We start from the raw sequence: 72,089 nt of genomic DNA, 5'->3' as shown, positions 1-72,089 counted from the left end.
TATTTTTGCTGAAAACTAATAAAATATAGGATCAATTTCCTAGATTCAAACCGACATAAGCCAAAACGCCTAACGCTTAAATTCACACAGATCAGTTCTCGCTTTAGTCCCGTGTTTATAAGCGTACCGCATACATCGATAGGGAAGGGAGGGAGGGGTAAGCTAAGGGTGAGGTGTCTACATACCCCACCCCGGACTATGTAGGTCATCATCCTTGGGTATTGCTACCTGTCTCATCTCTCTGACCAAGTTAGCAACATAAGGAAGCAAGTTGCACAATTTTCACTTCTGAAAACAAGAAAAAAGCGGAGCAGTCATTGACCATGTTAACACATATTGAGGTTACACTTATTTCAGCCAAGCATGAGTCTTTTTATATGGTTCACTATTAATCTGATTTCTTTTTTTTTCAGAAAGTGTGGCGAGCAAACTGGAAATTAATGACTTTGAAATAACAGGAATAATCTTTAATTTTGTAACATATTTTGTAGAAAATGACATTGTCTAAGGCTATACAATTATACAAAAAGATACTAATTTTGTGAAATTTTGGGCTATAGGAACACCCCCATTATTAGCCAGAAGCAATATGTATGCACTCTTAAAAGGTTGGGCAAAAAATGCCCAGAATATATGTATATTTTTAACCTACATACATTACCCAACACAGTAAACAGTATGTTGACTAACATTTTAAGTGAGTACTAACGCTGATAACATATCTTTCTGAAGGATTGACTATTCGGGTATAAGAATATATAGCGGAACAGACAACCACGCAAAACACTGCAAATCACTTTGTTGTAGAATTTAGTTGAGGTGACACCTGCTCCCTTATGCTTGATAATGCCAGCTAGGTAACTTTAGAAGAGAGGGGATGTTTGGAGGAATAGATCACTTTCCAATTCACCCCCATCAATGTGTTGAAGATCAACAGGTTATCTATACTTAGAATCGCGCCAAGTCATGATTTGATAAGTGAGGGAACATGAATGAAGGTTACACGATCAATAAATCATTTTCACCATGTTCATACTCACCCCTTCGACTTCTACTGTATAAAAGAAAAAAAAACACCGAAACAAAACAAAACAATCATTATTAAACGTAGGAACCTATTAGAATTTGCTTAGATACAAATGCCCTTAGACAACGAGCAAAATCTAATGTGCTGAGCTTGAAGCCTTATTGATTCGATGCACTGTATGGTGGAATATATTTACGAATATTAGGGGTTGTAATCATTATAGCAGTGTTCATGGTATTGGGGTATCTCAATGGCCCGTATACTAAAATAAATGTAAGTAAAAAGAAAATGATAGAGACATTAAAACTTGATCGATTCCTTTAAAAAAATTGATGCATAAACTGTACATTTATAAAATATAGAATGAAGGGAATGAATAATTAAGGAAGACAAAACATACAAAGAGGGAAAATGTCTACAGAAGACAATCGCAGAGGAAATACAAAAGAGCTAATAATATGCCTTTTTTATGTATATGTGCATTTTTATGCGAATAGAGAAGACTTTGATTGATTTGAATATGAAGCGATATTCTGGATAATTCATGAACACAAAGTCAATCACAGTAAACATAGTAAAGGTATCAGTCTTTGCATAAGACTCTTCACTCGAAAATATTGCAACCTAAAACACATTCAGAGATTTAACCCATAGGGCTAGGGTGTGGTCATGTTTTTATAATGATTATTACATCATTACGCCTTGAAGGGAACTGAGATCGTCTGCACGCGGACATCTTGGATTTAAGCCCATAAATTCTTTTATAGGCATTTATTTCCCAAAAGCGGTAATATTCACATATATATATATATATATATATATATATATATATATATATATATATATATATATATATATATATATATATATATATATATATATATATTATATATATATGATTGACATCCCTTTTTCCTCCTAGAAAAGAAACAAATAAAATGTTACTTTCTTACTATTATACATCCATCTAACCAAACTACAAGATCATGCAGACTTGTTTTTAACAGCCTTCTTAAAGCTTAAGCTAAACCTTCCATACATTGCTAAGCAGCGTTTGTTTTCAAATAGCCAAAGGGATATAAAGCATCCTATATTCTCCAACAGACTACCCTCCCCCAAAAGAATTTTTGTCTAATGAAATGAAGACTAATCAGAATATCTAAAAAAAGCAAAATAGAATACATTTACTCTTTCCAATGACTTATTATTACAAAACGCGTGGAAATTGCATAGATTTAGATGTTACTTAATATTACTTCAGACCCCTTTTCCCTAAACATAATCCTGCTCGTTTAAAATCACGGAATCTTATACTCACAATACGTGACCCCATGTCTTATGTGGAGTTAATCTTTTCTTCTAACTTGATAAAATGGCCTAACTTCAAGATGTACACCAACGTTTCCTTTTTACGAATGAAGAATAAGTTATAAATTCTTGTGGGATTCATAAAACATATGACCTTCTCGATCGATCTTGTTTCACGTAACTAGTCATGTTGTAGGGTGAATTAGACTCATCCTATAAACATATACTCGTTATGTTCATATAACCTAATTAGTAAAACAGACAATGCTATCAAAAGCGCGGTAAGGTCGAATCTTATTAGCGAATAATAGCATGTTATAAAGACGAGGCTGAATCCCTGTCGTAATGCAGTGACTAATATGGAGGATTTGGTATAGGGAATAAATGGATGCATGGGTAGATAAAACAAGTAGACAAACTACCAAAATGTATGTTTTTTTTTAATCATTAGTTACCTTCAACGTAATTTCCATCGATATTTTTCTCACAGATTTGGTCAACAGTACCTTACTTTCTTCATTAGATTATCTTATACTTTTTGTAAAGAAAATTATAATTGACAATCGTTCTGCACTATTCATATATTATGGATAAAGATCTACTATAGGAAGGTATATTCATCATAGGAATTTGTATTTTATTATGAAGAGATGGCCCTATTTCATTTAGTCTTTGGGTTGCACTTAATGACACCCTCAAAAAAATCCGAAAAATACATAAATTTGATCTGATAGAATTAAAACTCAATCTATTAATTAAAATCACTAATGTAATTAGGCTTTATCCATCCCTCTCTACGTCATCACCTGAGATTTAATTTGGTGTCGAAAGAAATGAAATGAGGATATCTTAGTTAATTGATTTAGAGCAAATAATTGGCCTTATGCCGTTTTGCCTATAACACCCAACGTGCTACACCCATGTTTGTATTGTATGTGACAATTTTCTTGCTGTATAGTTGTTAACCCTTATTTATTCCTGGCCGCAAATAGCTAAAATCGTGACAGCTACTAGGTCTAAAATGAGTTGTGCAGTCCCACATATTTGTTTAGGATGTAGGTTCGTGACGGGCGGTTCCTATGTGCTATTACAATGTATCCTTCCTTTGTAACACGTCTACGCTCCAATAACTTCCCGCCTAAATCAAGAGTTATCTCCGAGTCATTTCTGGTCTGACAAAACAAACTTGCCAGCTGGACTTGACACAAAACAAAAACTCAATCTAACATAGTTCAAGTTCAAGGGCGAGGATTCCTCTTTTCATTGACCAATTCCAATAAATATTTATTTAACGATTCATTTATTAAAATCTATCTAATCTAATCTATTAAAATGTATTATATTTATTAACTATTATTCTATTTTTAATTTTGATTTGTTTGTTTATTTTTAAACAAACAATTTTGACATTTTATTTCTGTTTACTTATTTTTTTATTTCGTGTATGTTAATTATTGTAGTTCCTAACTTTGACATTAAAATTAGGATTAACTCGGACATTTCTTTTCATCAGCATCGCAGATCATGTTCCTTTAATAACGGTACAACGATAAATGAGATGCAAACACTACGTCCTCGGTTTATATGTAATTATACACTTTACAATCCTGACATTATTTGACAGAACAAAACGACGATGACATGGAAATCAAAATCAAGTGATTGTTGTACCTCATTTTTGTCTTTCAAGTGTAAAATTATTTCCCTTATTAATTTTCAAACATTATCATGATTATGTTGTTTTGCATTTATGTTAATATGATTTATTAACTTTTCATGATACAATGATTTAAATTGCTTTGTTAATGTTTTTAAACTTTACTTTTTGTTGACTTTTTAAATTAAGGAAATTTTGTTTTCATCATTTTAAATTTTCTTTCATAATGTTTTATTTCCTCATTTTTTTTATATACTTGTACTTTTTCTTCTCGTAGCCTCGCTGAAAAACACCTCTATGATTTGCGGGCAACTAATATTGTTAACCGTGTATAAATAAAGTCAAACAAATAAACAGACAATACAACATAAGCTATAACGATTATATAATGAATTTAATCAAATTGACCACACAACATAGGCCTTTCCCCCCTCTCTCTCTCTTTCTTTCTTTGAAGTAATCATAATATGTACGTGGAAAAGTTGGAGCACCGTTAATTTCAATCGAACTTCGAAACATTTTGTTGGGTCATTACATCGATTCAAGTCGAGGAATTTTGCGTTTCACTGCAAAAAAAAAACCACAAGAAAACATTATATACATTATGACTCTCAATCGGAGACTAGGACGGAGTGCATCCAAAATGGAAAAAGAAGGAAGAATTAAGTCTAATTTGTATAATCAGTGGCTTGCCAAACCCTAACTCCCTCCAGAAATCAAGCAAACTCTGATGGACAATTTCCAGTAACACGAATTACTTTCCTGCTTACTATATGAGGGGGTTGGGGCGCTTTTTAAATTGAATAACGAGGGAAAGGGGGTACACTTATATATTTAGGAAGGGATACGTTCCCATTCATTGGCTTTCGTGTTACGTATACAGTAACCATTTTCTGTATATTTTTTTTAAGGAACTCCATGTAAAACAAGTTAGATAATGTATTTCTGTTCATTCCTTTCAAACGTCCCATTTGTGAATGCAAACATTCCGTTAATTAACCCCTTTAAGAAGCTTCGTCACTTTTCAGACTTGTCATCAAGAATAGAATACCAACGATACATGCCATGTACGTTCGATATTGATACACGAAAACATTAAACTGATAAATGTGTGCATTATTTCTTCTGAGAAGTCCTACGATTTGAAAATGCTTGTTGATAAGTCCCCCTTTAAGGACAATTTCAATGGAATAAAACTATTTCGAGTAGATTTTTAGCCAAATTAAGCATATGGGGATAAAGAGATCTTGTCGATCGGGCCAAATATTGGAAACTCACTCGATCCACCGTATTCAAATAAATTGGTAGGAATGTGATTCGTATATAGAAGTTCATGACAAGCGAAAGAGAAGGGGTTGATAGTTATATCAAACGCAAGAAGAAAAAAAAACAAGGCCAATGAGAACGTTCTATTTTGACCAACCTTGCGCTGTAAAAACGTATCAGTTAATTGAAGTTCGGGATGTGTAGCCAAATATTGTATTTACCAAATTGAGAGAGATTTAAAGATGGTAACGTAATGTAAAATTTACTTGAATCAAGCAAAAGAAATTATCCCTTATATATTCTTTGTTATAACATTTATTTTTATTGTAAACAGCTAACACCTAGTTACCAATAATGCACATAGCATTTCCATTTATTTGAAATCAGGATAAAAGAGCATTGTAGAATAAATGCCTTGCTCACGGGCATCGCTGCCGCGGCCGGGGATCGAACCCCGGACTTTTTAATGTACAGCCAGGCACCACTCGGCCACGGCACCTCCACATGTTAATTTTTAAACAATACTTTATTCGTTTGCTGGGAAGTAACAATTTGAGTACTGCACTCTAAAAAAAGAAATGTTAACTAAACATCTGAAAGGTTGGAGGAGTGACAACATTTTCTATTTGTTGCATTTACCACTTTAAATGGTTTTACCCAACACTTAAAATGTTGGATTCTGCTTTATACAAGGTTCGATGTAACATTTGAAAAAGGTTGTCTCTCCTCCAGCTTTTCAAATATTGATTTTACATTCGAATTTTTAGAGTGAAGAATAAAAGATACATTATACCAAACGTATGTACTCACTTATCGCAATCAATTTCTCATGAAAAAAAACGAAAGTTGACACGTTCGTCTTCAAAATGCGCAGGCGCGGACGTAAAATATGTGAATACCATGAAGCAAGACTATGATGAATATAGCTCAATAGAGGATGCAAACCAGTATTCGAAAAATACTATAATGAAAAATATATATTTATATATTATTCACTTTTCATTAATTCTTACCATGGACCTAGGTTACTTTATTAGATCATGGACCTGCTAACATGATTAGATCAGGCGCAACTATATACTGTTTTTGTACACTATTATTTTTTACTATTTAGTATTCATTAGGATGCTTTTTCGAAGAAAAAAAATCGTCACCTGACTATTAACTTTAGGCAAAGACTATGCAATATAAAGATATGAAAACATATAGAGAGAAAGCTGAAAAATCAATTGGCAAAAGGGGATTGAGAAAGATTTTTAACAAAGAGTTGAAAAAGAGTAAAACGTTAAAACTTTTGATAGAGTCGTTCACCTACCACATCCACGTCAAACCATTTCATCTTCACATCCATTAACACCTATCAAAACTTCATACACAAATCCATGGAATTGCATCCGCGTAATTCGTTTATGGAAATCTAATTTTCATATTAAGGCGATTCCTTATCAGGGCTGAACGCGTTAGCGACGAGTGTGTTTTGATGAGGAGCTGGTTATGGGAGCCGATTGCCAAATCTACACCTCGTCTTGACATAACTCGGCAGGTGACGGCCTGCGTTACTGTCACTGTTATGACTGGTGAAGGATTAATTTTTTTTTGATACTCCAGTCACACCAATGAAACGAACTTCAAACCGATCAAATACTTCAAATACTTCCATATTACAGTATTATCGGTACGTTTGGAGCCGGTTTCATTAATGTGACTGAATCATAAGTTCAATGGTTTTCAGAATCATGTAGGATGTTGCGCCTTTCAAGTATAAACGACGTCGGCTATATGGCTGACGAGAAAATAAAGGTTTGGCACTTAAACTCTAACATGTCTAATGAAATAGGGTGAATACATGTCAAAGCAACAAGAAAATAATGATAAATAGTGGTTTTCGTTTTGGAGTTATCATAGAAGTGTATTTTTAAAATCTAGATCTTATCTTAAACCTAACATTAAAACAAGCATCCATTCAAGTATGTATTATGAATAAAATTCGTCCATCGGCAGATTTAAGCGAACACGTTTAGTCTCTGATTTCCTATCCATATAAAATGCACATTATATCTTGTCATATTTATTAATTCTATTAAGAGATCATATGAATACTTATCTACATTCTCGCTATTATAAGTTAAGGGAGAAAGTGTTCAAAATGCTTTTTTTTGGGGGGGCATGATTCTTTAAGATATAATGTCTTCCATTTTGTGGTGAAGACAACCTCGTGAGTGTGTTGGGTCGGAAGCAAATTAGAAGGCGATGTGAGTAATTTTTTCCATGGTATTTTCCAAACTATTTCCATCTCTTTTATTGGGTATTGAGTCGCTCCTTAAAGATCACTCTTCAAAACCAGTGTGCCCACATATTGATTATTGCGTCTGGTTTTTCAACGCCTACACGATGATGCCTCTACGATGTAACGTGAATCATGTTGTCAAAATCGTTCCCAGATTAAGAGAAACTGATCCATCGACCAGAGTGGTATGCTCTTTTCAAGCCAGAACTCTCCCGACGAGGTTCGGCGGATGTTGGACGACAATTCCGTGGCTCTTGATGGTAGAAACCACAGAGTATAGATGACAAAACTTTGATCGCGTCCATACAAGATAAATCTATTCTCTAGAGTTGAGATTTTAACCGCTAACCATTGATGAAATCTAACAAATACTATACAAAAAATCAAAACGAAATAAACAAAATCGCATAACATGCTATACAATTTTTTCTCAAATAATTGCCCAATATTTTGTGAACTACATTGTGCATTTAAATTGACGACTGAATGTGTTTGTTTATTTCACTCGCTCATCTTTTAACAGAAACAAATTTGACTAACTATATATATATATACTCTGTAGACTAATTCTAAAGAGACTGGCGTGTTTAGCAGTTCAGGCTCTGTTTCAACAGTATTCAAAGTAATAAGGACATGTAAAGACAATATTGATTATATTATTACACATATATTTATGTGTAATAATTATTTATCAACTAGGATTGAATAAGAATGAAATATCTGTATGGACAGAGTGCTAGGACCTGTATATGAAAGACGTGCTGCCGACAGGCACGCGTTTATGTTTGCCAGTGATTAGTGTCTGCGTTGATGGCACGTCTTAGCAGGCGTGTGGCACGTAACAAGGGGACCATCGGATATTTGAAGCGAGAGCGACTTCGCGGTTTATCCATGATGGTGTAAATCCGACGATTATCAAAAGGATTTGAGGAATTGTTGCAACTGTTGAATTAGCCGCGGAAGAACATTATATCGTAATCAGATTGACATGATGTATTCCTTACATTATCTTAATAGCCAACGAAGAGCTTAGCATGAAGGGGGAGGGGCTCGGAAGGACGAGGGGTGGGGTGTTGACTTTGTACTTTGATTAGATTATTTATTAAGAGTGACCATAGGTCCCCGTAAGGTTAGCGATTGATCGTACGCTTGATTTTTACGATTGATTGTACATTGTAGTCAATGGAATCAATCGTAAAAAATGCTCTGCGATCATTGCTAAGCTTTGTGTTACGGGCCCCTAGTGACAAGAGAAATGATATATTTGATATTGGCAGATTTATCGTCATAATTATACAGTTAAACATTTACAAACATAGGGAGCATTAGAGACTTAATCCGAGTTTTCTATTCTATGCATTATCTTTCACGGAAAATCAATAAGATAAAATAATCCTATTCACATGCCCTCTGTCTGAACTAGACATTCCTTAGATTGACGAAAAAAAGAATAAAATACAAAGCCGTGAAATTTATTTCACTTCAGTTTAGTGATAAACATCCGTTACGCATGAATAATACTCTGATGTTAACTAGAATTTAACTATAACACGAATGTAACTTATCAATCCACACATTTTATGTATAAAAAAGGAGCTTACGTATTGTTTCTTTCTTTCATTTTTGATATTCTTTAGTGAAGAATATATTCATACCGAATCTCACATGAATACTGGAAAATACACTTTAAAAAATTAGGTTTCTTTTTCGGATTCACTGCGTGTAAATATAGCAAAATGTATTTGAAGAGCAGATGTCATTCTTGTACTGTGTAGCATCTCATCATACCCCATGATGTTTACAGAGGAATTTTCAAAAGTAAAGATTTCCTTTTGATTATATGCGACTCGACGAACTTTACTGTAAACAATCCTTAAGAATGGAATGATGATCTTCAATAGCAAGTATCGGTACCCCTATCATTAATACATGTCCACCAATGACACAATACATATCATCCAGTCGGTGCCCGTATCCATACATACTTCCGCTTTACTGATACATTAATATTACCAACGTTATTTTTATTTTTTTGTGATGTGTATTTTCATATGAGAGCATAGTTGATCGGAGCATCGAAGAGAGATACATTTCGCCGCCGAGGCTGCCCCGTTCAATATTAGCTTGGATGCTTTCACCTGCCGATCAGCACTCTCAATCGATACTCTTTGCATCTATTTCAACGAAGGAAAAGGGAAAACTGTTATGATTCAGTCGCAATTTCGACAAGCTTCAATTGATTGTGTATAGTTCATTAACCCCCTTTTCATCCGACTATTTGAGGAAGAGAGATGGAGAGAGAGAATGAAAGAGAAAGGGAGAGGGGGAGAGAGAAGGGGTGAGTGAGAAAAAGAGTGACCTGGTAATAACTGATTGAATGGGAGAAGAAAACAGAAAGAAGAAGAATGACCTTATATAAACTGTAACGATAATAAGATAAGTATATGGTTAGGACAAAAATAAAGAAAACACATGAAATGGTAGAAAATTAGAATTAATAAGAATGATTAAAACAGAATAATGAGAAAACGAAAAAGGGTAAATAGAAGAAGAAGGAAGAGGAGGACGAGCAAAACGAGTGGTGTTATTATCTATCCATTCATCAAAACTACCCAATATTTTTTTGGGAATGAAACATGTATTACATTATTAGTCATTATTTTCATTTATAAATGAAAATGAAAATCCATAATTTATTGTTCGAAATAGACATGAAATGAAATACTCCGAAAATTTGCTTTGCCCAATTGATCGTGGGCCCGGCAGCCACTGTGCAGCGCCAGATCAACGTGGCTCTATCCCTTTAATCGTTGAACGCCAAACAGGGTAGCAGCAACTCCCATCTTTCAACGTCATTTGGTCTGACGCGGCCGGGGTTTGAACCCCCGACCTCCCGGTTGTGAGACGATCTACCAACTGAGCCAACACACCGGTAGAGCAATCCGAAGCAGGAAGTTGTGTGCAGGATCTGCGAAATAATGTGTTTCTTGCTGGTTGTCTACTTGTCGAACGCCCTCTGCTGTCGGGATTTTTAAAAGTATGACGACGATGATGGATATGAGAGTGTTACGCCATGATAAAACGGTAGTATTCGGACAGGATTAAGTTGGATTTCGCTCCTGGCTTGGACCTTCCTGACTAGTATTAGGGTCAATAACAGCCATTTCTTTTTTATTTTCTTAGAATATGTTTACTTAAGACCTTTTTTTACCAAGAAGGTTTCAATTTGTGATTGGGGGCATTGTCCTTTATTACCAAATAGAGAAAGACAAAACAATCATAACGAAAATATTAGATGTATAGAAAGAAGCAGATCCAGGTTGCGTTTGATTGCAACTTTGACTTTCTCTATAGGAACCCAGCACGTGAAAGCTGAACAAGTGAGAAATAACGAGAAGAATGGGAAAGTGAATAAGAGGACTGAGGAAGGAGAAGGAGAAGAAAGAAGAAGAAGAAGAAGAAGAAGAAGAAAGGAAGAAGAAGAAAAAAAAAAAGAAGGAGAAGAGGGAGAAGAAGGAGAAGAAGGAGAAGAAGAAGAAGAAGAAAAAGAAAGAAGAAGAAGAAGAAGAAGGAAGAAGAAGAAGAAGAAGGAGAAGAAGAAGAAGAGGAGGAGGAGGAAGAGAAATTAAAAAGCAGCGAGCATTATCAACTAGAGCAAATTACAATTAAAAAGGGGGAAAGGCAACAGGCAGACATTAAAAATATAAAACTATTGAGAGAGGAGCAGGTTGACATGAGCAGTTACATTCAACATTAAAAGAATTTTATGGTGCAATCTGAAATGTTTGACACACAGTACGTGAGTGAGTGCGCGTCGTATGACTTGAATGGCATCCTGTTCGAATTAACATGATTGGTAGATAGGACCGATCCAGACGAGATTACGTAATCAAGTGATTAATACTCCTACATCATTATCCAATGTAGGCCAAATAAAATGTTGCCTGTTGTCGATTAATTACTTAAAAATATTTCACCTGTTATGATAAACCGCCGACGATGAGCGATAATTCTGAAATCATGCCAGAAATAGTTTTTGCCTCTTCCCACTTCAACGTGGTCTGTGCCTTCATTTTGGGCCCGCAGTTGTTTAGTGTAATCATTTATTGCGTCATTTGTAATTGGAATATAATGATTCACGGTAGTACACAGTGTTAGCGGCGATGTTTTGTGGATAGTATCTTATTAGCCAGACAAGGCCTCATATAAAGCAATACGAGTACTTGGAAGATAATCTTTACAATGTCAAAATAAGCGGGTTGTGTTCATGGCACCTGTTTTGTGGCTTGTCTGCTCGAGCTTTGAGAATGACAATCTGCAAGAGGCGTTTGTTAACTGTCAGCTAGAAATCGACCTGAGTGGTTTAGAGTTGATCTAGGGGTTGGATGAAGGCAGTGATAGGGTGGGGGACGGGAAGGGGAATACGGATAGGAGGGATAAAGTCTATGCCTTAATATAGAGATACAAGTTTGCATGAAAACATGTAGGCACGGTAAAGGGTAACTAGGACGTAGGGTGATGTAAGAGAAAATTTGTGAATTTCTCTTGCAATGCTCAAACAGCGTGAAAAGAGTAAGAAACCCATTTCATGTTTATTAGGTTATCTAATATAATTCACAGAATTGACTAAATTATCATAGGTCGTGCCGAGAGCCACTCTGGTAATAGCTGTCATTGGTTGGAAAGCGAGATAAATAAAACAAATGCGACGGAAACCAAATTGGGGACAAGATTGTTAATATGGTCATGATGATGGTGTGAAGATAGGTAAAATGTAGAGTTGACGAAACTGATTAAGAACAAGATGAATTTCAAGATTAAAATACCTAGGGGTAAAAAAAAGAAGAAGGATGATGCAGTGTCAAAGAAGACAATCAGAGATTTGTCTAGTAACAGTTGCTAGGTGGTAGCCAACAGGATGCCGAAAGGGTGAAGAATATATGTACAGGCAGAGTGAAGTATAGGGTGGCGAAAAGAAACAGAAGTGGAACGAAAAGGTGACACACATTATGAGAAAGTAAAAGACGAGTGTGGTAACAAATGCATGCCGAAATTGTGGCAAAAATGGTGACGAATAGACAGACAGACAGACATAGAGAAACAAGGTGACGAAAGGATGACGAAAAGGACAAGCGGCACGACAGACATGGTGACCAAATAGAGAGGACGGTATGATGATTAACAAGTAGATGGACGAAAGGGGTGACGAAGAGGTGACGGATAGATTGACGAACGGAGGACGGGGACGAAAACATAATTAGGGTGACGAAAGAGTGACGAAAGGTGACGAAGAGTTGGGAAAATTGATTGACGAAAAGAGACGGACGGAGTGACGAAAATCTAACGAACATTTTTCACAAAGTATAAGGCGAGCACGGCAACAAAGCCATGCCGAAATCATGGCGAAATGGTGACGAATAGACGGACAGACGAATTGGAATCAATGTAATGAAATAAAGACGAAAAGATGACGAAATAATAAGGACGGCACGGCGATTAAGAAGTACCTGTAAATGGAAATAAAAGGGTGATGAAGAAGTGACGAATTGTTTTAGAAGGTGGTGACAGACAGATTGATGAACGGAGGACGGGAACGAAAGCATAATCAGGCTGACGAGTGGTGACGAAGAGAATGACGAATGGTTGACGAACGACTTGACAAAAGGATGATGACAATTTTGGCAAACGGAGGCTCCAGAAAGGAACACAAATCTCGATGAACTGATGGTCAATTGATGGAGAGAGAAATACAAATATTACAAACAGATCGATGACTATTCAGAATACCATTCCATTCAGGGTAAAATCTTTGAACGCAGTCACCAAGGGGTGACGAGAGGTCAGAAATATAATGATGAAATGGGATACTGAAAGGGTGCAAATTACGGAGACTAAATTTGATAAGATATGGACAAGGTATTGTAAATGGTTACGATTTGGATCGTGAAAACCAGAGGATGACGAGTATTCTAGAGAACTGCATCGTTCAGGACAGGAAAGAGCGGGAAAATTACAGCGACGCGTCGCTACGGTGGAACGGATACATTGACAAACATTTAAGAGAATGTAGTTTAAAAAAATAAAAATTTACAAAAGCAATAAAAGGGTAAAAAGTTATACCATAATGCATAAAGCACTGACGAAAGCCTTACCGATGAGATTTATACGTAACATGAATATTAAAATATGTGTATTCATTTGCCTGAATTATCTGAAAATTATCCTTTGAACATGGTCCCTTGATAACAGGTGAAATAACCGACTAATCACCAACGGAACTACAAGAACAAACTCACTGAAATGTCTTTCCTCGACTATATACCGCCATGCTTTTTGAAATAAATAAATTAAATATTTTCCTTTAATTAGTTCCAGCGTAGGCATACATTAAATTAAAATTAACATGAATTATTTTATGTGCATAGTCCACTCACATAGAATCGTTTGGGATGATTCAAAGCGCGCATGCCACATGCATTGCTTTCCCTCGGATTAAAAGTTCACAAAATCTGTGCTTTACCCCTGTGTTACCTATGTAATCCACCGCGGGTACAAGATGAGAGGTGATTAGATTTAAATGATGATAAAGATGAAGAAAATAGGTATTCTCGTGAAGTGACAGGACCTAGACCTCTTGGGGAAACCTCACCGAAATCCAAGGAATCTTCATATTTTATGTCCTATCCGATTGGAGCCGTCAGCTCCGCTTCCTCCAATTAAGATCAAAAGAAAGGTGAGAGAGAGAGTGTGTGTGTGTGAGAGAGTGTGCATGAGAGAGAGAGGAAGAGAGAGAGAAAATAAATGAGTGAGAGGGGGAGAGTTATAGCAACAGATTAATAAAAACAATAGGACAAACCACAGGAAAAACAAATCAGAGGTCGAGGTTAGCAAAGGTAAGGAAGTCAAGATTGAAAAAAATAAAACACTAGATAGAGGTTGCCGTTCTTAGCAGTACAGAAGCTAGGCAATTAAATTACTTTCATTTATCTCTCACTGTCCCCCTCCCAGTCTATTATAATTTAATTCCAAGGAACATTCTTTATTTATATTGCTCAACCATTTTCGCATAAATACACATTGTCCTCTTTGCCCTGGAAAAAAAAAATATTTAAACCTTCCCATCATGGTCTTTGCTATGTTTCTTTTCTCGAACTTGAGCCTCATTTTCATTCCTTCCTCTCTTCCCATCCCATTCATACTTTAGTTTGTTCTCTGATATGGACGTTCATCTGCTATATCCCCGATTCTTATTGATTGAATTAAAGGGAAGAGCTACTCTCCTCCCCCGAATTTTGGAAGCTTTCTCTCCCTAACCCTAACCCTCTCCCAAGAAACCCTTATAGAACTATGGAGTTATCAATATCCCATTCCCCTTTTCACCGTTATTCTTTGTTCGATTTCCTCTTGACCAAATCAGCTGTCACGTCACATAATGCCAACAGACATTACAATCATCATATTACGTCAGCGAAAATAATTTCAAAAATGAAAATAATGCACCCGTAATGGAAAGGGATTTCCATTTGCAACCGTCCAGAACAGGAGAATGACTGCATCAGGAGAGCCTTTCACAGAGCGTTTTGTCAGTAATTTCAACTGACAGGTCAGCTTTCAGCCCATCAGATGCAACGATTTCAGTAGCTTTTAACACTTATCACCCCAAATCGTTTCATGAAACACTCCCTAGATTCAGGTGTCTATTCCGTAATCTACCCTGAAAATATATGACGTTATTCCATACTAATCCCGCCTTTAAATATATTCCGTCAAAGACACAAAACCATGTCAAAGTTATCAAGTTTCATTAATTTCATGCGGATTGGATCAACAGTCCAAATAGAAACTTGCCTCATCATCATTGTCACGTCAAATAAAAATGAGATTCTTATCGATCTCAGTGCTAGTTCCTTGGTGATCTCTGTGACTCCGATTGAAGTAGTTCCTTTGCCATGAGAAGTCATTGTAAGAAACAAGTAATGTTTTAATGGGAAGGGGTGTCCCTCAAGGTTTTGTTTCACCTCCTTCTGCCAAACATCATTTGTTTGAATTCTGTGAAGGTCATAGATCATTTTGAATCCTGAATTTACCATGCGATGCATCCGAAAGATTTTGGACATTATGGGCATAACCGGAAAAAATGCCTTAGAAAAGGAATAGTTTGCCATTGTGCACACAGGCTCACCAAAATGTAGCCATGATGTTTGCCATCCAATACAGGCAACTTTACTCATTTCAAAGAAGATTATGATGAAAAAATTACAATTTCGCTTCAATAACAATTCTACACTTTCCTTCCTGGTCCATGCACTTTTTTTTTTTTTGGGGGGGGGCATTTGATATTTAATGTGACAATAGACCCTATATTTTAATCCACTCCTTCAGTTTAAGTTTATCATAATCGACACACCTATTTTCCTATCCCCTCTCCTCATCCTCGTTCTCCATTTTATGGAACATTTATTCACTAATCAAAGTAACCGTTCCTTCTCTCTGCATCTCATCTCGGTAGCTCTCGGAACCCAATTTACAGCCGCATGATTCCCATCCCCGGTTTTCATTTGCTTAAATTTCCGTTGTTTGGTCGCAGAAATCAGACCTAGACTGTCCCAAGAACACAGCTATTGCTATACATTCACAGCGGCGAATCCGACAGCAAACCGATGAAATCAATAACATACCATCGTTCGGTTTCGAGTCGGTTTCATTGGTATGACCGTAGCTTGTAAGGGTTATGTTTTCACATAGCTTGTGCAATTGCGAGTTACAGTTTTCAGTTACAAACTATTCAAATTCTGCTATTTCTTTTGTCGATAGTAATTTGTCATAGTTTTGTTGCATTTGTTATCAGAAATTGATTTTGTGAAAAAGGGGTTATCTCTGCTGTAAAACAGTGTCAGACATTGAGTTTACTTTTGATTATAAGCGTGTATGTGGAACGGTAATTCGTATTGTTGATTAACAATGGGAAGGGGATTTCACATTGTATTCAACACTGTGCACACACTGAGGAACACTGTATTGTTTACAACAGAGTAGATACACGATCAGGTTGGGTAGGAAAAATGTGCACCAATATTTCATGGTGGCTTAATTGTAAATGTCAAGGTCACGCGTATTTTTTTAATTATTCTTAATAATACATATTCGCAGGACTCTTTGTGTAGATTTTTAAGTTATGAAAACCTAACTGAAAGATATATACAATCATGATAAAATAATGAATGCTATCATTTGTAAAGAGCCTTCTATATTTCTAAACATAAACAACATATTATATCCTCTTAAATCCTAGATATCGAATTAACTACTTTTAAATCCTCTACAAATTTTGGTTAATTCGGCAAAAAAAAATAATTTCAGAGACGTTTAAGTCGGCGAGTAAGGTGTAATAAATTCGGAATGTTACAGATATTACACACACGTTTATCATTAATCTTTCTTTTGAGAAGAGAATATTTACCCCTACAGTACATTCCCCTTGCAATCATTTTCCAAAGGGACATTGTCATGGATAGGATGGTGGGGTGGTTATTCAAATATTCTATTACTGATATTTCGGAAATATTCATCTTCCCATTGAATGGTTGTTTAATACGAATGACAATGCCTTCGGGTTTCATACCGACATGGCTTTTCCCTAACCAGGAAGCGATCGTTTTATCTTCAAAAGGGAGCACTGATTGACAAATCGAAGTTTTGAGCAAATAATTCTGGCTCCTTCCCTCTCAAAAGGAAGGAAGGGAAGAAGTATTTTTTCATGGAAAATGCCAAATCGCATGTCACTTCATTGATAAGAAATACCTGAATGAACGAAAACTGGTTGAAGAAAATGACCAGCATCATTGCATTTTTTTGTTTGTGGCTTAAAACAGAAACTCAGCGACGTTCGGGTAAAAGATGATTGATTTGTTTTTATTGATGTTCCAAAAGTATTCTAAAGAAAATAGCACGTCATAGAGATGAGAACTGATAGTCAATTTGGACAAACAAACAAAAACTTGACCAGACAAACAAAATTAGTAGCTTTTTAAGTGATCGTTTCCAGTTTATCATTTCGGTGTTCGGTAAAATTATTCACAAGTAGTTTTCTTTTTAAAAATAACTATGAAATTAAAATGAGACTCGATTAATGTTTCCATTCAAATGATTTCTGATTTTAAATTCACAGTTTTCTCTCGCAGTAGTCAATATGAATGATTAATATTTTGACTTAAATGCTGCCTTTTGTTGTTTAATTAGTTTATATAAATATGATGGATGATGATGGTGCTTGATTTTAACCAAATCCACATTTAGGCCATATTCAAATTGAAACTTTAGATAGGTTAGGAATGTTGGGGTACATTTATCCTTGAAAGATATTGACAGTTACTGGATATTAATAGCGAAAAGGAGTTAGAGGAGATGGTGAGAAGCAGCAAAGATAGACTGAAAGAGAGAGAGAGAGAGAGAGGGAGAGAAGAGATGAGAGCATGTCTGGAAGGTTTTTAAAAAGAGCAATGATGACACACCCATTTCCGCCGTGGCTGTCAAAGGTCACGCCCATGACGTCATCATTCAGGAAGCACAATTCTGTTCCTGCTTCGGACTAGATACATTAACCATCAGAAGTTAAGCATGACCGGAACATTTAAACAAAACAAAAATTCCCAATATCCTCAAGTTTTGAAGAAGAATATCTTCCTCCATCATCATTTCAAATATAAAGATTTAATGAACAATATTAATAGGAATATGCAGGCATTTGACTGAGAGACACAATACAAATTAGGTTGATATTTTTCCAGGGCCAAAGTATATGTGGTTGAAAAATATGGCGATGAAAAATAGATAAAAGAGATATATCGAATTGGAACAATCGTCTTTTTATTTGTTTATAAGACCGAAATGGTAATATCTTTATGTATATTTCGTGCATTTGATCTGTAACTTAAGTATATATGATTAAGTGATTTTTGTTTTGCCTTTGCACTTTCAGTTGGAAATGATTCATATTTAGATTAGATTTTACCGTGTAGCATCCAGATTATAATAATATATACCTAATTTTTCAAGCTTTGAACTGTGATGTTTCATTCAGGTTCACTCTCGGGTTACAGGAAACAAATCTAGTTTCATTCAAAGAAAAACAAATTATGGGATGTATGAATATTTGATCAGATCTGATGAATCTAACAAGATAGCGAAGCGTATGTAGGATTGAGGAAGAAGGAAACAATTTTTGCTGCCAGTATCAGTTTTAGAATATCCCTATTGTTTCCTGGTCCAGTTCATTAACAAACGAAAGAAACAAAAGAACTAACCAAGATAAAGAAAGTTTGAAGTTAGGATAGAAAGATAAATTTTCATGTCGAAATGATTTCCAGGAATAACGGTCATTTAGGATGATGCGAATGAGAGATAATGAGGGTATAGTGATACAGGCGAAGAAGCAGAGGGGGGGTATAGTTGCGAATTATCGGTGGGGTGTGATAGGAATTTTTTTTAAGTTGATTTCAGGAACTTATAATCATAACAAATTGACGGTTAATAAACTCATTGCAATCTTATTTAGAAGAAAACAATCACAGATTAGGACATGAACGATACACTATCATTCTATTAAAGAAAAATGAGTAGATAAAAAACAATTGCGTCACGAGAAAATATATTACAAAGTGAATAATTTTTATTAAATCTCTTTTCAAGATTTATGCATACCTAATGATTAACGATTTATATTTTTTCAATAATGCACCCTATTACACACACCCACAAACACACACTCCCGCCCCCTCTCTCTATTGTCATATACTTTAATTATTGGGTTTCATTTTGTTCACAATATGAACCCTAACTATATATATTGAAAATGGATACAGATTGTATGAAGGCACTTTTTCGAAAATAAAACGCTATTCCAATAGAAAATGTACATAAGTTATCATTATTTTAAAGCATATATTTATCCAGAGATATAATGCTGATTGTCATTTATCTATCCCTGGACGGAACGTTACTGCTTCAATATCCGTCGATGCATAAAAAGCTCTGGGGAGTGCATTTCACGAGGAGATTTTTCAGTACTTTTCACTGTCAATTGTTATAAGCTACTTAAATACTCTAATCTGATTGGCCAAGAGACAAATTTTCAGGGAAAATGATAAACGAGACACGTCATGATACACTGGGTCTGTCGAGCCCTTCCCCTCCCCTCAGCTCAGTTAGTGCTAAATCGGTAAACAGAGGATATGTGAGGGAAATTACAGTGGATATACCCCCGCAATCTGTTTTCACTTTTGTGCGTAGTGTGCACAGAGCTCCTCAGTCTCCCCGCCTACTCTTGACCCATTTTTATTTTGGAACGTTAACTGCTTTGTTCAAAAGCACAAGACGATGACAATTAGATCTACAGCAAAACTCATCGTTTGATTACTTTCTAATTTAGGAATGTTACATGACTTGGGGTAGGGGTAAAGCAGTTTTTATAACTAAACCGAACTACCCTCCACCTTATTTTATCATTTCTTATAAATGAATAATTAGATTAATTATTGTTCAATATAGAAACTATTTATTCTTGTCTACAAAAAAAATGTTTACTTCCTCAAGACTTATGGGGAGGGGTGGCTGCAGTCCTCCAAACTCTTGAATCACACAATGAATCGCCTTAGATATAGGATCCTCTGCTTTAGGATCGTCTAAATATATTCTTCAAAACAATTGGAAATTACAAATTATATTTAAGAAATTATGATTGCCAAAGAAGGATGGTTATAATGTTTCTTGGCAAATTAAGTAGCAGGAAACTATTCAGCGTAGTGTATCATTGATGCATTATGGATAATGAAACAGGATCAATTTGAGTAGGCTTGAACTTGAGATGCAATTCAAAGTGAATGTGGTATATTGGACAAAGGTCGATGCCCCTGAAGAACAGTACTTCATAGCTTGAATATAACATGTATAATATGTACTATCACCCGTGTATTAATCCGTTAATAAGACATAAATAATCGGGGAAGAATATAATATGATAAATCTGAATTAGTTCAATCCGTTCCTTCAGAGTATCTGATAATATATTAACTTAATAGTGGATGAAGTGATGATAGTAGTGATTGACGAAGTTTCAAGCAATATTATGCGCCAATAACTCTTGATCTAAACTCTACGTCAATCTGGCCATTGCCTAATCGACGTATTTAAGACAAGATGAGAGAATAGTGTGTGCCAATTTACGCCTTTGGTGTTGATTTAGAAGGATACATCATGATACCAAACGTACGTATCACTTTGAGAATGTCTGATTGGACCTGAAGTTAGATCAGATGTGATCCAGATATCCTAAAAATCTTGATTCCAACTGACAGCTCTCAGAAGTATCCCTCTTTCTCGAAATATGAAAATGATGACACACGTATACGTAATATGAAAGCAAAGAAGGGATTTGAAGAATTAACGGGATTATAGAGACAAGAAAAGGGCGAGGGATAAAAGTTACCCCAACCCTAGAGCAACGCTTGATAAAAATTGTCCTTTTTATTTTCAGATTTAGAGCTACCATACTTGTCCCCTTTGGAGGGTTGTATACCTTGAGGGAGGGTATGTGTTTTGAATAAAATCGCAGGCCGATTTTAAGAATTTCGGCTGGTTTTGATGAAGACAGCGGAAAGGAAAGATTTGTGTTAGTCCGTCCTCCCGAGTCACGAATAATCTATCAACTTTTTAACTACTTTCGTGATGTTTGAGATGTATATGAAAAGAATTGAAAATAGAAAGAAAAATGTTGTTTTGTAAAGATGGGGTGGATTATAGATAAAAAGTGATTGATAGGGTGAGAGAGGGAAAGAAAGATAAATACAGAGAGGGAGAGAGGGAAAAGATAGGTAGGGTCACAAGACGTAGTTATTTTTCAAGTGTTTGTGATAATTAAACCATAGAGCAATTAATAGCTCCATGATTAAACTGGTCATGACATGGGTATAGGCCTAGATACATAAAATATATTACGTTTACACTTTATCAAATTGTTTAATCAGCCTATCAGTTGCTGAGAATATGAACCGAACAAATATTGGTTAAAACAAAATTACACATGCAAATGTGAATGAAGTTTTAACCAACATTAGGTAGATTCATATACTAAGTTAGATAACCAACTCAAAAATTAGTTGGTTGGAATTTCTAACAAACTTTGGGGTTGGTTAAACATTCTGAGAATGTTCATACCCTTTTGCCGCATATATTGTAACTTTTAAACAATTATTGAGTGCTTACAATTTATGACAAATATAAAGGAGGGAGTTTTTATTTACTTTATGTTAGATGATTTCAAAAAGTTTTCAACAAGTAGCATTTCATTAACATGTCTTTTATTTTGAAATTATGTCCTCTGATTTAGAACAAACCGCCGTAACATTAAATTAAGTTTACTTACAAAAATATCAACTATTCGTGGAAAATGACAAGTGAGGGTTCTTCACAGGGGTAAAGAATAGGTGTAAAACTAGATCTAAGCTACTGAAAATAACATAAAAAGGTGTACACAATGAAATGAGGGATCATACTGGCTTATATAGCACCTAATACCTTATCAGAAGTATGTAAGAGCAAGTAGGAAGAAAACATCTTGCCCTAAGAAACTTAAGAAGAGCATATTAGTTGGAAAATCATTAGTTAATTAGCGACCTAATTCTACATGGCTAATGCGGGGGAAGCTTAGTGACCGATTGTCGTAAATCATATAATTATGATAAGATTCGCAATGGGAGCTGCAATTTGTCGTGATGTCAAAATCAGTTTTGTTCTCCGCCACTATGTCTGGAACTGGACTCGTGATAATGATTATAAATCATTACTCTTCTTAAGAGGTTCATCTTAAAGAAAAAAAAAACCCCCAAAAGAGACTCACAATCATACAAATATGAATACATATTTTCGACCTTTTTTTTAGAAATAATTGCTTGAAAAGCGACATGTTTGAAAAAAAAGAATAGAAAGTATTTTCAATATGTTAGTTCACCCCCTTAAAAAAAAGCTATCAATGGGGATGCTTTCGCGTTAAACTCTTCAATTTCATGTCAACAGTGCGCAAGATATGAGTTATTATTTTGATAATGATAATAATAATGAGACTTGATATTTATGATATATTCTTATTACCTTATTACTGATACAAGATGAAAAAAAAGTTCCCCTGCAGTAAAGAATACAGTGTCATACAATATGTTCACTTAGTGAACTATGTGAACATGTTCACACTGTTGAAATGCTCAAATTCAATGACAAGATATTTCACACTGTAGACACCCCGACAGTGTGACTGTTCACAGCGTGTTCACATGGCCGACTATTTGAATATAATTATGATTCGCTGTTGGAATGTTCAAATTCAACATTGTGAATGTGATTTCACAGTGCGTTCCACAATGTGAACACACCCTGGACACTGGTGTTCTTTCCAGTATGGTCAACTCACTAATACGATAGAGAAGAGAAATAAAAATGATAATAATCCGATAACGAAAAGTAATAAACAAATTTATCGGAAACTTCATGAAATTCTAATTTAGCCAATAAAGTAAGGACTTCGTGTTTAAGAGCTTTATTGGAACCTCCATTCTGGCCAAATCTAATCAGGTAATGTCATCCATGATCTCATTAAATGAACACAATGAATGTGAACAATTCACTTGATAAAATTCTTGTTTCGAGTTTCAATGTCCTAAAACTGTTTTTCCTTCCCGGATTACTCTTCCAATTTCCCCCATTTCTCCCCCTTCACGATAAAACAAATTTTGCAATAAAAGTAAACTTCAATCTTCGCGCAGTGACACATGTATGTTATGCTGTCTGTGTCGAGAGGATTCATAATGATTTCCATATAAAGGTCCGCATTGATCATTGTCGAGCACGGGGGATACTCGGCGCACAGCGAATGGGGAAGGGGACAGGGGCGTATGTGGCAGCCCCCAAAGAGTGATATGTACAATAAACGATAAACGGGCACGTAATAAAATGCAGAGATAGAAAGAGATTTGGTATGAGTTTGAATCATGTAACGGTTCAAAAACTTTTTACAAAATTTGCATGCTTTATGAGATAGTTTTTAGGCATGTAAAAGACATGAAAGCTCAATCCCATGCGCGACCCCCCCCCAAAAAAAAAAAACAAATAACCCACGCACACACACAAATAAACATGTACATAATTATGTATGGTACACAGCAATTCATTATACATATTTTCATGAAGTTAAAACTTATTCATACTTTATATCGGGATAACACCTGTTCAGAGGTAAATATACGCATATTTTTTTTTCGAAATATGTCAAATTGGTGGATAGGGGATAAGTTCTACCAAAATGACTATATAGCAAAAAGCTGGTTTTGAAGATTAGGCTTTGGAGTTGCTTACGTTTGCATGATACTTATATTTCATAAGATGTATTACTCCCTCTTTAAATAGATGAAAACTTTTCCCCGATTTTCCACGGTGGATTGCCCCTTCTTTAAGATATGTTCGTGCAACACCACGTTTATGAACATAAAATGTTCTTCTTTTTGGCGAATATTCAACTCGAAGTCGCTGCTTAAAATACATTGCAGCTGTCAAATTGCAGAATCAGACTTTTGATTTTACTTTTTCTTTTTCCCTCTTAGATTAAATCAAGATTATCATCGCCAGACACTATATAATTACAGAGGCAGATGAGAGATGGCACGCAAATGGTCCCCTGTCCATATACACCAACAAATAGTACACATCGCTGTGGGGCGCTCAAACATGTTAAAAATGATAGTTTGTCTTTTAGCAAGAAAATTCATACATTCATACAGGCCATGATAGAGTGTTATGTCCCTACTTGCTTTCATAGATGCCATTTACCAAAGCCTAATTTATAAATTGTATAAAATCTGCTGGATGAAACTTTAAGAAAAAAAAAACACGTTTGCGACACTCCTTATCAAGAGCTGATATGAATACACCAAAGTTACATTATGAGTATAGTGACATATTATGAGATGTATATAATCATGACAATGTAATATTCAATTCAATTCAATATGATATGATATGATATAATATAATACAATATAATTTAGTATATCATAATATATAACATAATATAATACAATATGATATAATATTTAATATGATATGATATAATATAATATACTGTAGTCTGTATTGATGCGAAAATGTATTATACATAATTTTATTACTCCCAATAAATCCTTAACTAACAAATACATACATATCAAATTTCACAAGGAATTGCCATTCGCTATCTTGTATGAGAAAAAAATGCCATTATCATGTTTTCTGTAGGCTCTGAAGACAAATTGATTTTAGAGGTGACGAAAACTAGTTCAAAGATGAAATCGAAAGGTAAAGTACATGTCACGATCCTAATATTGTAAATCCATCGGGAGATATGGATTTATATACCATCGAACCTGATACTGACTCCAAAATAAAATACATTTTGGTCGATATTGATGAGGTGATTTGAATCAGGGACGGTGCTAGAGTATTTTGATGGAAGCGCAGTGGGTATTTGTGAAGAGACCCCCTTTGTCCTGCTCTTTTTCTATTTTCTTTCATTTTTCCTTCCTTCTATATTTTCCCTCCTTTTCTTTACTCTACTACTTGAAATATATCAGGATATGGGCCATTGCCCCCCACTTGTCACTGTCATCGATTTTAACCGTCAATATTCGTCATTGATAAAGGGATTTGAATCCCATATGCCATATATCATGTATATCAGCCATGTCAGTATAAGGATTTGAATCTCTTATGCATTATTGTTATATTTGGTATACGGATTGGATGCGGTCAATTCATATATGTTAGTTAATATTTTGGATAGGCCATTGACGCAATAAAAATCCCCTTATGTCATTGCTATATCGATTTGATATAGCAAGAATAAGTCAACTTTAATTTTTCATTTCCCAAGGGGGAACCACACTTTACAAGCTTTGCTTTTTAGTGGACCCCCCCCCCTTTATGCTCAATGTTATACTGTTTTTGTTATACAAAGTAAGAATGCTCGTCTGTAAAAATTGTACTTGATTTGTATTGCTTTATATTACTTTGTATTATGTTTTGAATGGAAATGAAATAAAAGTATTGAATTGAATTGAATTTGAATTCCTTAACTCAATGACATGGGGAATTCAATCACTCAGTGATATAGGGAATTCAATCCTTATTCGAATGCACAATATTCATTAATTTGAATTTGAAACTCTCTGTGTCATTGCTATGGGGTTATTAAATCGTAACCCCTTACGTAATTGGTGTCATAGGATTTGAATGGTTATACACAATCGATAGAGGATTGGGATCCATGTAGAATCAAACCACAGTGATTTAACTTTTTTCAAATATAAATAAATGTATTATTCTCCTATAAAAGTTCAGAGAAAAGAAAATGATAAATTTTGGATTAATTGAGAAAGAACTTTTATCAGTGTGCTTTCTACACAGAAAAAACATATTTTTTTTTCTAATCATACAATTCCTTCCACTGATACATGTTATTCTATGTCAATACAGACACTTTTTATGGAAAATGATGGATATTGAATATATACAGTGAAAAGAATCGCCAAGTAAGCCTTCTGAAACTTTTCTCAAGTCTGAATAGGCCAGACTAGCAAGCTTTCTAAATCATCTTAATAGTTAATATCTCGATCACATTAAAAGAACCATAAAAACAGGGGAAAAACAAAATTTGACAAACAAACGAAAAACTACAACAACGTAAACTGTTATAACCTGAAATGCCCGGTGAGTGGCGATTATCTAGGAGTATATATTAGATGATAGTCTGTTGGTCTTGGAAACAGACTACCCTTTTTTTCTCGACTCTGTAGCTGTCATTCATAATCAAGTCAATTAGTCTCGTTCGTTATAAAGTATTTAAGAGGTCAGTGAATGGAGGAAGTCTATGTTATCAACCATGTTAGCTCTGAGTGACGATTGACGATGGTATAACTAACAAACAAGTAACCCACTATCATTATTACCAAATATACCTTCGAAAAAAGAAAGATTTTGATACCACGACAATGTTAATTTATATAACAGGAATATTTGTTTAATCATTTATTTCTGGTACATGTACATATGGGTGTTACATGACATTTCCCCAAGTTTGTTGTCCTCTAGCTATGAGTCCCTGTTTGATAATGATAAAAAAATAAGATAGAATTTCAACATTTACAGCAATTAACGCGATATATGACCGATCGATACACTCAAGTCACAAACATTAAGAATACAAATGCATGATACAAAATGATACGAAATTTTGATACAACAAAGTACATTATACATAACACACGCAGACACCCTATAGAATCAATGATAATGATTACTTAAATACAGTCGATCTGTGACGGTGTTAAAGACCAAGCCCATAGCCAGGAGCTTGGGGGTTAAATCGAACCCCCTAACTTTTCAAAATCTACAAAATGATATGGGATAAAAACATTTTTTAAAGAGAATAAATGCCCTACAATTTTTGTACATTTAACTCTTAATGTTTAGAATATGCTTTTTAAATACATGCTGAGCACTCATCCTGTATAGCTGTAAATTATATGGTATTTCAAGGGTTAACGATAATACCATTTCACTCTTTTGTTCTATTCTTATGCCTTCAAATATTGTAAGGGCACATACGAGTGTTCTCTCTCATCATTTGGAGTATTGCGCATGCGTGTCTTTATTCTCGGAAAGCGTTTACAACTTTTGCCTGACAGAATTGGCAACAGTGAACGTCTGCAGTTATCGCGTTCGATCGAATGACCCCTATTTGATGCGTTACCATAGCGACAGACAATGGCTGTTTTGATTTATGTGCGTTTGATGTGGAGTGACAATGAACACGCATAAAGCAGGAAGAGTCACAATTGACGGCGGGCCAGACAGTGGTCACCCCGCTGGTCACCCGTACAACAACTTTGACATGGAGAGGGTGTCTTCGGGTGAAATGTTGTGGAGGATAAAGAAAAAAGACGGGGGAGAGAAAGAGAAAGACAGAGACAAAGGGAAACAGAGAGTTAGATAAAGAGAGATGGGAGATTAATGAATAATTGAATATAATATTGAAACATAATTTGCATTTGCCAATTTTCTGTTAAAAAAGATACAAAGTAATACAAAATGTACATAGTAAATTAAAAAAAAGTGAACACAAAATGTGTGTGTTTTCATTCACAAAAGACACAAAGATTTAGGATGGTAACATTACGTAGAATCTGAATACAGGAATACCTAACAATAATTTATAACCGAACGCTGAGAGGGGGTGAGGGGGGTGGGAGGGGCGAACATAAGTGTAGATCACAGTTTATTATGATAAGGGTGCAGATAGAAACAAAATAAACATGATAAAAGGAATTAGGGAAGAAAGTATGGTATATGACGTAAACACATAATATGTACATGACGCTGTATAGCCCTTTTTTTCAAGTGACTGAAAGGACATCATAGACATTATCATATCTGTAAATTTCTGCATCAACAATCTATTTTCTATTTTCAAAGAATTGTCATCACCCGACTTGTCTGACATTTTCATAGGAAGCTCACCAGAATATAGAGCGAACACATAGCACACTTATCAGATATTTAATATTTTTTGAAAGATGCCAGAAAATCTTGAACGAAAAGCAGAGAGGGTAAAAATTGTGCAAGGTAATAAACATAGTAATCCGGTCTAATTATGTCGTCAACTAACGGAAAGAGATTTTTTCTTGTCGTAAGTTGGCGAGTCAAAATTTGAAGGAAATTCGGCTAAGCCCAGTATCCTGGCTTAGCCCGGGTTCAATTCCCCCGAAAAGGCCGGGGTGAGAATCTCGGTCGTCGCGCTATTGAGGGAAACACAGGTGTATGGGGTGGGTGAATGCTTTCCTGCTTTTTGAAGTTCATACTTCAACGATTTCTCGGAAAGTATCGGTTGCAACTAACTACCGATTCCCATTAATATAAAAATGATACATTTGTGGCATGTATAAATCTATGTACATCTTGTCAAACTTTTTTTTAAATCAAACCTTTTTAAAATTATTTTTTATATAGACTTTTAGCACAATTTATTGATTAATTAAAGTCAAATTGCTAAATTGTAATTATCTTTTAAAAGAATGCAAGTTCACACAATCACAATTAGTGATGACTAGTTACCTTTATGCAGAAGCTAGGATAAAAAAGAATCAGTCAAGTTTACGTAACAAAAAGAATGACACCTGATCAGGCATTGTCAGGGAGTATTGAGCGGTAAAGTCAACATAATTGAAATGATATGTAAAAAATGAATCGTGATTATGACCATTCCCCTTTCGATTCTTCCAGCACCGGGTCCAGCAAAATATTGTTGCATCTTGAAAGCAAGAAATAAACACATTCTCATGATATGCGTAATCATAGTTTACAAAATGTTAAAAGTTACTATAGACAATTATACAGACAAACAGATAAAATGGAAATATTGCTTTCCATGACATTTTTTATGACATACCAAAACTTTGCCCCTCGTTAATTTATGTACAGTCACATCGCATTGGAACGTCTCGTACATTTCACCTGTTCGTCTATTGTTTGGCGCGTTAAGGGGTGAAAAGCGCGCGCTTTTTCCACCTGTCATAGTATTTATAGCTTGCTGTACTATGTGTCCATACACTGTCCAAAATTAACTTGATGTGCATCTTAAAGGGACCATTCAACCAAATCTTGTTGCTTAATAAAAAAAAGAAAATATATCCAAAATTGATTTATCGGGCTGTAAGTTTTGATTTATAGAATAGTTTTATGTGACGCACAATTCAAACTTCTCTGCAAACGAATAAAAACGTAGACCTCGCTTGATATTGCATATTTTGCAGAATCAAATCTATCTCATCCTAATACAGATAGTAATTATTTGAATTGAATTAAATTCTTTACTTTCAATAGATGTTCTGAGGGGATTTACAAATCTACAAACAAAATGTTATGTATGAAGAGGAAAACCTTGCTTTATCATGTTTACATAATTTGGAACAATCAATATTCATTATTTTACATATGCATTCCAAAATAAATTATAGTAATGGGATCTTCTCCCTTTTTATACAGCATTTCTGATCAAGTTGGCATTATAATCGTGTCACCAAAGTGATTAACACAATAATTTAACATTTCCAAAAGAGGGCAAGTTTTCGAGCGCATGAGATTATGCCTTATGTGTGTCATAAGAAGCAAAAAATGACTTTGATGAGACTAGTGAGGATTAATCAAGGCAGAAATGTGACATCAATTATATTAATTAATGAAAAGTAGTCTCTTGACCTTTGCCATTCTCATATATATAAACCTATGATGATTATTATGACGACATGCTTATTTTATAATTATCAACACGATATAGTATTACATAATACCTTTCTTTGTCAAAGTCACAATTTTTATTTGAGATAATGTGAGTAAATCAGTCAAATATTAAAATTTAGAAATATGTATATTTTTGTCCTAATTAACTGTAACTAATTTCGACAGAACTTTTTTCTTTAAATCAAATCTATATATTGTTAAAGGACAAGTCCACCCCAACAAAAACTTGATTTGAATAAAAAGAGAAAAATTCAACAAGCATAACACTGAAAATTTCATCAAAATCGGATGTAAAATAAGAAAGTTGTGACATTTCAAAATTTCGCTTCATTTCACAAAAACAGTTATATGAACGAGCCAGCAACATCCAAATGAGAGAGTCGATGATGTCATTCACTCACTATTTCTTTTGTTTTTTATTGTTTGAAATATGAAATATTTTTATTTTCTCGTCATTGTCATGTGAAATGAAGTTTCATTCCTCCCTGAACACGTGGAATTCCATTATTTTAACATTTTGTGCTTCAGGCAAGGAGGTCCTAATCGTCAAATTCGTAAAAATTGAAATATTGTATAATTCAAACAATAAAAAACAAAAGAAATAGTGAGTGAGTGACATCATCAACTCTCTCATTTGGATGTAACTGGCTCGTTCATATAACTATTTCGTTAAAAATAAGCGAAACTTTGAAATGTCATAACTTTCCTATTTTACATCCGATTTTGATGAAATCTTCAGCATTGTGCTTGTCTGATTTTTCTCTATTGATTCAAATCAACATTTTTCTGAGGTGGACTTGACCTTTAATGATAAAAAATAGAGCAATGTCACTGTGTATAGTAAAGGTATGAATTGTACTTGCTGGGTTTTTTTTAAAGAAAGATTAATAAATCAGTAGATGTAAATATCAATAATAAAAAAATGTAGAGATAGAATGTAGGATAGACTGGAAGGATCGTGTGATGGAATGTTTGTGTGGAGGGAGGGGGGGGGGGGGGGGGTAGCAAAGAAAGTGTGTTGGGGGTGATGAGGAGAGGAGGAGAGAGAGAGTGGAAGGTCGGTATAATACGTCATATGCTATTTAACTTCCTGTTGAAGTGAAGACGCGCTGCTATGCCTGATAAGAAATGACGATTTCCGTTTAACCCCCCTCTACGGACCTTACAACAGTTAACCCTTTACATCTTTCAGTTCTTGGTCACGTGTGAAGACAAGAATGACATAAAACTATCAGAAAGACATATAGAAACATACATTTATTAATAGATAGATAGATAATTAGATAGATAGATAGATAGATAGGTAGATAGATAGATAGGTAGATAGATAGACAGATAGATAGATAGATGGACATATATAAATATATGAATAGATTGATAATAAATAGACAGATAGATAGATAAATAGACAGACAGACAAATAGATAGATAGATAGAAACATACATATATTAATACATAGATAGATAGACAGACAGATAGACAGACAGACAGACAGACAGACAGATAGATAGATAGATAGATAAATAGACAGATAGATAGCAAGATACATATTAATAGATAGATAGTTAGACAGATAGACAGACAGACAGACAGATAGACAGACAGATAGATAGATAGATAAATAGATAGATAGATAAAGATATATTGATATGAGGAAAAATAATAATTTATACAAATCTGCTTCTGGAATAGGAAGTGAAAAATAATGATTATATAAACATCATATACATATATTTGTATAAAAAATTAGAAATATATAAATTCATATGAGTGATTAGATACAAGCGTAAAGAAGCATACACATATTTTTATACTAATAAACAGATGCTATAAAATATATGCTTTTTTAGCCCGTGACTCTAACACATATTGTTTAAACTTTCATACAAAAGCTTCATATATTTTTTAAAACGACTTGCTTGAAAATTTATATGATAGTTGTTAGAGTGACACGCATTAACAACATTGTCTTTTTCTAAAAACGGGTTTTACAGTGTTTGAGTACTTTTCTACGCGCTTATTGTAAAAATATTAAGATATTAAAAAAATAATAATGAATAAACTGATATATGACAAAATTGGCGAATAAAGTTATTGATATACAAATGCAGATAGGGTTTCAATAAATAAACGAAATAAGAAAACAAATGTATTTGTTTAAAAAATAATTTATGAATGTAAAACTGTATGAAACTAGAAAGAAGTTAACTATACATAACTCGCATTTTGACTCCACGTCCTCAAAATACCTGAAGCATCTTCGAAACCTACTTAACTCAAGTCATCAACAAAGTAGTGATTTGAGTCCACACCTCACTAGAATTAGCGCGCACGCTTTTGAGTTTGAAAGGAACACACACACACACACACAATTCTAATGCAATACCCCATATACACACTTCATACACACTATACACCATATATGATACACACGTAAACACCGGACGAGTAATTTCTTGGCGACCACTTATACGATGTCCGGTCATTAACGAATCGCCGGCGCTCTTTCCTTTTTGCAATTCAAAAAACTTCTTTACAAGTGTCTCCTTCAAAACTTTTTGTTGTTGGCTGAGGGTTAATACGAGCTAAGAGTTAAGAGACGAGGAAGGGGGTCAAATGAACCAGGAGGTTTGAGGAGGATACCCATTCAGTTTTTCACTTCTTGTTGCCAAAGGGGGGTTCGTGCAATATTTGTATCGGTCGTGTATTATTATCCGACTGCCTTTTGAGTAAAGCAACGTCGTGTACGATTGGTGATTATTTATTCATGATTTTGGGAGTTTTGACGGATCGCACATCGTCTAATAAAGTGGTAAGTGTCTACATCTGTTTAGTAGTTATGGTCAGCGCGATGCGTTCTTCTCGGTTATCAAATAGTCGCCTCTTTATCTGCTCGGTAGGCGCACTGGTTCAACATTAACATGATTTCTCTCTGTATTTTCATCATTCAAGGAACCAATTTTCTAATCTGAATTATACATATTGAGCTAGCAACCGTGAGAATGATTCTTCTTCTATCTATCAATATATAACTCAAACAGGTCAGCTAGTGGGTGTAATACCTTCAAAAACTTCTCGTGTTATGAGCGTTTCGTACATTTATGATTGCACTCGACCGAATTCATATTTCTAAAAATTACATAAAACAGCTGGGGGAAAAATACCGAGACATCAGTGAAGAAGTTCAGACAATTTGTTTTTGTTTTACCTGATCAGAAATAATTCACATTTCTACGTCATATACATAAATATGTTGTTTTGTTTCGCTTACTTCTTTGAAAAGAAAGTACTTCCTATATAAACCACGCATGCCTCAGCTCAGGTTCCATGTAGATGACACAGTATGATTTTTCGGTCACAAACATAACAAGCCAATTCCTTTTATTTTGATATTTTCAAACGATAATTGGCCCCTTGATTCTAAATATGTATAAAATGCAGAGTTCATACAAAGTCCGTACATGGTATTTAATAAGGAGATAAAATACATACGAAGACGAACTAGGATTTGTTCATTCGATCATGGCTTTACCTCGTCTGTATACTCAATATGATTATCATCAATCCAATCTATACGGAACAGGTGATTCGAATAGCCTTCTTATTTTCCATCCGTGTTCCAGAAAATAGAAATCTTGCCCTTCACCGTTAAATTTACAATCTTCATCAATTTATAATCTATCCGGAGAACCATTGCGATTTCCTTTTAAATTCTAAATTACTTTGCAGAATAACATATTTGTGTAGATCTGACTCGTTTCCACGCATTATTTTGTAATAAATAGTTTGGCTAAACAATCATGCTACGGCAATCGGGTGGGACTTTAGTGTAAATACTTTTGACTTACGGGTGAATCTCAAGCAGTAATTTATATTCTAATTCATAGTTCAAAAACAAGATAATACTTACTGGATTCAAAAGGATCATAATTCTAATTATCGAATATACATAATGTATGCGCTAGGGGAATGGGGTGGATGAACTTGATTTAGTTTCCCTATACTTTTTATTTTATTTTATTTTATATATTTTTTTCTCTTGTTCATTGTTCCATATTTGTATTGAATTCCATGTACACATTATGATCATGACATTTCAAACGGCACCATTTTAATTGGAGTGCAGATATTTAAAATGGTCGATGTCTTTAAAACTGTACATGCACATTAATTTCCCTTTGACCAAGCAGACGTATTCAGAACAATAATGTAATCTTCAGATTCTACATATTATATTCCCCTTGGAAAGAAAGTGTTATATTTTAGATAATCATGCGTTTCTTCATGATAAGTATTGCTTTAAAAGACAAACATAATTACTTGCTTAGAACTAATATACTTTGTATTTTCCTGATCCCATGTTTTGTTTGTGATATACCTAGAAAAATAATGAGTTTCCTTTTTAGCAAAACTAAGTCTTCCGCTGGGGCGCTATTAATTGCTCACCCTTGACCGGAAGTATACCTCCAAAGTGTCAATTATCGCTCTGTATAGGTTTAAACTAAAATGCCTTACTTGCTTTCTACGTTATAGAAATACTCGCCAAGACAGGTGGATAATAAGCGATATAGTATGTATTCCTAAAACATCACTGTAATTTGCTAGCATGTACCTTTCCAGGTAGTATCACATGTATATTGCACTGCAACCCGTGTAATAGCAAAAAAATCCGTATTAATGCCATTATTTCATTTCATTTTTCATTTCATTCGTTTATTTCCATTTTCAACAATAACAGTTTCTTCTGTACATGTTGACATATATAAATAACAAAACATATTTCAAATATTCCTGTGCAGAAAATTATATTCAAGATTATTACAAATCAGGTTGGAAATGGAGGAGGCTGCTAAAAAGCGGAGCTTGTAGAGTGCAGCCTCCTAATAAATAATTATTTAGCTATTAGTAATTATCTGGAAATAACACCCAAACGGCAGGGTAAATAGTTAAATTATTGAATTTTAATAGGAGAAGTTAATGATATAACTTTGCAATCTAAAGATAGAAATATATTAATAAATGGATATTGATATTTTTTATCAAAAGATAAAGAGAATCATAAAAAAAACATTATGGTAACTTATTCGTCTGCACTGCATTCTTTGAAAATTATTATTGCATTGAGAAATCAGAGTGTTAGAAATATTATGGTTAAGCGCGACCTTCTCGTTCTTAATTGAGGCAAATTATCCTATTTATCTCGGAAGAGGAGAATTGAGTAAGGGAAGGAATGGGTTTGGGGAATAAGTACTGCAAGATACAACAAAGAATAGAAATAAGAGGAAAGGACTTCAAATGTGCTCAGGCACGATGTAACCATGGTCATTGCCGGTGATGAACTATATAGCTTAAAATTGATAATTGTGCAATCTCTTATTGTGTGTAATGCGTTTGGAAGGCAGCTCTAGAGGGATATCTTACAAGATATCTAACAGTATATCCATAACTTCATGCAAAAAGTGGATATAGTATCAACAGGTATAGATTCATCATCATCACACAGATATCAAATATATACAATCATGTCTGATGTATGAGAAATATATATAATTCATACTTAAGTCCCCAGTAAAATCTATAAGCATTTTATTCGCTTTCGGAAAAAAAAACACGCTTTGAGCTAAGATCAAGAAGGTCTATTTTCAATTTGCATTAAAAATTTTAGTGGCTTCATACTCACATCAAAATATATGTTGTCCTTCGTGTAATTTCATAAAGATATATGATGGAACGTCAATATGAAAAAAAAATCTAAACAATATACTACGCATTTATGAATAGGCTTACTTTGTCAATACACAATTCTCATTTTTAAGGTGTATATACCAAGGTATATACCAGCACGATTTTCCAAAAGGTCTTATTGGAGCTTAAACTAAAAATAAAGCCCGGTCCAAAACTGAAACGACGGTTTTAGATTTGGACCGTGGTAGCTGATTATTGCTCCCAAACTTGTGATTTTTTTTTTACTTCAAATATAACCCATCCTCTGGAATGACACAATCTATTGGATAAATAGAGGAATATAACTTCTTTTTGAGATATCTGTGGATTCAAACAACGTTTTACCTGCTCTACAAAGGATAATTTGTTGACCTTCAAGTTATGCTTGATCTGAATAATTGTATTAACTTTTAAATGTACAGCCTTTTTAATGCATTTTACTATGGTTTTCCTATGTATTTAAATGTGCCAACACCAACTTGTAAACAAAAGTTTTCCAGCTCCTGCTCTTTTTTCATGTATGATTGTTAACATGTTTGATTATCAATAGAGACAATTTGAATTGAATTGAAAGATAATCATTCATTTTCTTTTTGATTGACAACATGCCAAAATAAATGGTACACCAAGAAAATTTGTAGACCTAGGTAAGGTCACATGCTACATGTATTGGTTAACTCATCCCCGTGTGAATTTGATTGATTCAATACAAAATACAATCTCTTATTCTATCAGTGATAAATGATACTTTCATCCAAGCTTGAACCAGCATAATTACGTCACATTCATCATACAAACAATTCCAACTCTCTCAGACCCAAATAAGAATGTGGCGGTATCTTAAAGGGTGAGGTCATTGTCTATATGGGTATTGTGAAAGGTGGTCCTTTGTGTCTTGCCTTGAATAGGTGTTGAAAATCAGGGTAGTTCAACAAACCGTTATCTGCCAAGGGCGTCCTGTATTGTAGTTGGCCTTTGACCCGTTTCGTGTGCGACCTTTACGTTTAGACATTTCCCGCTTCGATAGCGGAAATTATCAACCTTCCAGTTTCTTTGTAAATCATAGGAGTATGATAAAAAAGGGGTGTAAATTCCAGCTCTATATGTCTGAAATATTCATAAGTTTGACGGAGTTGCACCTATATTTATACTTATTTTTTATAGATTTCCTTATTTTATCTATTTAATTGTTTTGATTTTGATTTCGATAAATCTTAATGCTTAACATTCATTTAGTAATTCATTCATTCATGCATTATTTCATTCATTCGCCCATTCTTTCATTTATTAATTCGTTTGTGTTACGTGTTTATTAATTTACCATTTATGAACCTATCGTATGTGAAAGAGCATGTTATGATATACTACTGCAAATCCAACATTCTTGTGAGGTTAAAATAAACACTTCTGATCAAGGCGCGTGCCTTCATCCCTCGTAGCCATGATAACGATAGAGTGAATGGGGATTAACCTGTTGATCGGGACTTAGATCGGATTAAGACGCGTGTTTAACGATGTGTGATCACTAATCGTTGTTGATCCGCAATACACTAGTAGATACCACCATTTTTTTTCTTGTAGAATCCTTGTATGGCCATTCTCATATTCAATCGTAGGAGTTTAGCAGTCAAATTTCATCAATCTGAGTAGAAATATATTGTTTGTTTGTTTGTTTTATTTCCGTCATAAAAAATACATAACAATATATATACAAGAGATACAAGGAGTAACATATACATACATAATGATTCTAAGCATTGATTAAGAAAAAAAAAAAAAAAAAAAAAAAAAAAAAAGAAATATATCAATTTGATTTTTGCATGAAGACGTGATAAAATATGGCAAATAACACTGATATATAATCAATTAATTGACAGATTATCGCAACGATGAGCTGATATTTTCAGCCAAACATTTCTCCCCTAAATAAATCCTTAAACAAGGGGGGGGGGTGGATATTCAAAATTTATCTCCCGAGTACGAAAGTGCACACACAGTTACAGGATCCCGTTCTTATAATAAGTTAACACTTACTTTACTTTATTTTGATAGAAATCCAAGATTCTAGACCAACATTTTATTTTTTTGTCAATTTATTCACATTTTAACATATTTCTACTACATGTAGAATCACGGATATTACTTTGAATTATCTAAAATGAAAATCATAAAATTTAACTCGGTTTAGGCCATAAAAATCGCGTTGTATCTCATTTTTGGACACACACTGTATGATACCATTTGTCCTCATCAATTTGTTTTCATTGTTATTATTATTATCATTATTATCATTATTATTAACATCGTAATTGTAATTATTAATATCATTATTAACATTATTATTGTTGTTGTTTTTGCTGTTGTTGTTATTATCATTATTTTCTTTTTTGTTAATGTTCATGATCCTACATTTAAGAGAAAGGAATTATAATATAGTAATTCAAAATCTGAAAAAACCAAAACATATCCTGGCTATCTTTTCACTTGATTTTTTATGCACTATATATTTCGATCGACAGTTTGGGAAGTTTATACAACTTAAATACAGTTCAAAGCTAAATCTTAAACATTTTCCTTTCATTTATACAACATTAAGTCTGGGATTTTGGTATTGTTGTTTTTTGTTACAATTTATGTTTGAAAGGAAACAATATTTGATTAATCAGTGGTCTTTCGGAGAACATACAAAATACAACAATCAAAAGAGAGAGAGGGGGAGAGAGATGGAGAGGGAGAGAAAGAGAGGGGGAGAGCGAGGTTGTTTTCTTCTAACTTTTAAACCACATCTTCTTGTAACATGTCCCGGGTCGCGTGCCGCGTTGATGATCATTTTCCGGCATAGTTTTGTTTTCGTAAAATTGATTTCTGGGTTGGTATATTTCTTTCAGCATACTATGGTTAAGTACTTCAGGGTATCATCGTAATTGAGAAAACAAATTTGTTTCAATCACCAAGTCATTCCTCTTGATGAAAAAAATACAACGTATGAATAGGACCATAACAAATTCGAGTAACCATTACTTTTTCATATTCTATTGTTACTAGGTAAACAGGGATTTCATAAGTGACTTTAATTTGAGAAGATAAATAAATACGTTGAACATAGAACTTGTAAACGAATAATGATGATGATAACGATAATGATAATAACAAACAAAGAAACATCTTGAGGCATAAAATCAGGAGATATTCAACAAGTTTCTGAATTTATTTCTTATCAGCCGACAAGGCTGCTTTTCAGCAAGTTCGTAAAACAAAAGTTACAAAATGAATGAAAACGACAAATTTCCAAGTTTATAATCTTTTAATAGCAGCATTAATAATACTAATTCATTACACGTACAAACATAATATAGATATAAATACATACACCCCACACACACACATGAAAAAAATACGTCATCTCACTTTCAGTTTCAGTAATTTCAGTAATTGTACACGCCTAGCGAACGGTAGCAGGCCCCGGTTTAATGGATTGATAAATATATTTTCTTTAATCTCTGTTCTTATTCCGCTTTCACGTTTTCGTCAAATTTTCGTTGTCTGTACATATTTTAATTCAAGCTATGTTTATTGTTTGTGTCAAATGCTTAAAAACAAACTCTTACATAAAAAGACGAAATATTAAACATACAAATAAGTCGATTAAGAGACGGAACCGAGTCGTAGGAGCTACTTCCGTATTGATACTACGAAATGCAACACACATTGCTACGCATCGATCGAGGTGTGATTAATCTTCTGATAGCAATCAAGGAAACGATCTGCCTTTGAGATTAAAACATTATCAATACCTTGCATATAGTGTCCTCGTGATTTCATACTTTCATTGTAAGATATAACTGTTTTTTTTTCATGGAGATATCTGTAGCAAAAGGAAACTATAACCTATCTCTCTCGCTGTATCTCGCGTGGAGTTTTCCCCTATTTGGCACGCGGAAAGAGATGACAATGTTTATTTCCGACTTTGGACTAAGTTGAGTCGGAATGTATAGTCCTTTATGCATTGAGACTTCAGATGTCATACAGTAAAGACCTTCTTTCACCATTCTTCTCATGGGTGTTCTATATATCGGTTTATATTAAAAACTATTGACTCTTCCGCTGCGAGTAAAGTTCTTAACAACTCATTGGATATACCCTGGACCATCGAGGAATATATACATTCGGCCGAAGCAGTGGAGCACATGGACTTTTGAGAAGATAGACTTTTGAGAATTTAGAAAGTGATGATATCGAGAAAAAAAATATTCGGAAAAGTCCCAAATATAAATAGTATACCACTTGATGAAAAATAACCTTTCTAAAATATTGATCTATACACCATGTACAAAGTATTCTGGTCTTGATCTATCACTCCGAATAATAACTTTTAAATAACTTTTCTTGGGACTCTTGTACTAATCGTCAACTTAGGGACGTTTGTATATCATTTCTTTTCGTTGAACGTCAACCAATTTCCATGTGTTCTACCGAGTTATACCTGAAAGTGAAAGAAGAACCGTTGGATATGAAGAGGACGAAGGCATCATCTTCCTGCATCCTTGGAACAATACCTAGCTTTTCCATTTTGGTACAATACTCCTTTAAATGCATCTTAGATTAATACTCATTGGTACACAATCTTAAGCACACACATAGAAACGTTGTTCGTACAACACTACACCGGTTTAACACCTAAGGATGTTGTTCTACACCAATGTGAAATATTAGTTGGTTGCTCTTTGGTGTTATGTTCAATCTCTAGGGTGTAATTTTAACACATTAGGATGAGGTCCTCTATACATGCTATAGGGAGACAAACTTGTATCGGTTTTGATACTTCAGTTTTTACAAGATAGTTTTCTAAATCAGCTTCCGTATATCAAATAAATGATTATAGCATGATTGATCGGGTAGTATATTGGCGGCCGAAGGAATCCTGGTTTTCCTATTTCTATTGTTTCGTTGTTATTGAATTTCTGCTGATTATCTGTTCGCCGAAGACTCACATCACGGGCTGTTTCACGTAACGTCTTGTCAGCCATTTTGTCTTTTAAATTCTCTCTCAGCCAATCACAAGCAATTAGGATTTCAGAAGTTTTTGCCAGCTGCATGTCTTTAGAAACCTCGAAACCAGGAATTTCACTTTTCTTTTAAATCTCGTTTTATTTTTGCGTATTTCGTTCATTTACCTAAATGGTTGTTCATTTCACTTGCATATACTCGTATGTCCAAAAATATATGTTAATATGAGTGGTCATGAAAAAAATAATAAAATATTAGTATTAGAATATTAGTTTTGATCGCATAGGCCCTACTCGTTTTCTTTTTCATTCAGTATGACTAGGACAGCCAAACCATTTAGCAGTGTTCAATGGTCACCCATCTTAAAGAAGAACACGGTTTTTTTCACCTATACTTTATAGGTTCAATAACCTAGTTATCATAGCCATATGAGATATTCTTTTTCCGTAGAATAAGATAGAAAATATTTGTCAAAGCTGAAATAATAGAATGAAAGTTGACAGCGGTCGAGCAAAGTCTGTTTTACGTCAGTTGAGAGGGCAAGCGAATTTGTTCATAATTGACCCGGAAGTGGTTAGTGGCGTCTCGCCTTCCCATATTCCACTAGGAGTTGTAGAGGTCAATCTTGAAGCGTTTCCCCTTCTCAGAAGATTTGTGGTGAGGGGGGAAAGAGATGGAAAAGTTTGGGAGATATTGTGGTGGGGTGCAAAGCATAGCGAGGTACTTTCAATTCCTCTTCTATTCCTCGCACATTTCCTTTTCAAATGCTCTCGTTTATTGGCACTTGTGCCAAACGTGAACTCAGAGAATAAGGTTTTCCGCAAGTTTGCAATATTTCCAATGCACGGACGGTGTCATCCAGAAAGAACTGTTGTGACTGTAAGAAGTTGATTTACTGCCTGTCCAGGATAATACAATTATTAAATATACCTGATAGAAATAATCGGTTATTAAAAAAAGTTTCAACGTACACCTTGAGGAACATATTTGTAAGCATGTTTTAACTCTCATCTTGTTTGTGTTTTCTGATTAGGAAGCATTATCCGTAGTCTCAGACGATCAGACGCTATTTGAGAACACCTATCGGGACGTGAATAAATCGAACACCATCGTGTCTTCACCACAAAGCAGTAATCACATCCTTACAACACCCGTTCATAAACCGAAGCTTTCAGTGGTTGCTTCACCCAGCAACGAGAGCCACATCTGGAGCTCGTGCGTACAGGACCAAAGGATGAAACAAGAGATTGAACAACCTACCGCTGGCGCCCACGACGGGCTCCCGCCACCACAGGTCAGCCGAGGGGAACCCGAGTCCCCGTTGGATTGTAGCGTAGCGAAACCCCGCCAGCAGCCACCGCCCCATGGTGCACCACCTGGCGCCATCAATGCGGAGCCCACGCAGGCGGCACCACCATACCCATCGTGTCCGCCACAGCCGTATCTTGGTAATACAGGTTCCACACCTGAAGAGCGATCAGCATCAGCTGGTACCACTGGAAGGTCACCACCACCAAATGTTACCACCAATGAGAAAAGGGTCATAGTCCCTGCAGGTAAGCAAATACAATATTTGAATGACGTCATATCTATAGTTCCCAATAAAGGAGTTATCGTTCCGCAACACACGACGGATTCAAGAACATAGACAATGTATTGCCAAATGCCCTTGGTGACAAAGCCAAACCATGAAGGTGAAGCAGTCTCGTCCTAGACTCTGGAAAGGGAGATACCTGTATATGCAATTTTTCGTCTACTCCGAAACTAAGGACAAAACTGCTCTTCTGGTTCGCCAATTTTACGACCTCCAAGCTGTTCTTGGTCATTTTTCGGGCATTTTCAATACCTTACGAATATTCTTGAATCCTTCATGCACCCCGGAGTGAAAGCTCACTAATGTAGAAACACGAACGTCACTACATGTAACGAAATTCGTTTGAATGACATTTTTACGTTACATGATTTGGCAGTTTTTGCAAACTTTTCACATTATGGTCATTTCGTAGTAGGTCTATGTTTTCTTTTCTTGTCAAAATTAAATAGTTCAAAATTCCCCCACTTCACGTCCCTCTTTATCTACGATGACTGTACTACGAAATAAGTCATCATTGTTTTGTTATTATCATGAGTAACCACCTACACTCATATCATGAAATACCTTATTACGTGCTTAAGTGAATTGACGTTCACAAGCTGCAGTCGTCAGCAATTGTACAAATCTATCGAAGCTATTTTTCGCCGATGACATTTGTCATTCAGATCCCATTATGGATTTGTCAGACCACAGAAAAGCCCAAGTGATCCAACGCGTCTTAAATCTCAAACTCTAATTAAAGGGAACCAAGCTTAATCATTTTTTCAGGTCTGATTTTTTTGTATAGCCTGATTCATTTTCCTTGTATTTTATTCTTTTATTGCATCATGATGCAGAAGAAATTTATTTAGCTGACATTGTTCTTTGCTTATTTTCTTTTCCATCTCATTTAGATTTCCCTGCCCCTATAACTCATTTTCCCTCTGTATGATTTAAAGTTTGTTTCTACTGCCTTCACTCTCCCCAACTCGACTCCTACATCTTTATTTATCCCCCCACTTTCCCCAACTCCACCTGTATAATGCCAAAACAAATTGTACAGATTGTATAAACGTTTCTGTTTCTGTTATGGTAATTCCCAAAGGAGTTCGTCAGGACAGGATGTATTTAATATATCATCATTATTATTGGTATAACTAGAAGAGTGGTGTAAAATATCGGGGTTTGATGGCGGTGACAATTGAATTATATTAGTAGAAATATTTGTTTAGAAGTTGATTCAGGATATTGTTACTAATTCATGTGTTACTCTAACCCCAAATTATCCAATCTTTCCACTGTTGAAAACGGCATGAACGATGGTTTTTCTCCTCTGTAGCATCGTTAGATTATTGCACTATCGTCTATGGCTTTGCTTGTATTTTACATTCTAACCCCGTATTGTGATATTTGCAAGTAGTTATTTAAACATCTTCGACGGAATAAAAGATGGGATGTGGGTATTTCACCTTCAACTTGCAGTTATCAGGTTGTGATATTGTATAGGTAGATTGGAATACAAGGGAAACAGTCAATTGAATAGCTGGCAAATAATGGCAGCATTGGTACACATAGTTTGCATAAAACCTTTAAGTAAAAGTTAACCAGTCATTAGCTCATCATAAATATCATGGTTTTGACTTGATAAGGGTCGGAGGAAGTGTCCCATTAGTGCATCGCTACCTGCTGGTCGAGACCCCCTCCATGTTTTCCACGTATCCCCATTGCCAAAAACTTCGCCATAGAATTTCAAGCCCTCGATGATGTATTAAAACAAGGCCAGAGATTAACCGAATGCCGATATACATACTGTCATTAATTAACTCGCATTTGTTGTCAATGGGTTGTTAAAATGTTTCATTCAGTAGAAACAAAATGCTTGTTTAAACCCCTGTTTATTTTTGTATCTTGAATTCTGTTAATTTCATTGTCCAAAATTGATTGGAATAAATCTGATTTTGGAGGGTTCGATTAACAATAGAGATTCGATTCTTAAATCTACTTAGAAACAAAGTTATGCAAGACTTAAATAACGAACAAACGGTTTGATTTTTCGGATGTTGGTGAATTACAAATCAAATTAGCAAATGCAGCTATGTAGTCTAAGCAGTGACATCATTCAAGCTTCTTGCACGACTTTAAAAAAATTCATTTCAGAATTAGGCTACATGAACTCATAAAGACCTTTAGATATTCGTTGATTTTATTGTCAAATTTTGATACGTGTTATTAAATTATTTCATTTACTTGCATACTCGATTTCGCCAATATTGACAGTTAAGCACGCATGCTGATTAAAGAAAGCAGATATTGAGGGAATCAGATTATTTAGTATTTATTTTACTTTTTATTTTGGGGGAATTAAGCAGCAAAGAGTTTCTTAGTAATGCAGTCAGAAAAAGAACACTTTTGATCAATTGTTTCCCCTTTCCTCACTGGCCGTTGTTTTCATGTTTTTCTTGTGATTTAACCATCAATTCTACGAGGTTTATAATTGACCACCACATTGTGGCCACACCACAAACTATCAATGGGAACAGTCCCATTCCAAACTTGTATGTTATGGTGTTCATGGTGTTAAGAGGAGAGTAGAGCCCAGGAGAGGAAAATTCACTCAACAATTAATTAGGGTTCTGGTGAAAATAAACCATCCTCTTATCGCTCTAGAAACTACTTTACTGTGGTTTATATGGGTTGTTACTAGGTTCTACCAAAGCATATACATCACTCTACTCATGCCTCCAGGCTCAATGTCGAGGTTAGTAGGTCTAGTGGTTTGTGTCCCAGCTGAAGGTCTATGGTTCGAAACCCATGCTAAATGTGCGATGTTCTTACATAGTTGTCAATTGGAGGGGAGTGTGAATAAAATAACGAAATTACTTGCATTTTGTCTATATAGATCCTTTATTCAGGAAAACCGATTATCGTCTAAAAATAAGTTAACGTGGTTAAGGTAAATCATTTGGATAACTGGCACATCATTGTGAAGCTTAGGCCATCGTTTTGTATTTGTCAAATTTCATAATACATATTTCAAGCATTAGTGAGTCAAAATATCTGAAGAGAAGGTATTTGACGAACGATATAACAATTATGAATTTTAAATGGAAAATAAGAATAATGGAAAAAAAACTTTCAGGTTTAAAACATATCTTTTCATGTTTAGTATGTAGGAAATGTAGCCGGTGTAATAATAGCAGGGCCCGCTGGGAGAACAGTTTTCGGAACTGAAGTAGCTACCCTGGGTAAATATGCCGCTATTAGTATTATCATTATTATTATTATTATTATAAATGTTTGCAATCCATAAGTTTGGAAATATAAAATTTTCATAATGGCTGCCTCACGTATCACCGAACATCTTTGACAAAAATTTCATGCATCAATGGCAATGAAAGAACTACAAATAATGCTTCATTACGTTTAGCTGCATGTAGATGTCATAGTCTGATTGAAAATCTACTGGAATTCATTTACAAAAGTAAACCATGTTTACCGCCTAAAAAAATCACATATCGTACACTCTTCGGATTGGTTTCTCGTTTTAATATGACAAGCAACATTTTGTAAAATGAAAGAAGAATTACTAAGCTTTACAAGGACGTGTGATTTATCAATTACGATTGTGATTAATGTCCGATAAAGTATTGGTAATTCTTGGTTTCTTTTCAAATTGTTGAACGCGTGAAATTTAAATCGTAACTTACATCAACTTGTATCAATTGGTTTAAAACTATGAAAGAAGAATATCTAAGCTTTAGAGTAATGAGTGATTAATAAATTACGATTGTTAACTGTTGATAAGTATTTGCAATTCTTGGTTTCTGTTTTTTTCTGGGAAGCATTAGAAAGGCCTCTCTTTAAAGTTTGTGTGATAATTTATGCTATATTTAGATATTGCTCAACACAATGTTCCAAATATCTGCATACCATTATCCTGGCATAAGCACGCCTACCCCGATATAGGTGGTGGGCGCTCGAGCATTCAAGGAATTGCTTCCGACCCGGTTCCCAAATACTACACCTGGGTGGAGAGTGGCATACATGTATGTAGATTAACTCCTTAATAAAGGCTGCAGTGGGATTGCAACTGCAAAACTAATGGTTTAGAGTCCGGAGACATATCCAGTGATCTACAGCACATCTTGCATGTATCGTGAAGCCCTAGCAAACCCTAACTATCTCTGGTAGACTACGCTTCGATTAAAGCTCTTCAAACTTGATAGGGCTCTCTAGAGATGGCGCGTATCTCTTCCAACAAATCGTTTGTGATCTAATCGAAGACCTGGCCCCTTTCGTTTGTTCTGAATTTAGCCCCTGTTTCTTGAAATAACTCGTGACGTCACGTCTTGTGGGAACGCATAGGCACACGCAACAAAATGCATCACGTGGTACCAAATGAAGAGAAGGAAATATTCCACCCCCTTATAGAGATTCTAACATCAGCTTTAGTGCAGAGATATCTAGCATTTTGGTAAGATTGAGTCATTAAAAGAACAAATAACATTTGCGCTCTGTGTTAATTTCGAACCAGCATTATTAAGATTAAAGACCGACAGTCAGGCGTTTTGATAGATGGAATACTGGTAAAGACTAATTTAAAATTAATGGATGTATACATTCATGTAGCTTCATAAATCATGCATGGTTGAAAAAATTCTGTATATGAGAAACACACTGCAACATGAAGCTGGATTATTGTCTCATTCGTAGCAGCTGAACGATAAAAAGTGTCACAAGTTCCCTTGATTTTTGTTATTATAGACGATCGATCTGTGGCTGATATCTTGTCTATCAGTCAGTATGCTTTATAGCAGACGTCTTTTTTCCCCTCCCGAATTTAATGTATGAAAAGGCGGGAATAAACAAAGACGACCCCACGTGACATCGTTACCAAAACCACCTGTCTTGTCGCTTTGGGCCAAAGCGCCATTTTTAGCCTACCTTCAAGGAATTTTCACAATTTTTGTTGTATGTTAATGCCGGCAAACCCTACTTCCTAAGTCTTTTAAAAAGGGATACTCATGATAATTATGACAAATTATTTATTCTCAGAGAAAACTATCATATTCGAAAGTGTGGATAAAAAGCAAGGTTACGTTTGTATTTCTATTTGTACAATATTACTGTCTGCGTTGTTTTCGTGTTCTTCTCAATATACCTGACATCCCCGCGCGACCTCGTTTTTAGACAACACCATTCGGGGTCGACTGCCCGGGCAGCCTCTCAGTCCTGTTCGATGGGTTTTAGTGGCAATGTTCAATGCATCGCATACTTTGATCAGCTATTGGACTTGACATAAACGGGAAGCTGAAAGCCCCTAGCCGCGGAGATACCCATCAGTCTTGAAGAATAAAGCCACGGACGGATGCGGCTTAATGAGCCCTCTGAAATATTATCTTCCGAAGGCTGCACAAGGAGAGGTGAAAACAGACTAAAGATAGAAAGAACCTGAAGAAGAGGGGAAGGGGGATATTTAGCAGGGGACGAAAAAAGAAAGGAAATATATTAAAACATGATTGAGAAAATTAACCACAAGGCGGAGAAAAGAAGAGAATAATACCAATAATAATCACAATGATGATGATAATAACAACAACAACAAAAACAATAATAATAATAATAATAACAACAATAATGATAATAAAAAAATAATAATAACGTAAAGAGGAAACAGAAGAAGAAGAAATTAGAATAAAGAAAAAGCAAGATTTTTTTGGAGGAGGGGGGGGGGCATTGGGGGACCTTGATAATGGTACAAATGAATCATAACTTCTTTATCTCATATTGCTCTTGTTGAACGTATTCAAAATTATAACCCACGATAAAGACAAGCAATCGTAATCCAAGAGAAGAAAGATATTTATCACAGAGACGATGGATCGATACATTTTAAGAAATAGTTAATGCACAGATTTAAAGGTAAGATTCAGTAAAAATTCGATAAGTTCCGTCATCACCCTTTATGGATTAAACTTTTCTCAGATTACAAGATAACCCGCTTTTCCTTTATCTTCCCCTTTAAAGAGTGAGATTTATCTTATGGTAGGATAGAAAGCGACCCCGGAGAAGGCATTACCAAACCCCTATCCCTCTCCCTTTCCTCTTCCTCCCCTCCTCTTCCTGCGACTTACCCCTTTCTCAATGCCCAAGACTCTTCAATGAAAGCGTGTCATTTTGACCCCTTATCGTAAGCATGTGTATTTCTTTGTGCGGTGTTTGGCATAATTGGTTTTAATTGGTTTTACCTGGCCCGATCGACTTGAATTTATGATTGATCTTGACCGTGATTATGTCATGTATTATATTCATATTGCCTACCACTCAATTTCTAAACAATTTCCAATTGTTTCTCTGATTATGAAATCAATATACCCATAGATTTGCGTTGTAATGTCAATGGAAATAGTAGAATGGTTTTCGGTTATTCTATTTCCCCCCTTTAATCTCTTAATGCTCAAATGTGCTTGTCTTAAATGTACCCATGTTTTAAGTCTGGATTTTGATATGTTAAACCGTATGTGAAATGTTTCATAGTGCCACTTATCTTTCTGTCTTGTTCTTTTTGTTAATTCACTAAGTACTTTTTCATTTTGTGTATTTTAAAAATATTTTTGTAAACTTTATCGAGAGTGGAATATACACTATACATTCACAGAATGTGCATTCATCTTAAAAAAGTAATTTGTAAAAATAGAAGTCCCATATTTAAGCTTTTTTTAATACCCATACCACATCTCACAATGTACATGATATATACTAGCATTTGTTCATACCCTGAGTTACTGATCAGACACACAGCGACTGATACTCGACACTCTACGGGGCGTCTCCCGAGGGCCGCTCGGGGGTAAAAATAGGATGTCATTTTGATATGTTAAACCGTATGTGAAATGTTTCATAGTGCCACTTATGTTTCTATCTGGTTGTTTTTCGTTAATTCACTAAGTACTTTTTTCATTTTGTGTATTTTAAAAATATTTTTGCTAACTTTATCGAGAGTAGAATATACACTATACATTCACAGAATGTGCATTCATCTTAAAAAAAAGTAATTTGTAAAAACAGAAGTCCCATATTTAAGCTTTTTTAATACCCATACCACATCTCACAATGTACATGATATATACTAGCATTTGTTCATACCCTGAGTTACTGATCAGACACACAGCGACTGATACTCGGCACCCTACGGGGCGTCTCCCGAGGGCCGCTCGGGGGTAAAAATAGGATGTCATTTTTCAATCTGAACGTCAAAATGTAAACACAAAGTCTGAGTCGAGCCACTATTCTTGGTAAGTCTAGAGAATAAGGGAGTATATGGGGGAGAAATGGGAAGAGGAATAAACAAAGTTTCTTCTTTGAGAAGCAGCGAATATGTGAGTAATGCCCACTGAGCAGTAGCCAGGCCATGAATAGAATCACGTTTTGTCTGCCACTGCTATTATAAACAAAATACGAAATTGATCCTTTCTTTTTAGTAGCTGGTGTTGTTGAGATGGCGTTTATATTTGACAGAACATTCTATTACCAGTCTTAGTAGGGCATGTGTAGCATATTAGAAGTATGACATGGTTAGAAATACCTCACAAATTCCCGGGACAAATTCAGTATAGAAATCTTGCAGACAAATGTTCTTGTTTGGATGATCATTTTATTTCATGATAATCCATCTTTGAAAAAGAAAAAGAAAACTATTGCAGCGATCTTCTTACAACTATAACTTTATACACCTGTACAAGGGAAGACCGGATTAGGCATATATCGGGAAGTCAATTAAAATGAGAGAATTAAGAAAATCAATTTGACGAAGGGGTACATTATTTTAAAATCAATAAAATATGAATAAGTAGCAGAATATATATGTTTCGATGAATATATGCATGATTAAAATAAATGAATATTTGACTATATGATACTTTTGATAACGTAAACAGTTTTTTAGGTTAAAGATCAACAATTAAAACCCATTGATCACGCACACCTTGATCGAAAACGTACTTGTATACTTTTAATCAATTTGGGTTTTCTATCTACATGTCGCAAGTAAAGAACAAATAATATTAAAAGTTTGATCATTCATCTGATCAACTCTATTTGTTTTTAAATATGAAATTCAAATCTACAATGATGTGGGGTTACAACAGAGAGTTAAAGTTTCAAAAGTTTAGGGCGATTTCTTTTTTCGTCAAGTGATAGTTTCAAAGAATTTAGGCCATCTCAAACTTCTTCGAAAGTGGATGTTTGAGCTAAATACACCCTTTGAACATACGCAAGTCTTGTTATATGTTAATGATATCACGGTGAAGGAGAGGAATAACTTTCATACGAAAGTTTTAGGGAACCGTGGAAAGTAAATTCGTTTTGACACGTGTCCCTCAGTGGCAGACCTTTACCGGAAACGGCATCAATTGTCGGCCGTGTCTGCCGGCCTGATGGATCCTGCACCGCGCTCGTGGGCGCGTGGATGAGGGAGGAAAATATTGAATGTGTAACAAAATAAATGTTGAAAGATAGAGGGATAGAGAGCGTGTGTGCATGCATGTCACATGTATGATATGTATCTAACTCCATCTATTTATAACTGTCATCAAATCATATGCATGTTGAAAATTTTGAAATTAGAATGTATAATGGGTTTGATATGACAGTGAGTGAGTTTTTTAATCTTAAACCAAGATCATAGCCTAAACTAAGAGAAGAAATGAAATAGGAAAAAAAAACAGGATAAAAATGGAAAACTTGAGTCGTTGTATAAAGTACATACCATAATATATTCGTACATTGTCAGCCTATAATTGTGAAACTGTGTTGTTACAAGCGTTTATCCACTCCCTCTCTCTATACACTCTGATTATTAATACTAGTATGCTCCAACAAAATGAACATGAATCCTACAAATATATATTGTGAAGAATTCCATAAAGGTTAATATTTTGAGGGCAAAATGAAACCCTAATTGATTCCAGGTGGGGAGTGAATTTATATTTCTGTTGTCAAAACGGGCAAGGCATAACGGCCCACGCAACTTCTGTATTTTGCCTCTGGTAATGAATTGACTTGTGTTTTGCGTTTCCTAAGTAGAACACAAGTATGCATTCAATTTAAGATTAAAGTTTCTTGGAATGATTGCGTGTAGGAAAACTGTTGCCACGTTATTTACATTTATTTAACTAAAATAAAAGTTTATTGGATATAGTTGATATCCTAAGAAGTGAATGTTTGCTGTATAAAATAAATTTGCTTCTAAGTTTTGGATAATCAAATATAGATTATTCATTTACTAAGATAAAATTATTTTTTGGTAGAATAAAAGTTATCGAGAAGTAAATATTTTAATAAAGATATAACAATTCCAATAATGGTTGGATATAGGTAAGACCCCTCTTTTAACTCACATATGGAATGCAGAAATCCTTAACGGTGCAAAGACGATCCTTTTTATGATCTAATGGGCGTCTCGGTGGGGGGGGGGGGCAATTTAAACGTTATTAAAACTAAATAACAATAGACGAATTGTTGGACTTTAATTTTTTTTAATACGCTGGGATTTTATTTTGAGTAACGTTCTCGATATTTTTTTTTGTTGAGTTGTTTTTATTGACAACTTCAATTCATATATAAAATAAAATATATATAATAAATATAACTTTGATAGATAGATATAGATATTGAAATAAAGAGTTCGATTGTTATGACAGTCCAAATCTCTGTCTTAGATTCATGAAATGAAATTCCCTTACAATAAGTCATGAATCGTATGAATATCGACCCTGAATAATATGGCCCAAGGACAACTCAAACAGGTGCATTTGAGCAGTATGAAAAGTACATAGATATATAAAAATCAATAGATTGATACACCATACACACATTTCAATCAAACAAGGTATGAATTACCTATAGGGTTTTTGTGTGCGTGTGTGTGTGTTTACTGCATTACAGCTATGTACGAGATAAAACCACGCAGACGTTTTAATCGCCAATGTCGAGTGATCGATATCGACAATCGATCGGGTGTTATAAATATAGAATTTAATTCTGTATGAGTTTGATTGTTGTAAAATGTTTAAATATAAAGAACATGGACGCAAGCGAATACGAATTGCACTCTAGCATTCGAGGTACGATGATATATATTTGATTTCAAACATTATGCATACATGATCTGAATTACGATGGCAGTATCAAATACTGAGAAAAATTACCGTGCTGCATTCGACAATGAATGATATGTTGATTTATAATTGGTATTTCGACTATTGATGGGATTATTAGTTAGTGCTGACCGATACTTTGTATTCTGCGTGTAAGGATTCATGGTATTTATGTGTTCAGGTAAGAGGAAAGAATTCAACCATTCTTCCTGAAATGTATTTATATATTTGTGTCTATTTATCCGAGTATCAATTTCTCCATTGTATTTATTGATAACTTGAAAATTTGGTGATAAAAATGAGTGGTTCACCCATTCACTTTTTTTTAACCAATTCATTAATTCATTCACGATTCTTTCATGCATGTGCTAAATGCGGGGCTCCGGGCAAGAAGCTTGGAAAACATTGGTATGTATAAAATATTTTCTGTACTTCGTCCTAAGGTCGATTATTTGTACTTTCTGTAACGTGAGGAATACATTTAAATCCAAATAACAACTAACAACTATAATCGACGCTAATTCTTCAGGAAGAAAAAGAAGCCTTGTTGATATGAGCTTTATTTTAGCTTCTTCCTATCATGTTGTACAGCTGATATTGGCAACTACAATGACTACTGCAATTTTAATGTTCTTTTCACAGGATTTCACATCTCAAAAGTAGTACTAGTCCCACTTGCTGATTTTAACGTGATGTTCTTTTTAACTCGTCTTCAGATCCTAATATGTGGACTGCAGAGCACGTGCAGCAATGGGTCCAGTGGGCTGTCAGGGAGTACAGTCTTCAAGATGTTCAGGTTGCAAGGTTTAACATGGATGGTAAACACCTCTGCAAGATGACCAAAGATGACTTCAGCAGACTCACCAATATTGTCAACGTAGATGTCCTTATTTCACATCTCAACTTCCTCAAACAAAGTAAGAAAATGGTCGCTAACTTCAGCATGATGATCTGCTTTAGAATTAATCAATCATTGGCACAAAAAAAATCATATGCGTTACTTTTGTTCATTTCATCGCCAATTTATCTGGAAAAAGATTAATTTAGGTGATAACTTTAATACAAAATAAAACAGAAGGGCAATTCATATCTTCCTATCGGCGAAAAATATTTTTAGCAAATTGCTCGTAAATTATAGCTTTAATATTAAGTCATGGTAGTAAGGGCCTCCTGCTTTAGTGTCTTGCCTGATATTTCAACAGCAAGTGAGCAGAATAATAGTTGTCAAAATAAGTATGAAGACAAGAGTAGGATTAACACAAATTAACACGTACAAACACATATATACAAAGAGATCATACTATAAAGATAATTGAAGAATAAGGGGAAAAAAGAAAGGTAATTCTTGCTCGAGAAAACCATAATAACACAACCACGCCATCTTGTGGCGGACAGTTATTTTATTTTAGTTTAGTTTAGCTTACTCCAACGATGTTGTAGGACGAAGCCTGTTCATCGATCAAAGTAGAATGTCTATTGCCGCTCTCCTTCAGACAAAATTAGAGGCGCTACTTATGTTGGCAGTTGCATCCAGATGATGATTACATGCTTTAAATTAAAAACAATAAGGAGTAGAGCATGCTCTTTGTATCATGAGAATGCTTAACCAATACCTTTGGTAAGCTATTCTATAAATTCAATCAACTACGGCGAATTTCATATCTTGTGAAGATAACATGTAGACCTATGCAATAAAGTATCACCGAAAACATAAGCGCTATATAGAATCTAATTTCAACTAACAAAGAGCACAAAGCACATAGCTACAATTTTCTTTTTTTTATCAAACAATGATTATGTTACAAGGTAGAACATAAATTATATTGTCACCAGTCACTGCTCAATGAATGAAACCAATATTTCAGCCGATTAGAGTTAAGGATTACGCCAAAACTCTGCCGGTTCGTGACCCCGTCTCCTATACCTCTTTCCCTTGCACCTGTTGCAGTGCGTATAGCGATATAGCGCCACCATCCTACCTGACCTGTGCTACAGCTTACCTGATCACACATGCGCTTCCTGCTTGCAATTTCTCACCTTGTCACTAAGACAACGCCACAAACGAGGTGGGAGGGGCTATGCTAATTACAAGGCAATCGTTGACTTCCTGTGGTTTAGGGAAAAAGCAACAGGTTCTTCGAGAAGGGGCGTGCTCAGGTGGAAATTTTGTTTTCAAAAAACAATGTTAGGGGAAAATGAGGGAAAAAAGATGTTCCCTTTCTACTGGCAAAGAGCAACGCGGTTAATGGTTTGACCATAATTATTATTAATAATGGTCATTATAATTATAGTTATCATTTTATATAAAACTGGCATTCTTTTTTTACTACTCTTTTGATGAAGTATTTCTGGTCTTTTCGATTGACCTACGTCTGTGGAAAGAAAAACAACACATTGTAATAAGAAAAAAGAAAACTATCTCTCCACATTTAAACATAACCTCTCTTTGCTTGAAGATGAAAGACTTTTCACACTTACCCCCCCCCCCTGTAGAGAAGAATCTCAATTCAATTTTATTTCATTCCAAGGGGTAGGCCCAGCCCCCCTCCCCCTTTCAACTCCACTATACTGCTAGGACTAAGCCATTCACCTGTTTTGAAAGTGTCCGTGAAAGCTCTAATTGGCTCTATAGCACCGCGTTGTTAATTAGGAAGTCACCTATCGGATAAGGGTAATAATAATCTCTTCAGAGGGACACATTCAGGTTTGAACAGATTCCATTATTTCGACCAAGATGATATTAATACAATACTTGAGTATAATGTCATTCCTTCAATCAAAGTTTAAATATTTCCCAGAATATTCCTCTCCAGCCTAGACCTGCATTTCGCTAAAGTAACGACAAATATTACGGATATTGAATTTGCTTGCACAAGAAATTTCTCATGCCGTATGTTTTTTTTTTTCATTTTTACGATCTTTATCAACAAAAACAAAATTAATAATACAATAATTTATAGAATAAAAATCGGCGGTCGGACGACTTTTCAAATTTCATTCTGATGTAAGACGCCTAACGTTGCTTATCATTGTCACCATCAATCTATAAAGCGTTTAATTATCATAGTATGTAATGACTGGAAAGACATTTAAACAATTCTAAATATACATTCGTTTCAATTTCATTGTTAAAGTTGCGTAAATTGTGTTTTAGAATATACGGAAACGTTTTTATTTTTATTTTTATAAAATAGAACCAACACTGTACCTCGTGCTTACGTTGTCAACTATAACTTTATATCGACTTTCTCCTTTTTTCTGTGCGGGGATGGGGGGGGGGGGCTAGAGGAAGGGGAAGATCATTGAGTTCTTCCTCTATTTTGTCTCAGCTTGCCTTTGTCTTTTCTTGGTAACTGTCGCTGAAACCAAGTTCTTCTGTGACATTTAGCCAAGCATAAAACATAGTCCCTTGTTTATGATTATTGTCACTTTCCGTTTCCTTTCCTTCCTCTTGTTCTATTCTTAATAGTTCACTTTCCCCTTTCATCTCTTCCTAGCTCTCATTTCTCGTGTCTCCATCTTCCCTGTCTGTCTAATGTAATTGCCTCTTTCCTCTGTTCCTTCCTTTTTAATTTCTCTGTTAAGAAAAAAATACACAGTTTAGTTTGAATGAATTTCCGCCATAATATGCGTATTCGTACACGAATAAATAATAACAATCAAAAATGAACTGACGAACAATAACCACGAGAGTTTTTTTTTCTTGGCCCCCTAAGCATGCAAAAGGGGGCGATCTTCATACTCCCTTTAAGAGGGGAGGCATTGCATATCATAGGTACGGAGGATGGAAGGGGGGGGGATAGTAACCTATGCATCTTTGGATCAGTCCCTAATTACCACGAAGATATATTGTTAGAAGCACGATTAAACGTTGCAATCATTGATATGGTCGAATGCATTCATTACTGTCCTGTTACTTTAAATGTATAACACTCATTCTAGAAGGATGGCAAACCAATCTAAGGAAATAATTATTCATCAAATAGTATGCATGAGAACCCCCCCCCCGTCAAACTGCAACTCAACTTGATTAAACCTTAGATACAATTAAGTATTGAACACTAAATAACCTTCAATTTACGCATAATTTAGACTGTAATTTGTTTCATAAGAAGGAGTGGTGTTATCAATGGCTTAATTGAGAAACGAAAGTAGTGAAAATTTGAGGGGAAAACAAAATGGCGTCTACAGCGGAGAGAGACGGTGTATCTCTCGGCATATAAGTCAGTCCCAAATCCCTCTAGCTTTAATACATAACCTGCCAATGATCGCAATTAAGGGATTTATGGGGACGATGTATGGTAATACAAGCTTCGCTAACAAGCAACTTCCCTCCTTGGTTTAAAGAGAAGATGGATTCTTACGTGAAATGGAATAGAAGAAGAAACCGTTGGGAAGCTTCTTTAAGCGTTTCCATGTATCATGTGTGTTCGAATGTTATACCATGAAACTTCTCTTTAAGTGAATACTTAAAATTCGTCAAGATTCCAAGAAACTATGGCCAGTAATGTCTAAAGAGCATCGAATAAAATAGTTATGCAATTTAATATCTTCTAAGACTATGTAACGTATAATGCCAGTAGATTGTATGCCTAAAAAAAACCCTGGAATTTCTCTACGTTTGAGAAATTGAAAGGAGACTTACATTGCACTTCTGCACCTATCATAAAAATTGGAAAACTCATAAAAAAAAGTTATTAAACAAAATAACAGGTCATGAAATCGGGATTTTTAAACTATTCCGGAACTGTCCATGCTATATTTCGAACAGGGACCATACTCTCAAGCTTTCTCATGTTAATTCTATAGTGATGGGTATAGGCTTGGATGTTTGAAACGGTTAGAATGTGAAGTACATGTTCGACCATTCTCCTTTTAAAATAACTACAATAATGTGAACTGATGATAAAATAGGTATGATATATAAATTCAGTTGTAAAAAAGAGTATTTTGTTTGCTTAAAAGTGCGAAATTAATGAAGTCACCAGCAGTACTTATACAACATCTATGTAAAAAAAAAAGGAAGGAAAGCAACAGCAGCAGCATTTGCAATCAATTTTTTTTCCCGTTAAGTCTTAGAGAATCGCTTTTTATACAAACAAATTTCACACGTATTTTAGCCAGGGTATAGTTGTTGGAGCCACTAAAATCAATAATGGTTGGTAACAAATTGACAACAGATGGCGCTATAGAACTTACTTAAAAGTTGATCCTGACCACTGATAAAATATTCAAGCTGATTCACTTGTTAAATACCAATATGACACTTTTTGATGGATGTAAACTTCAACTGAAAAAAATAATTGCTATGAAATGAAGTTTAGTAAGCAAATGACTCACACAATATTAACAAACACAGTAATCCACGCCCCGTAACCAGGGGCGTCGAAGCGGAGTGGGGGAGGGGGGGGGGTGTTACACCCACAAATGTAATAATCGCCCACAAATGTAATAACGCCCACAAATGTAATAACACTTTACCCACAAATGTAATAACGCCCACAAATGTAATAACACTTTACCCACAAATGTAATAATTTCACCCACAAATGTAATAATGCACTTTACCCACAAATGTAATAATTTTTGATCGCCCACAAATGTAATAATGACTTTACCCACAAATGTAATAAATTTGAAGGGATTTTTGGCGAATCCGTTCTAAGCTAAAATCGTATAGTAATGCGTTCATTTAGCACAAAAGTGCAAAGTCTAATTTCCTGACCCGGTTAATTAACAAATTATAATATAAGTCCAAAGTCTTTATTCCAAACCCGGTTTTTTAAGAAATTATAATATAACTCGAAAGTCTTTATTCCAGACCCGGTTGTTTCAAAAATTATAATATAAATCCAAAGTCTTTATTCCAGACCTGGTTGTTTCGAAAATAATAATATGAGCCCAAAGTCTTTATTCCAGACCCGGTTGTTTCAAAAATAATCATATGATCCAAAAGTCTTTATTCCAGACCCGATTGTTTCAAAAATGATAATGTAAGTCCAAAGTCTTTTTCCAGACCCTGTTGTTTCAAAAATTGTAATATAAATCAAAAGTCTTTATTCCAGACCCGGTCATTTAAAAAATAATAACATAAGTCCAAAGTCTTTATTCCAGACCCGTTTGTTTAAAAAATAATTATATGAGCCAAAAGTCTTTATTCCAGACCCGATTGTTTCAAACATGATAATATAAGTCCAAAGTCTTTATTCCAGACCCGGTTGTTTAAAAAATAATAATGCAAGTCCAAAGTCTTTTTCCAGACCCTGTTGTTTCAAAAATCATGATATGAATCCAAAATCTTTTTTCCAGACCCGGTTGTTTAAAAACAATCATGATATAAATCCAAAGTCTTTATTCCAGACCCGGTTGTTGAGAAAATGATAATATGAGCCAAAAGTCTTTATTCCAGACCCGGTTGTTTCAAAAATTATAATATAAATCCAAAGTCTTTATTCCAGACCCGGTTGTTTCAAAAATAATAATATGAGCCCAAAGTCTTTATTCCAGACCCGGTTGTTTCAAAAATAATATTATGAACCCAAAGTCTTTATTCCAGACCCGGTTGTTTAAAAAATTATGATATAAATCAAAAGTCTTTATTCAAGACCCGGTCGTTTAAAAAATTATGATATAAATCAAAAGTCTTTATTCCAGACCCGATTGTTTCAAACATGATAAGTCCAAAGTCTTTTTCCAGAACCTGTTGTTTCAAAAATTGTAATATAAATCAAAAGTCATTATTCCAGACCCGGTCGTTTAAAAAATAATAACATAAGTCCAAAGTCTTTTTCCAGACCCTGTTGTTTCAAAAATTGTAATATAAATCAAAAGTCTTTATTCCAGACCCGATTGTTTCAAACATGATAATATGAACCTAAAGTCTTTATTCCAGACCCGGTTGTTTAAAAAATTATGATATAAATCAAAAGTCTTTATTCCAGACCCGATTGTTTCAAACATGATAATATAAGTCCAAAGTTTTTATTCCAGACCCGGTTGTTTAAAAAATAATAATGCAAGTCCAAAGTCTTTATCCAGACCCTGTTGTTTCAAAAATCATGATATGAATCCAAAATCTTTTTTTCAGACCCGGTTGTTTAAAAAAATCATAATATAAATCCAAAGTCTTTATTCCAGACCCGGTTGTTTAGAAAATAATCATATGATCCAAAAGTCTTTATTCCAGACCCGATTGTTTCAAAAATGATAATATAAGTCCAAAGTCTTTTCTCCAGACTCGGTTGTTTCAAAAAATTATAATATAAATCCAAAGTCTTTATTCCAGACCCGGTTGTTTCAAAAATATTAATATGAGCCCAAAGTCTTTATTCCAGACCCGGTTGTTTAGAAAATAATAATATAAGTCCAAAGTCTTTATTCCAGACCCGGTTGTTTAGAAAATAATCATATGATCCAAAAGTCTTTATTCCAGACCCGATTGTTTCAAAAATGATAATGTAAGTCCAAAGTCTTGTTCCAGACCCTGTTGTTTCAAAAATTGTAATATAAATCGAAAGTCTTTATTCCAGACCCGGTCCTTTAAAAAATAATAATATAAGTCCAAAGTCTTTATTCCAGAACCGTTTGTTTAAAAAATAATTATATGAGCCAAAAGTCTTTATTCCAGACCCGATTGCTTCAAACATGATAATATAAGTCCAAAGTCTTTATTCCAGACCCGGTTGTTTAAAAAATAATAATGCAAGTCCAAAGTCTTTTTCCAGACCCTGTTGTTTCAAAAATCATGATATGAATCCAAAATCTTTTTTCCAGACCCGGTTGTTTAAAAAAATCATGATATAAATCCAAAATCTTTTTTCCAGACCCGGTTATTTAAAAGATAATAATTTTAGTCCCAAATTAGATACATTAATGATATTCCAGTGGAATAAAAATGAGAATCGAGCTTAGTCTTTTCTCCAGACGCTAATTGTAAATTGAAAATCAAGCATAGTCTTTGCTCCAGACCCGGTAACTAAAAGCTTGAACTTTATAGTAATGTGTTTATATAGCACAAAAATGCGAAATCTTTTTTCCAGACCCGGTTAATTAAAAAATTATAAGTCCAAAGTGTTTTTTCCAGACCCATTTATTTAAAAAATTATAATAATTATAAAAAACAAAGACCCACGATCCTATTTATGTTGAATAACATGGAAATGTAGCGTAGTCTTTCTGTCAGACCCAGTTATAAAAGTCATTAAAACACAACAACAACAACAAAACAAAGACCCAGCAACCATTAAAGGTCAAGTCCTCTTCAGAAAAATGTTGATTTGAATCAATAGAGAAAAATCAGACAAGCACAATGCTGAAAATTTCATCAAAATCGGATGTAAAATTAATTACATTTCAAAGTTTCACTTATTTTTAACAAAATATTTATATGAACGAGCCAGCTACATCCAAATGAGAGAGTCGATGATGTCACTCACTCACTATTTCTTTTGGTTTTAATTGTTTGAATTATACATTATTTCAATTTTTACGAATTTGACGATTAGGACCTCCTTGCCTAAAGCACAAAATGTTAAAATAATAAATTTCCACGTGTTGCAGGGAGGAATGAAACTTCATTTCACATGACAATGACGAGAAAATAAAAATATTTCATATTTCATTTAAAAAAATACAAAAGAAATAGTGAGTGAGTGATGTCATCAGTTCCGCATTTGCATACCGACCGAGATGTGCATATAACTGTTTTGTGAAATGAAGCGAAACATTAAAATGCCATAACTTTCTTATTTTACATTCGATTTTGATGAAATTTTCAGTGTTATGCTTGTTGAATTTTTCTCTTCTTATTCAAATCAAGTTTTTGTTGGGGTGGACTTGTCCTTTAAAAAAATAATTTCTTGTATATTCCTTCCTTTTTTCTATGAAAAAACCTAAATAACAAAACATTTAAATACATATGAAAAAAACCTGAGAAATAAGATATCAGTAAACAATAGGGGGATTACTTCCCGAAAACGATAAAGTTGTTGATTGACGATCTATGATATATTATATAAAAGAAAAACATTCTAACAAGAGGGGATAACCACTCCATTCCATGTTTTTGTTTGGCAATAAGTCATGATTGACTATTTTTGCCACCCACTGTATGAGAAGTAGGGTAGCAATTTTTTTTAGTATTATTTTTATTACTTCTTTTTGTCTCACCTGCATAGCAGAGTGAGACTATAGGCGCCGCTTTTCTGACGGCGGCGGCGTCAACATCAAATCTTAACCTAAGGTTAAGTTTTTGAAATGACATCATAACTTAGAAAGTATATGAACCTAGTTCATGAAACTTAGCCATAATGTTAATCAAGTATTACTTAACATCCTAATAGAGTTTCGTGTCACATGACTAAGGTCAAAGGTCATTTAGGGTCAATGAACTTAGACCATTTTGGGGGAATCAACATCAAAATCTTAACCTGAGGTTAAGATTTTGAAATATCATAACTTAGAAAATATATAGACCTGGTTCATTAAACTTAGACATAAGGTTAATCAAGTATCACTGAACATCCTCTGTGCATTTTAGGTCACATGACCAAGGTCAAAGGTCAATAAACTTTGGCCATAATGGGGGTATCTGTTGAATTACCATCATAACTTTGCAAGTTTATTGATCTGACTTTTGAAACTTGGACATAAGAGTAATAAAGTATCACTAAATATCCTGTGCAAGTTTCAGGTCACATGATCAAGGTCAAAGGTCATGTGAGGTCAATGAATTTTGGCCACATTGTTTTTTTTTGTTGAATTACCATCCTATCTCTGTAAGTGTATTGGTCTACTTCATAAAACATGGAAATAAGAGTAACCAAGTATCACTTAACATCTTGTGCGAGTTATAGTAGTTTTCAAAGTAAGCACTGCTGCTATGTTGAATCGCGTGATGCAGGTGAGATGGTCAGAGGCATTCCACTTGTTTATTATTATTATTTCTTGTATATTCATTCCTTTTTTTATGAAAAAAAAATCACAAAACCTTTAAATACATATAAAACAAAAAACTGAGGAATAAGATATCAGCACAGAATATGGGGATTACTTCCCGTAAACGATAAGGTCGTTGATCGACGATCTATGAGATATTATATTAAGAAAATCATTCTAACAAGAGGGGATAACGGTTTAACAAGTTCTTCGGTACTTTAAATTTTCAGTGTCCCAAGCACCATTTGTAATATATTCAGCATTTTTTTTATTACTTACTATTCCAATAATCACAGTGGCCTAAGATATATTTTCTGGGGTTATAAGTAAAGAGAGAGAGAGAGAGAGAGAGGATTTATGTGATCAAGAAGTGATAAGATAGGAAAAAAACTGATTTGAAATGACTGAGAGAGAGACAGGCAAAGAAAGAAGAGCCCCCTCCCACACCCGTACTATAGTTACGGAGTTAGGCTGTCCCGTCGGTGGATTCAGGTCCATCAATATCTTGAGGTTTAATCTTTCCAGGGGGCAAACGTGTGTGTGTTTGAGTTTTGTCAGACGTGTCTCAGATATGATTATTTACGTCTGGGACCGACCTTTAACGTCACCATCCGAAAGACGTGACCAGGGCTCGAACCTCGAACCTCTGCATCAATTTGTAACTTCCCCACATACATGACATAGCTTCGATTACAGGCGCACGCCACAACGCCCAGTCTTTAAATATGGTGTAGTCTTTGCTCTAGACTCATGCAGTTATTTCAAAATAGGAAATTATTAGAAACGATAAAAACAGACAAACAATATTAACAAAGACGCCACAATATCATTGATGTAGAATAAGGTTGTTGTTGTTGTTGTTATTTTGGGTTTTTAAGGCGCGTACCATTCATATCTGAATATTGACGCCTTTTATTAATTTGACGTTTTTGTGGTATGCCTTATCACAGGGTTTTATATTTTGGGAGATGCTGGTGTCTAAGTTTTTAGATCAATCTTTTGCTTAATTTGTATTTTAAGAGAACTGGATGTGGGGGTAAAGACAACTCTCTAAACCCAAGCATTTTAACTGGGTTTAATTTTAAAGATTGGTCTTTGCTTTGATTTTTTTTCAATATTTGTTTATCTTATAAATAGCTGGGTCTAGACGAAGGTCTAAGCATAATAATAATGTTATTTAACAGGAATAAGAATATGACAAAGTCTTATGTTTTTAAGATTGTTTGAATTAATTTCTAAATGACTGGGTCTGGAATAGAGACAACGCTCTAAACATGTGCTTTTGTACTTGGTCTTAATTTGGAGGATTGTTGGTTCTTAGATTTGTTGTTGGGGGTTGGGTTTTATTGTTTTTTTTATTCTTGAAATAATTGTGTCTGCAGGAAAGTCTACAATCGATCTCCATGTTATTCCACAGTAGTTAGATTATTGGGTATTTGTTTTAGACAATTTTATTTTTAAATAATAACCAAGTCTGGAAAATGGACGTTTTCTTTGCAAATGCATAATTACAATGTTTTGTAGGGGTCTTAGTATTGTTATACAAAAGAATGTGGGTGTGGGGTACAGACATATTTTTTACTGGGTGTAACTTTTGAAAACTGGTTTTAGATTTGATTTTCTTTTTTAATTAATTTCTTAGATAACCTGGTCTGGAGGAAAGAGTACGTTTTACAACTCATGTTATTCCAAGAGAATATGATAGGGTCTTATGTTAGAAGATTTTTTTTCGTAATTTTTGTAATGATTAGGTCTGGAATAAAGACAACATTCTAAACCTCTTTTTAAAAACATGTTCTTAGGTTCAAGGATTGCTTGGTGTTAGATTTGGAGTTATTTATATTTTTACTCTTAGCCTTATTTTGAAAAACAAATGACTGGGTCTGGCTGAATGACTACGCTATATGTCCATGTTATCCAGCATTATTTCTCAATTTACTCAAAGCGCGTATATTTACAATACGTTCAGTATCATTTAAAACAACAACAAAGACTTTGATTCCACCAGTTTTAATTAACTGGGTCTGGAGAGAAGACTAGGCTCGATTTTCATTTTTATTCCACCGGAACATCATTATCGTATCTTAGTTTGGACTTATATCATAATATTTGAAACAATCGGGTCTGGAATAAAGACTTTGGACTTATATTATTATTTTCTAAACAACCGGGTCTGGAATAAAGACTTTGGATTTATATAATAATTTTTGAAACAACAGGGTCTGGAAAAAGACTTTGGATTTATATTATAATTTTTAACCAACCGGGTCTAGTGAAAAGACTTTGGACATATATTATCATTTTTGAAACAATCGGGTCTCGAATAAATACTTTAGGCTCATATGATTATTTTTAAACAACCGGGTCTGGAATAAAGACTTTGTACTTTTATCATAACATGAGCCCAAAGTCTTTATTCCAGACCCGGTTGTTTCAAAAATAATAATATGAGCCCAAAGTCTCTATTCCAGACCCGGTTGTTTCAAAAATTGTTGTTGTTGTTGTTTTAGCTTATACGGTGCGTGAATGACAAGCGCCGTATAAGCTAAAACAACAACAACAACGACAACAATTTTTGAAACAACCGGGTCTGGAATAGAGACTTTGGCTCATATTATTATTTTTTAAACAACCGGGTCTGGAATAAAGACTTTGGGCTCATGTTATTATTTTTTAAACTACCGGGTCTGGAATAAAGACTTTGGATTTATATTATAATTTTTGAAACAATCGGGTCTGGAATAAAGACTTTTGGCTCATATAATTATTTTTTAAACAAACGGGTCTGGAATAAAGACTTTGGACTTATGTTATTATTTTTTAAATGACCGGGTCTGGAATAAAGACTTTTGATTTATATTACAATTTTTGAAACAACAGGGTCTGGAAAAAGACTTTGGACTTACATTATCATTTTTGAAACAATCGGGTCTGGAATAAAGACTTTTGGATCATATGATTATTTTTGAAACAACCGGGTCTGGAATAAAGACTTTGGGCTCATATTATTATTTTCGAAACAACCGGGTCTGGAATAAAGACTTTGGATTTATATTATAATTTTTGAAACAACCGGGTCTGGAATAAAGACTTTCGATTTATATTATAATTTCTTAAAAAACCGGGTCTGGAATAAAGACTTTGTACTTATATCATAATTTTTAAACAACCGGGTCTGGAATAAAGACTTTGGGCTCATATTATTATTTTTTAATCAACCGGGTCTGGAATAAAGACTTTGGGCTCATGTTATTATTTTTGAAACAACCGGGTCTGGAATAAAGACTTTGGATTTATATTATAATTTTTGAAAACAACCAAGTCTGGAAAAAGACTTTGGATTTATATTATAATTTTTGAAACAACCGGGTCTGGAGAAAAGACTTTGAAGTTATATTATCCTTTTTGAAACAATCGGGTCTGGAGAAAAGACTTTGGACTTATATTATCATTTTTGAAAGAACTGGGTCTGGAATAAAGACTTTGGACTTATATTATTATTTTTTAAACAACTGGGTCTGGAATAAAGACTTTGGATTTATATTATAATTTTTGAAACAACTGGGTCTGGAGAAAAGACTTTGGACTTATATTATCATTTTTGAAACAATCGGGTCTGGAATAAAGACTTTAGGCTCATATGATTATTTTTTAAATAACCGGGTCTGGAATAAAGACTTTGTACTTGTATTATAATTTTTGAAACAACCGGGTCTGGAGTAAAGACTTTGGATTTATATTATAATTTTTGAAACAACCGGGTCTGGGATAAAGACTTTGGATTTATGTTATAATTTGTTAATTAACCGGGTCAGGAAAAGAGACTTTGCACTTGTGTGCTACATGAACGCATTACTATACGATTTTAGTTCAAAACGGATTTGCCAAAAATCCCTTCAAATTTATTACATTTGTGGGTAAAGTCATTATTACATTTGTGGGCGATCAAAAATTATTACATTTGTGGGTAAAGTGCATTATTACATTTGTGGGTGAAATTATTACATTTGTGGGTAAAGTGTTATTACATTTGTGGGCGTTATTACATTTGTGGGTAAAGTGTTATTACATTTGTGGGCGTTATTACATTTGTGGGCGTTATTACATTTGTGGGTGCAACAGGGGGCTGAAGCCCCCACTCTCTCCTTCCCACTTTTTTTTCCAAACCGTGTACAAAAACGTAAAAACGACCATATAATTGTGATTTTTTGCATGGTCAGGTCCCCCGCACTTTAAGCTCAGCCCCCCCCCCCCCCCCAACTTTGAAAACCGTTCCGCAGCCCCTGGTAACAGCAATATGAAAGAAACACACAAGAAGAAATGTTGCTGAAATAATTCTGGCAAATTCGAAATGTCAGAGCGCAAGTGATATGTTTATGAAAATCTTAAAATCATATATTACCACAATCCATCGTAGATGGCTGCATTTATTTCATAATAACTTTTTTTCATTAAGAATGGTTATATTAATCCTGAATATTAAACTTCAATTCTAAGGATATAATTCAATTACTCCAATAATTAATTATAAATCCATTCTTTTAAGTTATTATCTCAAATCAGAGTTAATACAATAAAACATATGGCAGCCGTGTGCTTATATGATCCGATTTACATCCTTACTACACCCCGCCTTTCACAGAAAAAAACAAGCGGGCACTTATGTTACAATTATTACAAACTGCGACATTTTGCGACAATGTTTGAACATCTTTCTGACGCCCACAACTTGATGTTTATGGCCATGTTTTATTGGCTTACCCGACATTCATTTGAATTCTATGAAGGAGTGAGAGAAAGCCATCATATAGGGGGATACATAAGGGTGAAGGAGGTGTCATAAAGCGTGGACTTTACCCCAATAACTGCTTGGGATTAGAAGTGGTCTTTCCCCGTTGAAATTTGAATTAATCGCATTCTTGAAGGGGTTTGGCCCTTGAGATGCGGCGCAATCGAACGTTCCTCTCCCGCTCTGGTTTGGTTAGAAATTAATTGATATGACTTACATCACAACCTCGTCGTCTGTCTTCGCTGGGGAGCGAATGAATGGAACAAGTCCTCAACAGCTCAAATCAAAGACAGACACGGTTTTATTTTTTGGTTAATAAGGGCTTCAAGATTTCGACAGATGATTGAATTGTATAGGAGAGACGGCGAGGGATGTCATGAAGTTCATGTTTAACTCGGCATGGTATTCATTGGCATATGTTAAGGAACGTAATATTTTGCTTGTATATTATTTTTCAAATTATTTTAAATCGTCTCATTGTTGCGAATACCGTGTAATTTTTAAGAATATCCAACAAAGAGGACTAAATTTTGTAAAATCAATCTTTCACAATTCATTGTGCATAAAATTTCACATTTCAATATGGCTGGGTCTTTTGACAAATCAAGCTGGTTATCAGAATGGAGAACATGAATGTTTCTAATAAGTTATATTTTTTTCAACCACAATATGTATCGTATAGTTTAACATCATCACTTGCTATCGGACCTGCATCTGAAATGTATATATATATATATATATATATATATACATAATATATATAATGTTTATTAAAACAATTCTGAAACAATTACTGATTTCACCTAAAGTGTTTTTCTTTTTGATTAATTCTCTGGATGAACAATAGTTATCTATATGGTTGGGGTGGTTTTCACTGCTAACTCTCACTTTGTGGAAAATAAAAACAATCATATAGTGATCACTGTGTAATTCTTCAGATGCCTTTCTATGCAAATATTATGTTTATTTTTCACTAGTGCAGTAAGAGTGGTAAGCCTCATTATCAACCACAGTTGAACAACGTCCCGTTGCATTATGTTATAATGGTAACTTTGCTATCCAATTCTAGCTACCATGGTAACGATGCTTAACAGCCAATCAGAATCAAGGAGTCTATAGTAGTTACCATTGGATTGGATGATTGCTATCATAGTAAGTTTTATGCAACAGGGCCCATTGAGTAGATAATCAAACATAAAATAGGGGTGTAGAAACTAGCTGATTCGAATTCCCTTGTGTGTCCCGTAATGACCGGTATATAAATAGATGGACGATATGATTTTCATATTTATTTATAATTTCACAATTTCTGTCTAAATTTTCTGCAGCTCCACTGCCTAATCTAACCTCAGATGATATAGACAAAGCGCTGCAACCCAGCCCCAGGAATCCGCCCTCCTCACAAGGTATGTAGGTCATTACACATGCGCAATACATGATAGATTATAACACACCCGGGGTCACCAGACATGCGCAGTAGACAATCGGAACCCCATGTTACTAACAGACCAATAATTACTAAAACTTAACATCATCATAACTGATAGAGTAAAATAGTGATAACCAAAATCCTTTCATAATTACATGTAGTCAATAAATACCCTTGCACGTAGGGAGCTAAAAGGATGTTCCGAAATATGCGACCTTCTTTCAAAAATAGCCGCTAAAATCATTGTTCATATCAACGAAATTCCATTAACATTCAGTTCGACAAATCCTTCTCATTTCAGTTAAATATCATCAAATACTGCTGCGCGATTTAATTTCTTTATTTTGGTCTTCTAAGTTAAGAGTGCTTCAAATTATTTGAAGGGAACTCGGGAAATTTGTAATCAGTTAGTTTCTTAAATGTAGATAAATTTTAAGAGAAAGTTCAATTTTGCTATCATTAATATGTTATTTAGTCTCAACTAATTGTAAGTGGTTTCTTCATTTCGTTTTGCTGGAAAACTGGAAAGTCTTTTTCATTGCTTTGTCTTCTTCTTGGGCCTTTCTGTGTTTCAGGACATACAACCCTCATCTTCTTAATTTTATTCGTAATGATTAGTCTCATAAATGACTTCAAATTTAAATTTTCCCTTTCTCTCTCTCTCTCTCTCTCTCTCTCTCTCTCTCACTCTCTTCATCTTGGTTTCTATCTCTCTCTCCCTCTATCTCTTTCTCTCTCCATTTCTCCTTCACTCTATCAGCAGGCTACACTCCAGGAGCAAAGAGTAATTTGGATGACAAATACAACGCTGCAGATCACCAAACCACACTGGACACGAATCCATCAGGTAAAGCACGCCCTCTATCAGCGTTTACCCCTCTGGATACAGAGGGAGAACGTAACTCTCACGCACACAAACAAGTCAAGAAAGTTATGATTTAGGCGTTGTGGCGTGCACCTGTAATCCACACTACGCTGGGAAAGTTACAATTTGATGCAAAGAGTCATGGTTCGAGCCCTTGTCACGTCTTTCGGATGGTGGGGTTAACTTCGGTCAAAATAAATATACATCTTAATGCTACATGTCTAAAAACTTAAATTAGACACAGACATGAAATGCAAATGGCTTACAAGGGGGGGGGGGTAAGATGATTAAATAGTTGGTAGGAATGTGGAAGTAGGGGGAGAAAATGGAGAAGAACAAGAAAAAGGTAGTAACAGAAGAAAAGACGAAGAAAGCTAGGAAGGAAGGAGACTGGGGATGTTGTACAGAGGAGAACGGCGAGAGTGTGAGTACATGATAGGAAGGGAGGGAGAGGGGGTTGGGTGAGAGATATCATTATCTTGTTGGTCGATATAATTTCATTTAACTCCGAATTATTATCTCTTTACCTGTCATTTTCTTCTCTCTCTCTCTCTTTTAGGTGGGTCAGCCTTTCCATATCCTACTTCCACCACTACCACTGTTGATAGTGTACACCGCTTGCCTCGCACAGGTAAATGAAAAAAAATATAGAATTATAGCACTACGGTACATGGTATAGCATAAACTATTGCCCGCTCTCTTTACAAGCAGGCCCTATTATTAAATGGTCAGATGCTGACAGTGCTGTATGGCCTTGACATTTGCGTCTTAAGGCGCCCTATATAAGGCCTACTTTTCCAATGCCTTGGCCTTGGACTGTCATTACTTGGCCTTGAGCATGACTTGTCCTTGGCCTTAATGATTTGAAGCATTGGCATTTCAAAGTGTTTTCAGACCCAAGGCATTTTGTATTTTGTACATTTTTTTGTTTTTACTTCATAATTTGAAACGTTAATGTTAAATAACAAAGAATGTCAACAACAATAGTAATAGCAAGTGTACGAATAGTGCCAATTTTTTTTTTACTTCACCATGTATCACCATTACTCTCATCATATATCAAAGACAACACAAAATGATTAAATAAATCGGTTTAATAATGATGATGATAATAATTATATGATAATAACAATAATAATGATGATGATGATGATGATGATAATAATGATAATGAAAATAATGATAATAACAATAATATGATAGTTATGATATATAAAAAAATATCAATAATAAGAAGGGTAGTAGTAATAATAATTATAATAATAATAAAATCCATAATCATGATAATTATGATGAACTTGAAGTTTATTTACGAACGTCGTTTTTTGTTTTGTTAAAACGAAACCATTCCTTTCGGAAACTGATATAAACAAATGGCTAGAGAAAGAAAAAACACAATATAGGATGAAAAAGAATGAAGAAATAATGCCTTGGCCCTGACCTTGAAATGTTCAGTCCTTGGGGTTTCTATGTGTTGGCTTTGGCCTTGACCTTGAGGGTTTGAGCCTTGTCTATAACAAGATATACCTGTAAAAAACATGCACTCAAGTAAGTTATAAAAGATTGCATTTGTTGAGGTGTCCATTGTTATACCAACCGTTTGCATCCATCTTGATCGAGAGAGTAAATCCGTGTTTGTACAATTTGCATCTAAAGACAATAAGTCCACGTTTCAATAGACCACTAATTTTTTTTTTTTTTTTTCATTTGCATTTATGACCTGATGAAAGAAAATATGACATTTCCACGGACCATTAATCATAATTGCTTATTATCCGAAGCATCTAAGCGCTCTATAGTAATCCAGTACAATTTCATTACACCGGCTTTAGCAAAGCGATGGTTTGCGCGCACTGCATTTCAAGGAATAACTCCTGATTCACCTGGGTTGAGTGCAGCTAAAAACTGGATAACTGTGTCTGACGAAGTTCATATTTCATACTCCGAATAACATAGACCAAATTCTTAGTCAATGAGATATTGATATCTCTCCGAGTTCTATCAATTGATTTGAATGTATCTAGTATGTAGTATAAAGCATGAGGAATTGCTATTTTTAAACTTTTCTTTCTTTTATTATTAATACATCTATTCCGAAATATCATGACTCCTTTGATATTCTTTTGTAAAGGGTACAATAGATGTATTCGTTCAAATATAATATTTCTTTGGCCTCTCTGAAATATTTGCAAGCCGTGACATGCCTCAGATAAATACCCTGGTTGATATTTTCAGTAACTATGCCATATTAAAAGGATCATCTCCAATATTGTCTGCTCATGAGTCTTTCAAAATGAAATTAAGTTTACCCCCAACTAGACGTCAATTAACCAAAATTATCCCACTTCTCACCAATGGAAAATTCTTTACATAGATCGCTGACAGGAAAACCGCGAAGAAAGGAGTTCTTTGAGTTGGTGTATTGCGGTGGTTTGTGTGTATAAGACGAGAGACTTGTCAATACAAAAGAGTTAGCTTTGCCACGCGCCCGAATTATGTATGTTGTGATTATTAAAAAAAAAAAAGTTGAGCTCAGGTCGGAAAATGGTTTCATTGGCCTGACTGTTCTGAAAAGAAGAGGAAAGAGACAGGAAAGTGAGATTCCTGATCGGATTGGAAAGTTTAGCTTTGTCGATCGAGGTGGGGATTTGGCCACTATTATGTTTTTCCTCTCTTTGCCCCCTTTTAC

General features: G+C 34.6%; 1 protein-coding gene across 5 annotated transcripts; it reads left to right on the top strand.

Moving 5' to 3' along the window:
* Positions 1-32,419: 32,419 nt before the first annotated feature.
* Positions 32,420-70,540, top strand: LOC121419884 (transcriptional regulator Erg-like). Of its 5 annotated transcripts, none has more exons than XM_041614352.1 (6): positions 32,420-32,732; positions 41,685-42,207; positions 53,098-53,298; positions 68,435-68,512; positions 69,296-69,382; positions 69,960-70,538. In XM_041614352.1, exons 1-6 carry the CDS (start codon positions 32,688-32,690, stop codon positions 70,037-70,039), a joined length of 1,014 nt encoding a protein of 337 aa, XP_041470286.1. In that variant the 5' UTR covers positions 32,420-32,687; the 3' UTR covers positions 70,040-70,538. The 5 variants fall into 5 exon arrangements, with proteins under 5 accessions (XP_041470286.1, XP_041470285.1, XP_041470283.1 ...); XM_041614351.1 differs by lacking the exon at positions 32,420-32,732 and adding an exon at positions 39,935-40,217 and having other exon boundaries at positions 69,960-70,539; XM_041614349.1 differs by lacking the exon at positions 32,420-32,732 and adding an exon at positions 41,417-41,530 and having other exon boundaries at positions 69,299-69,382; positions 69,960-70,539.
* Positions 70,541-72,089: the final 1,549 nt, after the last annotated feature.

Source organism: Lytechinus variegatus, chromosome 8, assembly GCF_018143015.1.
Source record: "Lytechinus variegatus isolate NC3 chromosome 8, Lvar_3.0, whole genome shotgun sequence".
In the NCBI taxonomy this organism is placed as follows: Eukaryota; Metazoa; Echinodermata; class Echinoidea; order Temnopleuroida; family Toxopneustidae; genus Lytechinus; species Lytechinus variegatus.
This window is presented reverse-complemented; position numbering and strand designations above follow the sequence as displayed.

Coding starts and splice junctions, on each gene's coding strand:
- LOC121419884 (XM_041614351.1), top strand. CDS start 40,107: ATGTGTTCTACCGAGTTATACCTGAAAGTGAAAGAAGAACCGTTGGAT. Junction 40,218..41,684: donor TACCTAGCTTTTCCATTTTG/GTACAATACTCC, acceptor TTTTCTGATTAG/GAAGCATTATCCGTAGTCTC. Junction 68,513..69,295: donor GAATCCGCCCTCCTCACAAG/GTATGTAGGTCA, acceptor TCACTCTATCAG/CAGGCTACACTCCAGGAGCA.